The sequence below is a fragment of the Chelonia mydas genome, chromosome 2 (genome assembly GCF_015237465.2).
Source record: "Chelonia mydas isolate rCheMyd1 chromosome 2, rCheMyd1.pri.v2, whole genome shotgun sequence".
Taxonomy (NCBI): Eukaryota; Metazoa; Chordata; order Testudines; family Cheloniidae; genus Chelonia; species Chelonia mydas.
In genome coordinates, this window is record NC_057850.1 from 186,049,279 (window position 1) to 186,109,830 (window position 60,552).

The 60,552-nt window shown below is 43.0% G+C and overlaps 1 protein-coding gene across 4 annotated transcripts; it reads left to right on the forward strand.

Annotated features, from left to right (window-relative positions):
• The first annotated feature begins 12,984 nt into the window (after positions 1 to 12,984).
• CAPN7 (calpain 7) lies at positions 12,985 to 60,246 on the forward strand. Of its 4 annotated transcripts, XM_037890327.2 has the most exons (21): positions 12,985 to 13,239; positions 17,914 to 18,022; positions 18,842 to 18,999; positions 21,022 to 21,089; positions 22,196 to 22,396; positions 24,680 to 24,766; positions 30,332 to 30,458; positions 33,408 to 33,493; positions 34,663 to 34,756; positions 36,879 to 37,025; positions 39,969 to 40,075; positions 41,509 to 41,629; positions 41,922 to 42,066; positions 44,059 to 44,158; positions 46,912 to 47,047; positions 47,670 to 47,745; positions 50,438 to 50,583; positions 52,543 to 52,605; positions 53,230 to 53,360; positions 55,039 to 55,131; positions 55,216 to 60,246. In XM_037890327.2, exons 1-21 carry the CDS (start codon positions 13,138 to 13,140, stop codon positions 55,358 to 55,360), a joined length of 2,442 nt encoding a protein of 813 aa, XP_037746255.1. In that variant the 5' UTR covers positions 12,985 to 13,137; the 3' UTR covers positions 55,361 to 60,246. The 4 variants fall into 4 exon arrangements, with proteins under 4 accessions (XP_037746255.1, XP_037746257.1, XP_037746256.1 ...); XM_037890328.2 differs by lacking the exon at positions 24,680 to 24,766 and having other exon boundaries at positions 13,026 to 13,239; XM_037890329.2 differs by lacking the exons at positions 46,912 to 47,047; positions 50,438 to 50,583 and having other exon boundaries at positions 13,025 to 13,239.
• The last annotated feature ends 306 nt before the right edge of the window (positions 60,247 to 60,552 follow it).

Consider the following 60,552-nt stretch of genomic DNA (forward strand, 5'->3'; position numbering starts at 1 on the left):
TGGGTAGAGGATCTGACCAACATTCTGAGGTTTAGAATCATTAAGTTCTCCACAGAACGAGTATATGAGCCCTGATGCAAAACTGCAGAAGGATATTTCAACTCTTAACTGTGTATCACGCCTAGACACCGATGATGGCGGCCACATCAAAATATGTAGCTGTATGTAATTCCTAAAATAGTGCCTTCCACTTAGTACTTGTCTTGTCCAGTAACCAAATGCGTTAGCCAGATGACCACCTGAGGAGTAATCTACAGTTTGCAAAGCACACAGTTGTCAGCGTTGTCTGATTAATACAAAGTTTATAATTTTAGACATTTTATTGTTACAGACCCTTCCTTTGACTTTTTCTTCTTTGATCATATTCGGTGCGGGCTTTCCCTTATTAAATGTTAAGAATATGAGAACGTAAGAATGGCCCTACTGGGTCAGACCAAAAGTCCATCTAGCCCAGTATCCTGTCTTCTAACAGTGGCCAGTGCCAGGTGCCCCAGAGGGAATGAACAGAACAGGTAATCATCAAGTGATCCATCCCCTGTCACTCATTCCCAGCTTCTGGCAAACACAGGCTAAGAACACCATTCCTGCCCATCCTGGCTAATAGCCATTGACAGACCTATCCTCCATGAATTTTTCTAGTTCTTTTTTGAACCCTGTTATGGTCTTGGCCTTCATAACACCCTCTGGCAAGGAGTTCCACAGGTTGACTGCATGTTGTGTGAAGAAATACTTCCCTTTATTTGTTTTAAACCTGCTGCCTCTTAATTTCATTTGGTGACCCCTAGTTCTTGTGTTATGAGATGTAGTAAATAACACTTCCCTATCTACTTTCTCTACACCGGTCATGATTTTATAGACCTCAATCATATCTCCCTTTAGCTGTCTCTTTTCCAAACTGAAAAGTCCCAGTCTTATCAATCTCTCCTCATACGGAAGCCATTCCGTACCCCTAATCATTTTTGTTGCCCTTTTCTGAACCTTTTCCAATATATCGTTTTTGAGATGGGGTGACCACATCTACACACTGTATTCAAGATGTGGACATACCATGGATTTATATAGAGGCAACACGATATTTTCTGTCCTCTTATCTATCCCTTTCTTAATTATTCCCAACATTCTGTTTGTTTGTTTTTTTACTGCTGCTACACATTGAGTGGATGTTTTCAGAGAACTATCCACAATGACTCCAAGATCTCTTTCTTGAGTGGTAACAGCTAATTTTATCCCATCATTTTATATGTATAGTTGGGATTCTGCTTTCCAATGTGCATTACTTTGCATTTATTAACATTACATTTCATCTGCCATTTTGTTGCCCAATCACCTTTTGTAGCTCTTCGCAGTCTGCCTGAGTCTTAACTATCTTTAGTAATTTTGTATCATCTGCAAATTTTGCCACCTCACCGTTTACCCCTTTTTCCCAATCATTTATGAATATGTTGAATAGGACTGGTCCTAGAACAGAGCCCTGGAGAACACCACTATTTACCTCTCTCCATTCTGAAAACTGATCATTTATACCTACCCTTTGTTTCCTACCTTTTAACCAGTTACCAATCCATGAAAGGACCTTCCCTCTTATCCCGTGGCAGCTTACTTTGCATAAGAGCCTTTGGTGAGGCAGCTTGTCAAAGGCTTTCTGAAAATCTAAGTACACTATTCCCACTGGATCCCCTTGGTCCACATGCTTGTTGACCCCCTCAAAGAATTCTAGTAGATTGGGGAGGCATGATTTCCCTTTACTAAAACTATGTTGACTCTTCCTCAACAAATTATGTTCATCTATGTGTCTGACAATATTGTTCTTTATTATAGTTTCAACCAGTTTGCCTGGTACTGAAGTCAGGCTTACAGGCCTGTAATTGCCGGGATCATCTCTGGAGCCCTTTTTAAAAATTGGCATCACATTACCTATCTTCCAGTCATCTGGTACTGTGATACATGAAGCTGGGGGTGGTGGGGGGGAGTAGCTCCCTTTGATGTACACCCAGCCAGCCAGTTAGCTGTAAAATCCCTCTTGGTCTGTTCTCTGCTTGCTTTACCTATAAAGGGTAAACAAGCCCACAGGTAAAAGAAAAGGAGTGGACACCTGACCAAAAGAGCCAGTGGGAAGGTAGAACATTTTTAAATTGGGAAAGAAACTTTCCCTTTGTCTGTTGTTCTCTGGGCTGCAGGGACGGAGCAGCAATGCTGTGTAAGGCTTGAACCAGGTATGAAAATTCATCTTCCATACCTACAAGAAATTATTTGGGTAGGGAATGTTTAGTTAGACACAATCAGGTTTATTTTTTATTTTGGCTTGTGGATCTCCACTGTGCTAACCCCAGATGCTTTTGTTTGCTTGTAACCTTTAAGCTGAACCCCCAAGAAAGCTATTTTGGGTGCTTGATTTTTGGAATTGCTTTTTTAAAATCTAGCAAAAGCCTAAGTTCCAGATGTAATTTTTTCCTTTTTGTTTTTAATAAAATTTACCTTTTTTAAAAACAGGATTGGATTTTTGGTGTCCTAAGAGGTTTGTGCATGTTGTTTGATTAGCTAGTAGCCACAGCTAATTTCCTTTGTTTTCTTTCTCACCTCTTCCCTGGAGGGGGCGTGAAAGGGCTTGAGGGTACCCCACAGGGAGGAATTCCCAGGTGCTCCTTCCTGGGTTCAAAGGGTGTTTTTGTTTGCATTTGGGTGGTTGCAGCGTTTACCAAGCCAACGACAGAGAAAAGCTGTAACCTTGGGAATGTAATACAAACCTGCAGTGGCAAGTATTAATTTTTAAAATCCTTTTGGGCTCCCATTTCTGCACTCGGAGTGACAGAGTGGGGATTCAGCCTTGACAGGTACAGAAGCAGATTTAAATGATAGGTTACAGATTACAGTTAGTAGTTCTGCAATTTCACATCTGAGTTCCTTCAGAACTCTTGGGTGAATCCCATCTGGTCCTGGTGACTTATTGCTGTTTAATTTATCAATTTGTTCCAAAACCTCCTCTAATGATACCTCAATCTGTCCCTCGGATCTATCATCTAAAAAGAATGGCTCAGGCTTGGGAATCTCCCTCACATCCTGAGCCGTGAAGACCGATGCAAAGAATTCATTTAGTTTCTCTGCAGTGGCCTTATCGTCCTTGAGTGCTCCTTTAGCACCTCAATCGCCCAGTGGCCCCACTGGTTGTTTAGCAGGCTTCCTGCTTCCAATGTAGTTTAAAAAAAAAATGCTATTACTTTTTGAGTCTTTGGCTAACTGTTCCTCAGATTCTTTTTCGGCCTTCCTAATTGTATTTTTATACTTCATTTGCCAGTGTTTATGCTCCTTTCTATTTTCCTCGCTAGGATTTAACTTCCACTTTTTAAAGGATACCTTTTTGCCTCCTGCTGCTTCTTTTATTTTGTTGTTTAGCCACGGTGGCTCTTTTTTGATTCTCTTACTGTTTTTTAATTTGGGGAATGTTAGTATTCTTCAGCCAGTAATTGAATTACCAACTGAATGTGATTCAAAATTATCAAAATAAATTGATGATAAATAAATGATTGATGATCAGTCCATGTTTCTTCGTTCCTGGAAATTTTAATAAAATGCAGGCTCAGATTAACCCCAATCTTGTTAAATAGGAACTATTTACTGCAAAGAAAACAACTTCGTACAGGATAATGAACTTTATAAATAACTGCTCCAAAATTATTTATACTGGCTGGTGGATAAGAAGAAAAACATTAATAGTTCAGAGTATACACTTCCACTCACCAAATAGGCTTTGACCATAATTGAAACTCAAGATTCCAACTCCAGTACAGACTCCAGAAATAACAACATACTTATGGTATATAGTTCAAAACCAATTGGGACAATAGACAAATCTATATAATAGCAACATGTTATTCAAAATACATGCTAGACCCATCAATAATTCTTCCCTAAAAGAACTTTGATTCAGTGCATAATTAGGTTTGAAAGGTATTACTTACAAAAAACCTGGAGAGGTCAGTAATAGTTTAAACAGAAACATACTATACTCACACCATCTACATGTGTGTAGGATGTCACTTGGATATTTCAAAGCATTAATCCGATTGTGTGAAAATTGTGTAAAGTAGGATATTATTTCACTTGCTTACAAAAAGGGTTGCAGTTCAGTGATGATCCAGACACATTCATGTGTCTATTAATTACTCCCGAGGGAATTTGGTGCTAAAAATATAAAAATTCGGTGCACAATATTTTAAAATTCTGCAAATTTTATTTGTCAATAAATAAAGATGGAGGCTCTAGCATGGCAGTGGGGAGCACAGGCCACTGGCTGCATGCAGGTGGGAGATCAACCTTTCTCCCCCTCACCTCCCCCCCAGGACATGGACTCGGTGGGGAGGCTGCATCCAACCCTGACACAGCACGAGGGCCAGGCCTGCCCCAGAAACACTTCCCCTCTGTGTGGGCAGGCAGGCTCAGCAAAGCAGAAACCAAGTGTGGAGGGGCTTAATGTGGGGGGATCCAGCTGGGGATTGAGAGGGTTCTCAATCTAATGTGGGGCAATCTGGTTATGGGTGGCTCGGTTGGGGATCCAGGCACAGGGGGGGATCTGGATGCATAGGGGCTTGTTGGAGGTTCTGGGTGCAACAGTAATGGGACTCTGCAGGGGGGTCCAGGTGAAGGTGGTTGGGGGGTGAGGAAGGGGGATAGAGCTCGACAGGGGGGTGTAGCATTCATGCAGGGTTCATGCACTTGGCAACATTCAGGGCACACCCGGAGCGTTGTGTAGGAGCAGTGCACACACGGCTCCTCTCAAGGGCATGAACCTTGGAATCTCGCCCAGATGACATGAACTGTGGGAAGCCTCCCAGGACTGGGCTCAAGGCCCGAGAGCAAGGAATGCGGTAGATAGAAATTGGTAAATAAGAATATTAAACAAAGCCAGTGTATTCCTTTTATCTGTTGGAGTATGTAATGCGCAGGAGGAGGGAGAGAAATAAAAGAGAGGGTGGAAAGCTGACAGGGGACCAGCCCATCGGCAGATCAGCCTTCTTGTTTGCTTAAAGCCTTGTTCTATCTTGTATTTGGACTGCAACAACTGGCGCCCAAACGTGGGGCCCTCAGCACTCACCTCGCCCGGCAAGGGTTTCAGACGCATCACTCATCTGCTTCGCGGATCCCGGTGAGTATTTTTCGTCCTGGTAAGTATAGGAAGCTCCCTCTCTGCTTTGTAAGTGCAACACCGCAATGAGCTACAGTATTTGCTGCATAAGGCTCAGCATGATTGCCCCACTTGAGAACTCACTCTCCTGCTACAGGAGTGAGTGCCCAATGCCCGTGGTATCCTGAAGCCGGAACCCTTAAGCTAGCGGACTGGGAGCGGTTGGGCCAGACATTGCACAAAGAGCCTCGGGCGCCCGTGCAGGCTTTACATGCCTGGCACCTCTGCCGCGACGCGATGCAGCGTGTCGCCTCGGAAAGGCCCTCCCTCGCGCCAATAGAGAGGCTGGTGATCTCGCCACTCCCGTCCACTCCTGCAGCCATCCCCCCTCCTGGCAATGCGACACAGCATGTCGCCTCGGAAAGACCCTCTCCCGCGCCAATAGAGGGGCTGCCGATCTTGCCATCCCCGTCCGCTCCTGCAGCCATCCCTCCCCCTGCTTCGCCCCAGTGCCTCAATTACTGCCGCCTCCTTTGTCTTCCCCTCTGGAGCCGGTGAGTGGTCACCGTCCCCCCGTGGGGCCCCATGCTCCGGGGCCCCCCCGGGGGTCATCCGCGTCTGCTCAGGGGCTTTCGCTGGTGCAACAAATGGTTCACGCAGCGAAGACTCACCCAGATCTTACAGCAGAGGAATTAGCTGATTTGGTCTCAGTTTGCCCGGTGACCTGGCAGGATGATGGCCAAGGCAACCAGGTTGCAAACTGGGTCAGTTTGCCTTACTCGGTGATCAGAGAGGTAAAGAAAGCGATTCGCGAGTTCGGCCTCACTAGCATGTATGTACGTGGTCTCATTGAAGGGCTAGGTACTGGGTACACCCTGGTCCCTGAAGATTGGAAGGCGCTGTTGCGCATGATGCTGACGCCCAGTCAGTACGTTATTTGGCTTAGTGAGTATCGGCAGATGGCGGAACGCCAAGCCCAGGTATATATAGCGCAAGGTGTCACTTATGAGCAGTTAGCAGGGGAGGGCCCGTTTGCTACCATTCAGATGCAGTCTCAACTCCAGCAGGCTGTCTTCCCCATTATTTCTGCCTGCGCCCAGCATGCTTTCCGGAAGGTCCCGGATTCGGGCAGGCCTACTAAAAGCTTTGCCAGTATCCATCAGGGTGCATCAGAGTCCTTTATGGATTTTACCAACAGATTGCAGGAGGCTATCCTCCGACAGGTGGATAACCCTGCGGCAGCTCAGGAGATTCTGTTAAAAATGGCGGTTGAAAATGCGAACGAGGATCACCGCCGTGCTCTCCAGGCGGCACAAGCTGCTGGCGTTCTAGAGCTGTCGGACATGCTGTAGGCGTGCCAAAACATCGGCACACAAGCACATAAAGCTGGGGTTCTGGCTGCCGCCCTGTGGAAAAGCGGGAAGGAGGGGAAGCGTTGTTACCGCTGTGGTAAGGAGGGTCACTTTCAGCGGGAGTGCCGCTCATCGACGGCGCCCGCCCGCCCCTCAAAGAAGTGCCCCAAGTGTCGGAAGGGCTATCACTGGGCTAATCAGTGTCGTAGCGGGTCGGGAAACCACACGACGGGTCCCCCCCAAACCCAGGGCCAAACGGGGGTGTTCCCCACTCAGACAACTGTTCCTCTGCCTTAAAAACCACAGACTCCATGAGGGCGGCGACTGCCGGAAGTGCAGGGCTTGATTTGATTATGCAGGAGGACGCTAATTTTCAGTTGCCGGGGGAGGTTTGCGCCATACCTACACAGGTGACGGGACCTCTCCCTGCCGGATTTGTGGGTCTGGTTCTCCCTCGCTCACATGCTGGGAAACAGGGTTTTTTTGTCATCCCAGGGGTCATTGACGCCGATTACACCGGCGTTATTAAGGTTCAGGTGTGGATCCATCTTCCGCAGTCGCTCCCGCGTGGACGGTCAATTGCACAATTGATTTTAGTCCCCTATTAGGTGCCAGCCGCAGAGGATCGAGCCCGGGGCGGAGGCGGCTTTGGATCGACGCTGTCTCAGTCGCCGCCTCACGACATGTCCTCTCAATTTGTTGCTCTAACAATGTCGCTCCGCCCCTCGAAACCTCAGTTAACACTTCTTTTAAATAATTTTCCTTTTACAGGGCTGGTGGACACTGGAGCTGACGTTACGGTGATTCGTGATCAGGACTGGCCGGTCAGTTGGCCAACAGTTCCTTCTAAAGAGTTGTGGGGGATCGGGGGTAGCAAACTGGGCGCCAAAGTTTGTCTTGGGTCACCGTCTCTAAACCAGGAGGCCCTGCCCTTGCTACGATCCGTCCTTTTGTGCTCCCTGTCCACCTCAATATTTGGGGCCGTGACTTACTTGTAAAGCTAGACACCACCCTCGATATTAATATATAATGGCCCAAAACCCTCCCCCACCCACCTTGCCCTCCGCATTACCATTGGTATGGCAATCCTTAGAGCCCGTATGGATTGACCAGTGGCCCCTCCCCCTAGAAAAGCTGAAAGCGCTTCATTCACTTGTGCAACAGCATTTGCATGCACAGCGCTTGGAGAGCTCCACTAGTCCTTGGAACACCCCGGTGTTCGTTATTAAGAAAAAATCTGGTGCATGGAGGCTGTTACACGATTTAAGGGAAATAAATAAACGCACCCAACCCATGGGCCCCTTGCAGTTTGGGTTGCCAAACCCGAATTTAATTCCTCAAACCGATCACTTTGTGTGTTAGATTTAAAAGATTGTTTTTTCACAATCCCCCTTTGCCCACAAGATCGCGAAAAATTCGCGTTTACGGTGCCAGAATATAATAATCAGCGACCCTCTCAAAGGTATCAGTGGAAGGTCTTGCCCCAGGGAATGCAAAATAGTCCAACCTTGTGTCAACTTTTTGTGGATCGGGCCCTCGCCCCTTTTTGTGCCCAATATCCCACACTAAAGGTCTACCATTATATGGATGATATTTTGCTTAGCGGTCCCCAGGTCACGGCACAACAGCTTGAATATTTGTCTCAGATTCTTGGCCAAAATGGCCTGTTAGTGGCACCAGAAAAAATTCAATGCTCTTATCCCTACCAATACCAATTTTACAAACCTATGCTGCCCCTGTTCGCCCGGAAGTGGTCCTACCCCAACCCCTAACCCTTGTTAAATTACAACAAATTTTGGGTCATTTAAATTGGATTCGACCCTACTTCCGTCTCCCCACATCGATGCTGCAGCCGTTGTTCAAACTCCTACATGGAGCTCGGGCACCGGGCACAGTTATTGCCATCACTGAGGAGCACATTGCCTGCATTCGACAGATCAATGCAGTATTGAGTCAGTTTGTGGATAGACTCACTGAGGTTCGTCCCCTGCGGTTGGTTCTCCTTGCCACCCCTCATACGCCTACTGCGGCTCTGTTTGCACCTCGTACAGACTCAGCCGTCTCTATCATAGAGTGGATATATTTGTCTTCCACTCCTCCTCGGAACATTTATCCTTATTTAGACGCCCTGTCCGACCTTGTTCGTAAAGCCCGCCACCGTGCAGTGCAACTCACAGGCACTGATTTAGTTGCCATTGTGTTCCCCTTGTCACGTAGTGAATTTGATTCCTTGTATCACACCTCCTTGGCCTGGCAGGTTGCTCTTTGTGATTATGTGGGAGAGATCTCTTATAATCCCCCAAAAGATCCTCGGTTGGTGATTACTCAAAAGGTGCCACTAATCGTACATCGTCTTAGCCGCTCTCGACCTATTGTTTCAGCTATCACTCTTTTTACTGATGGCTCTCCACATCGCAGTGTTGTCACCTATCAATTAGGTGACCCCCCCTCGTTGGCATTCTCGTTTTACGCTGCCTCAGCATTCCGCGCAGCGCTCAGACCTGGCTGCTGTTATTTTGGCCTTTCAACTTTTTGCTGATTGTCCCTTTAATTTAATCATGGACACGCATTATGTTTATCAGGTAATTGATCATTTACCCCTTGCCCTCATTACCCCTCAGGTCGATGCGGACCTTCTTCGCCTGTTTTTGTCCTTACAGTATCTCATCACCACTCGTAATTTCCCTTATTTTGTTACTCATATTCGCAGTCATACCCCTCTGCCTGGGCTACTCACTGAAGGCAATGCACGCGCTGATCGCGCGTTACGTGGTCAGGTAAATTCCCTTTTTTCTGACCCCATCGAAAGCCATTCCTTTTTTCATCAGTCTGCCTCTGTTTTGGCCCGCCAATTTCACATTCCTGCTGATCATGCACGTTCTATTGTTCGTTCCTGCCCCCACTGTGCCGCTGCTGCCCCTACCTTTTCTTATGCCGTTAACCCCAGAGGTACCACAATGAATCAGCTGTGGCAAATGGATGTCACTCACATGCCACAATTCTGCCCCTATTCGTTTTTACATGTTTCCATTGATACCTATTCGGGATTCCTCTGGGCGACCCTACAGGGTGGGGAAGCCACTCCCAAAGTTATTCACCATTTGCTAGCCTGTTTTGCTGTTATGGGGCGCCTGAGCCAGATAAAAACGGATAATGCCCCAGCCTATTGCTCCACAGCCCTCTCCACCTTTTGTGCCCAATCCCTTATAATTCCACAGGCCAAGCCATTGTTGAACGTGCAAATCGCACGCTAAAAGCCTTGCTTGATAAACAATTAAAACAAGGGGAGCTGCGTCTCCGAACCTTAGGAGACATTCAGCAACAATTGCATGTCCTTTTGTTTACTTTAAATAATTTAACACTGAATACAGATCAGCAAACCCCCGTGGATTGGCATTTTCATAAGTCCGAGGTACTGGAAAGACCGCGTGTCTATTACCGTCAGCTGCCCGATCCGCAATGGTTGGGCCCAGTACCTTTAATTACCTGGGGTCGGGGATATGCTGCTGTGTCTCTCCCTGCAGGACCGTTGTGGGTTCCGGCCCGGTGTGTGCGACCGGCACTGAAACAGCATGGCGTGGCACCAGGGGCTGTCGAACCCCATACCGGAGTTTCAGCTGACCTTGGAGGAGAACGCGGTGCCTCCCGGGTCGACAATGGCGGGACGGAGATGGAGGAGACGTAGCGTCCCAAGCCAGCCCGTGACATGGGGAGCAGTAAAAGCATTGGTCGCCACGGCTCAACGAAGACTGGCAGCAAACCAACAGCCAGAGACTCCTGAGACTCTGTTTGTGGCCATTCTCGCCCAAATCACTGCTAATTCTGTATTGATTGTGTGCCTTATGTGCCTGCTATTTCCTGTAGGGGTTGACTCGGGAGCGCCTCCTCCGTTACGGGCCCGAATGACATATAACCTATGGGAAAGATTGGCTTCAATAGCAAATGTTACCGACTTTTGTTTATCTGATTTTGTAGCAGCTGAAGAATTGTTAGGTACGTGCCTTATTCCAGTATGTCATCACCCTGAGGAAATAGGGAATGAGATGATGCTCGCTGCTTACGCGAACCTCTCTTCCCAGTACTCTAGCATGGCTAATTGGGGCCCGGCCAATTACACTACCTTCTTGGGCTTATTTTTTGCTGTTGCTGTGTGCAATGTATTTCCTTTTTAAGGCTTTGTCAAAACCCGCCCTGGCAGGCTCCACGGGTTATGACCTTGTCTGTCCGGGAGTTAATTGGCTTGCAAAAGGAAATTGATGGCTACCATGAGATGGCCAAGCACAAATAAACAAAAAAGGAGGGAATGTAGCATTCATGCAGGGTTCATGCACTTGGCAACATTCAGGGCACACCCAGAGTGTTGTGTAGGAGCAGTGCACACACGGCTCCTCTCAAGGGCATGAACCTTGGAATCTCGCCCAGATGACATGAACCGTGGGAAGCCTCCCAGGACTGGGCTCAAGGCCCGAGAGCAAGGAATGCGGTAGATAGAAATTGGTAAATAAGAATATTAAACAAAGCCAGTGTATTCCTTTTATCTGTTGGAGTATGTAATGCGCAGGAGGAGGGAGAGAAATAAAAGAGAAGGTGGAAAGCTGACAGGGGACCAGCCCGTCGGCAGACCAGCCTACTTGCTTGCTTAAAGCCTTGTTCTGTCTTGTATTTGGACTGCAACAGGGGGGTCTGGGTGTGGGGGGCTCAATTGGGGGTCCAGATCCTGGGGGAGTGGGGCTCACTGTGGTGGGGATCCAAATACAACTGTTTGGGGCTTGGTGGGGTGGGGATCCGGGTTCAGGTGGCTCATCAGTACGTGGGGTTCATCAGGAGGGGTTCTGAGTGCAGGGGGTTAGACTCGGTCGGAGGGTCTGTGTATGAGGTGGTCTGGATGCACGGGGGTTGGACGGATTGAGGAGCAGCTCCCAGTACAGGACTCTCTCCCCCTGAAGAGCAATGGGTGCAGGAAGCAGGCAGGGGAGAATTTGCAGAGTTTCCTGCAGCCAGGGGAGAAATCTGGGGGCGGGTCTGACTTGGCCATAGATGTCATGCAGGGGAAGAGGAAGTCCTGTCCTCTCCAGCCCAGCTGTGACTAGTAGCTGATCCCAGCACAGCTTAAGAGCCATCAGCCCAGTTTTCACCAGTCCCGACCCCCTCCCCTCCCCTCCCCTCCCCTCCCCTGCCCTACCCCACCCCACCCCACCCCACAGTGATTTATCTCTCTGGCCTGGAAAGATACTGAAAGGGAGGGCACCTGAAAGATACTGTTGGGGAGGGTCACATGACCACTCTTGTGGCTTCCTTTTGCTTTCCCTTTCTGCAGGGAAGCAAAGAAATCTGTGGGGGACATAAATTCTGTGCATGCACGGTGGCCCAGAATTACCCCAGGAGTAAATTTGGTCAGGGCTGTAGTGAGGCAGCCTGAATGCCACAGATCAACAAAGACACAGAGAATAATTCTTCTTCCAGTTGACCAAAATACATTAAACATATTGATTACTGTCTACAGCAATCATTTGCAGAATAGAAACAGCCATTGTGATTCAAAGCTGAAACAGGTTTGACATCTTACTGTTTAAATAGATGTTTATTTGCCATAATGTTTTGCCTCAGTGCTGAGTCAGCAATAGGAAATCATAGTTCTGGAAATTATTTTATGCCATGTACCATCATTTCATTAGCAATCGCTAATCTAGTACCTGCATGCAATTCCAAATACTTGCATAGACCTTCCAAACATCACCCATCATACATATTCAAATAATTTTTTACAGCAAATGTTGTATGAAAAATTAATTAAATGAACAGGGCAACACATAAAATTGCAATCCTAAAGTTGATTAAAGTGACTGTTTTATATGATTAACAACATGACAAAAGCAATAAAATTCATATAGCAACCAAGAATATCAGCACTAAATTTAGCTTTTTCAGCTGGATCCTCTTGTAAAAACAGCGCTCTGCTTAGTGCATGATCACCCAACACAGTAGCATTTAACTTCCGAAATGGAAACTACACAAAAATAAGGAAGCTAGTTAAACAGAAGTTAAAAGGGCCAGTCACAAGAAGGAAATGCCTGCAAGCTGCATGGAAACTTTTTAAAAACACCAAAAGAAAGGCTCAAATTAAATGTATTCCCCAAATTAAAAAACACAAGAGGACCAAAAAAGTGCGATGATGGCTAAACAATGAAGCAAAAGAAGTGATTAAAAGCAAAAAGGCATCCTCTTAACATTGGAAGCCGCTTTCTACAGAGCAAAACAGAAAAGAGCATAAACTCGGGGGTCTCGCTAACGGCCGGGGCACCAAGGACGCCGCCTCGCGAGGACCACTCCAGTCCAGCCGGTAACCTGCAGCCAGGGCTTTGCCGCCCTAGCCCCGCCGGCAGCTGCCCGAGCGTCCCCGAGCAGCAGGGCAGCGCCCGAGCCGCGCACGAGACCGGCTCTGCCGTGGTGTGGGGGGAAGCGCGCGCGCGCCCGGCCTCCCTCCTCCCGGCACACGCAGCAGTTACCCTCCTTCCGGAGAAACCGAAACCGCCTGCGGGCGCATGCGCAGGTTGCACCCGAGCAGGGGCGGGGGAGCAGGTGCCGTGCCGAGGCGGGAGCTGGCGCAGGGAGGAAGCGGAAGAAGGGACCAAACGTGGGTCGGGTCGGGTCGGGTCGGGTCTGGCCATGGACGCGGCGGCGCTAGAGCTGGACGCGGTGAAGTTCGCCCAGCTGGCGGTGCAGAGAGACCAGGGCGGGCGCTACCAGGAGGCGGCCTTTTACTACAAGGTGCCGGGACCCCTCCCCCCGCCGCTGCAGCCGGGTTCGCCCCGCCCCGGGACCCCCTCCCGTCCCCTCCCCCCGCCGCTGCAGCCGGGTTCGCCCCGCCCCGGGACCCCCTCCCGTCCCCTCCCCCCGCCGCTGCAGCCGGGTTCGCCCCGCCCCGGGACCCCCTCCCGTCCCCTCCCCCCGCCGCTGCAGCCGGGTTCGCCCCGTCCCGGGACCCCCTCCCGTCCCCTCCCCCCGCCGCTGCAGCCGGGTTCGCCCCGCCCCGGGACCCCCGCCCTCCCGGGAGCTCCCTACCTCCCCGATTTCATGTATCTGCCCCGGGTGATCCCGTCTACTGCATGGATGCCCCCCCGCCCGCACACACTGTCCGCATCTGTGTCCCACACGCCGTGAGGGTCCTCGCCCAGCCAGGGGGTTAGTCCTAGAACTGGACTGTGCGGGGACTGGAAGATCGCCTGGGCTTTTGACACTGACCAGTCACAGCTGCCAAGCGGGCATGGAAGGGGAGATGGGGGGGTGGGGTTTTGATAAGCGGAGTTCTCCTCCTTGAGTGCAGGCCAGGGTGTAAAGTGGTGGCTTGGGGGAAGATATATTATCAGATCCCATGGCTGTTTGTCTTCTCTCCCTTCAGTCAGACAGTCTTCCTCAGAGCAGTGAGTATTAAATGCCTGTAGCCAGCCCATCTTCGAAAAAAAGGGACCTGAGTGGCTATGCATGCAGTGGGTTTCCTTTTTGATCTCATCACTGCCCATTTTTTGTCCCTGTGGATTGGGGGGCTTTACCATTACTTTGAGACATTTGCCCCATCAGAGGTGATTTAGAAAAACACATTTGGCGTGAGAGGATGATGTTGCATCTGGCTAACCTGTGTCCTTAAATACAAGTTCAGAAATTCCCTAGGTTATTTTTAGACTGCGGAAACTAAAACTACCTGTGTGTTTTAAAACTGGTTGGACTTGCCATCAGGAAGCTACTTACAAATGGGAAAGGAGTACTTGTAGCACCTTAGAGACTAACAAATTTATTTGAGCACAAATGGGAGTGGATGGAGTTCCAGCACGCAGAAACGTAACCTCGTTATTGCACCTCAGAAACCTTAATGTGATTTCATTGCAAAAGGAAGAGAAATACAATGTTCTTTTTCCATTTTTGTGGTGCATTTCACTGCTAGCCCCTGGAGACATTTTTGCATTTGGTCAATAGTGAAGTGGGAAGATGTATCTCTTTAACATCCGAGATCTAAGAACAAAGTATGCTAGAAAACTGCAAGTGAACAAATTTGGGCTCTTAAGTACTGTACACAGCAGCAATCAGCCTTAACTGTATCATTTATGACAAGATGAGTAACCGAAGGGGCGAAGCCCCAATGCAAAAGGTTATTAATGGGATGATTTCAAACTACATACTACTTGTGTATTTCCATATAATGATTCTTGGCTTAGACTTACGCAGCCGGGTTTGCCGCGCCCCTGTCCTGGGACCCCAGCCCTCTCCCCATTGCTCAGCCAGGTTTGCTGCCCCCCCCCCCCCCCCCCCCCCGTGAGCTCCCTACCTCCCCAATTTCATGTATCTGCCCCGGGTGTTCCCATCTACTGCATGGATGCCCCCCGCCCTCACATGTTGTCCACATCTGTGTCCCACACGCAGTGGGGATCCTCGCCCACCCAGGGGGTTAGTTAATCTAACAGCATTTTACATACCTAACTGCACTCTGAGGTCTCTGTTTTAATACCAACTGTATAGCTGTGTGAGGTTAGCATGGAGAGGTTACATGACCTCACATTCTCACCTCACATTCGTGGCACTCAGAATAATATCCTGACTTCCAGTCTCTGGCTACAGCTGCTACACAACACTTCCTCTAAATTATTTTGATTATGTTGAGTTGGAAGTTCTAGTCCAGTTCAGGTGTAATACATCAACTTTATGTATCTGCAGAGTATCCACTCTGTTTTGTTTTGTTTTTTGTTTTATTTGGTGCACTCTTGTCCTATCAGTAGGAAATAAACTTTTAAAGACTGACTATGCCATACTGATTGTTTTCTGTCTAGATTTTTTATTGACTAGCAGTAGTAACTCTGACAGCATGACCCTTCTACAGTTATAGTAAAGTAGCTTTGGATGTTCATCTTTTGAACAGCTACCTTTGTGCTGTAATGGTGCTTATCAGTCTTATCTTTTGAAGACTTTTGCCTAATCAGAAGTGATGATCTGATTATTATTAGCTAATTTTCTTGTACATTTATTTTGACCTTTGTTCCAAGTGGTGTTTTGTTTTTTTGTTTTTCGCTGTCCGGGACTACTGTCTTGTGGGAGAATTAGGTCCATGTACTTCAATCAGATCCACTAAGGCAGACTACAGTAACTCCTCGCTTAATGTTGTAGTTATGTTCGTGAAAAGTGTGACTTTAAGTGGAACGATGTTAAGCGAATCCAATTTCCCCATAAGAATTAATGTAAATGTGGGGTTAGGTTCCAGAGAAATATTTTTCACCAGACAAAAGACTATATTTACACACACACAGTATAAGTTTTAAACAAACAATTTAATACTGTACACAGCAATGATGATTATGAAGCTTGGTTGAGGTGTCGAAGTCAGAGGGTGGGATATTTCCCAGGGAATGCCTTACTGCTAAATGATGAACTAGCACTCGGCTGAGCCCTCAAGGGTTAACACATTGTTGCCTCACACCACAAGGCAGCACAAATTGAGGAGGGGAGACAGCATGGCAGACAGAGACACCGTGTGTGTGTGTGTGTGTGTGTGTGTGTGTGTGTGTGTGTGTGTGAGAGAGAGAGAGGCTCATTGCCCCTTTAAGTACACTGACCCACTCTGAGAACATTACCTTTTTAAGTAGATCAGCAAGTTGAGACAGCAGCTGCTGCCAGCAAGCTCCCTCCATCTGTGTCGCCCTCCCCGCCGCCCGCTCTGTGGAGATGGGGTGAGTAGGGGGGAGGGGGACACTCTGACATTAGCCCCCTTCTTTCCCCCTCACTCTTCTCCCCCTCCCACCGCACAGCAGGCAGGAGGCTCCGGGGAGCAACTCCAAGGCAGTGGGGAGAGGGACAGCTGAACTGCCGGCAATTGATAGTCTGCTGGGTGGCTGCCGCACAGGAAACTTCGGGGAGCTGATAGGGAGGCTGCCGGTCCACCCTGGTTCCAAGCCCCCACCAGCTAGCTCCAACAGGCCGCTCTTCCTGCAAGCTGTGGAGAAAGCAGGCAGCTGCCAAACAACATTATAAGGGAGCATTGTGCAACTTTAAACGAGCATGTTCTCTAATTGATCAGCAACGAAACAATGTTAACCGGGACGACTTTAAGTGAGGAGTTACTGTACGTTGTTTGGAGCCCTACTGTAATCATTCCATGTTAGTAGATCTTAATTCAAGCTCTGTAGGCCTTAGGTTAGATATCGAGATTCTCTACAATTGGTGAAAATATAAGTATAATGAGGTTCGCACAAGGAGAACTTGCAAGATCAGGCCCCAAGACAGCTGTGCCTATGTGGAGCCTCATTCATATCTGGTACAACTGCATGGAGCAGCTTGCAGAATTGAGGCCTGTGTTTGCTATGCTGCTAAATGAAAAGCATGGCTAACTTAAAGTGCGAATTTGTACTATATGCTTTGCACAGTACTTGCAAATTCTTTACAAACTCTGCTAAATTCTGTAGTTTTTTTTTTTCACAAAAACATGTTGAATGGATGTACAGCTTTCTTTAGCTGATAGCATTGTAAGTACACTTGAAATGAGACTGGTATTGTAGGATATGAAAATCCTTAAGTACTGTGCATCCAGATTTGAGCTGTACAGTCCTTTCTTGTTCAAAACATCCATTGACACAGGTTCATGTTATGTGCGTACAAAAACTGGAGGATGAGGCTCCAGGAGCATTCTAGAGTGGTGGACTGTTGGTAGTGTTATGCCAGCAAAATTAGTAGAGTCACGATTGAGATGTTTTGTTTTTCTAATGTATGTCTTACTTTAAGATTCTTGTATATTTGATTTACTTCTCTTTCAGACTGAAGTTCTTTGTTTTCCAGTCAGAAGTAAATTGATAAATATAGGAAAAAAACAACTTCAATTACGCACCTGTCTTTTTTTTTCCATTTCTGAGTCTACAATTATATAAAGATATCTGAGTCATTAAATAATGAGTGCAGATAATTGAATATTGAATGGGCAACAAGCTCTTTTTAAAAATGCGGGGAGATTGGCTTCAGTGGAAGCGAGGCACCTAAATAACTTTTGAGGATCTGGGCTTTAGTGACTTGGGCTAAAGGTTTAACTGATTTAAGTGTGGCTACATTAGAGGTTTGCGCTGGTACAGTTAGGCTGATGATTTTTTTAAAATCTATTTAGTTAAGTCAGGGCACTGATCTAGTATAGACAAGTTCTAAGAGATGGTTTTATACACTCTCAGGAAGCTCATTTTAATTTTGCAGGTCACTCCATGTGCTAAAATATTAAGTGGAAGGAAAAACAACAGAGACCTCAGTTGTGACTTGAAACAAGTTCTGTGCAGGCAGATCCTCCTTGAAGTCATTGAGGCGCTTTGCAGGCCCAGGGGCTCACCTGCATGGCGCTCATTGCAAGTTCATAACCCAATATTGCAGGAAGGACTTCTTCCTACAGCAAGCAGATTTATTGCATGTTAACTTTTCCCCCAGGAAGCTGCCCAAGCCTTGATTTATGCTGGAATGGCAGGCTCAAACTTGGAAAATATTCAAGAGAAGATAAATGAGTACTTGGAGAGAGTTCAAGCTCTGTATTCAGCAGGTTGGTGAAGAGCTTTCTAATTATATATGTTAGATTAAATTCACGGAGTAGGAAGAGGTACGGTCCTGTCAACCATAAAACTAAATTACCATATTTCATCCGATATCCAGAACCCCCCAACACATGAGTAAGCTGAGTGCTAAGATGCATCGCAAGTGAAGCTTATGTGGTGGCAATTATTTCATATTAACACGAATCGACTTTTCTTCTAAATATTCTTACATAAGGAAGTGGAGCACTTCTGTCATGGTAAATTTGAGAAAATGGTTTAGCCATAGCGCGTGCAAAAAAAAAAAAAAGCCAAAGGCAAATAACACATGCATTTAGGCCCCATTTCTGTACTGAAATCTATGCAGGTGGACTCCTTCTCCTATGTGGAACGCTGCGTGGTCACGGGTCCACTTGTGATTTCATTGCAGTATTGGTGCTTGGGCCTACAACTCACACAACCCCCACTGAGTCATACCAAGTTCATTTATCTCAACAGGAGTTTTTTCCACCAGAAGTACAGGATCTCACCATATTTTATAGAAAACAATTATAGCATGTATAGTATTAAAGTTAACTATATTCATATTCTTATTTCAAAATCACAGTACCCTGACGCACCATGTCTCTAGTTCCTATGTTGTTCCTTTATTGTATTGTGTCTTTTTAGCTTAGAATCTGACAGGATGTTTAAAAGTGGTGTTGGTTTCTGGCCCGTGAGCAGACATAAGCTGTGTGACTGTTGTGTTCTTGCTTACCTATTGTAATAAAGATTTTTCCACCCAAACAACCATCCCAGCTAGCTAAATGCTGTATTTTTTAAAAATGTAGTTCAATCACAGAACACCGACCCCTTGAAGTCAAAACAGCAATTGGACCTGGAGCGTGCCCATTTCCTGGTTACACAGGCTTTCGATGAAGATGACAAAGGCAATGCAGAAGAAGCTATAGAATTGTACTCCGAAGCAGTGGAACTCTGTTTGAAAACAGTATGTTATGCTACAAGTTAACTTGGTGGAATTATGTGTTGGTAAGAAATTCTTCCATTTACACAGGTGACTGATCTTTAGAGGCTGGCTTAAAAATGTAGTACCTGTATTTTGATTTTTGTTTTGTTTTTTGGTGTTTTGTTTGCCTTCTATTCTCTACATCCCATTGAAAAATACTTTGAATACATTGGCTACAATCACTTGATCCTGCACTGTTCTTCAACAGTGTAAAATTGATATGTGGGGTTTTTTCTTCATAAATTCTCTTTAAAATGTATATAAACCCTATAAATTTGCTGGAATATTCTTTTGGAATCTATAGTCTGTAGCCAGTAGAAAGCTAAAACAGTTTAAAGTGTAATTCTTCTCCCAAGAAGAAGGTCCTTTAATGTGTCACTGGAGACTTTTTTTTTAAATATATTAAAGGCAAATGCTTTTTTTTTTAAGTAACACTTAACATAATTTAAGTGTTCCTACAGATTTTCACTAATCTTCTTTTAAGACATTAACACTGTACAAATTAATCCCAATTAAAATAGAAATAAATAATTGCCTCATTACTTTTAGTATTTAAGTGTAACTAAATAATATTACAGGTACTGCTTTTTTCATACTAAGTCCAGTAGCCAAAACTAACTCATTAGAGGAAGAGCTCACCATCATGATGTAACTCCACCAAGTCTGATTATCTTCTTCTGCCCATTTTTTGTGACGTGATATATTGGGAGGGTAACATTACTATTTCTCAAGATAATATTTACATAAAACGTTTAAACATTTTGGTCTGAATCCTGCAAATACTTACGCATATGCCTGACTTCACTTAGGTAAATAGTACCGCAGAAGTCAAAGGGACTGCACAAGCTATGAAGTTAAGCACTTGCGTTTGGTTTTGCAGGATCAGGGTCTAATCAAAGACTAAATGTTTTTTCCCTTTGATTTGTTGGCCCTGAGCTCTTTCTGCCTATGTGGGTATTCATCATATATCATTTTGTTGTCTCCTACTCTCTGTTGTTACCATGTGTTGCCAGATATCTTTAGATTAAATATTGTGCATACAATTAATATTACTTTTTAACCATTCTTCTCACTTGGGTCCCTCATTAGATGCAGCTGGTGTCTGAGTTTCCCTTCACCTTGGGTAATCTGTTGCTTTAGCAAGGTGATAGTTTTATGCTTTTGGCACTGCAGGCAGTGCAAGAAGGTTCCTCTCCCCCTCCAAGGTAAAAGAAAGTCCAAACAAACCGTCCGTTCACACTCTTGGCTACAATGGTTCTATCTAGTTCCTTAGCTGTAGGGCTTTCTGCCTACCATATCCAGGTGGAGAGACCAGTCTGTTCTTCTACCCAGGCAGTATGCAGAGAGCAGTTATCTGTTCCAGCCTGAATATTCCATTTCTTACTTCTCCCATGGTCACTTCCCACCCTCAACCTCCACTGGCTCTGTTCCCAAGCCCCTTCCAGCCACAAAAAACTGGAAATGAGACTTTAACTTGTAAGCTGAAGAGTTTTTAAAAAATGGAAGAAAATCTTCTGATTTCTTTTATCATAAGTTTCTCTGATTTGTGTGTGTGTGGGGGGAAGTCAGTTGGAAAACTTGAAGGGACACACTCAAGTTCAATGGTGTTTTAACGTAACATCTTTAATAGTTGTGTTTTTTCCCCTGTAGATTTTAACTTGATTTATTTTCCCCCAGCATTCTATGTGAATTTAGTGCTTCCCATGCTGAAAAATTTAAAACAGTACCTTGCATTCTAACAAATGGTGCACACCCACTCTGAGACAATGAGAGAAGCAAGTTTATTTATCTTAGTATGTGGAGTTGCTTTTTTCTTTTTCTTTTTTTTTTAATCTGTATAGGAAGTATTGACTGATTTCCAAAAAGACAAATTTGGAGGAATTCTGAAGTTAAAATCTACAGGGGAAAAATAACTAGTGGGTATTTGGCAGTATGACTTGCACATCTGGAATTAAATTGACAGGTGAGGTTTACAATGCCTGCTATTTTATTTTTTCTCTTAAGGCTAATGAAACTTCAGATGCAATTCTTCAATCAAAACTCAAACAGCTGGCTAGACAAGCACTGGATAGGTGAGTACTTACAAAATACTCATGCAAACCATTGGTATTGGGTTACAGTGCATACTTTGAGCTGGATTCTCTGGTCCACTCTGTCCATTTTGTGTTGCTCAGGTAGCACAAAGGGGATGGATTCTAGCTTGAAACGGCCCATGGAGAGCTCTTCTTTTGGAGGAGAGCGCCCCACTGGCATAAAGCTGACGGAATCAGCTCCTGTGTCTACTGGGGTATGGTGATATGCTGGGGTAGGGAGAGGACAGGCTAAGAATGGAATGGAGTTTCATAATGTCAGTTCTCGGCTGACACTAGGTCCCTTAGGTCTCCCGCAGCGTAAATTAGAGCAGCCCCTTGGCTACTCTAACTAATGCTGGGGTCGAGCCAGCACTGAGCCAACTCCTCCCCTGCACTGAGTGGAGCTTTAATGCAGGGGAAAATTGAACACTTTAGTTTAATCTGTACATATATTTGTGTGTGTGTGTGTGTGTGTATATATATGTGTGTGTGTGTGTGTGTATATATATATATATATATATATATATATATATAAAATATAGTAGATTTAGTGGGCTAGATTCCAGTCTCAGTTACACAGGTATAAATGCAGAGTAACTCCGCATAAATCAACAATTGAAATTAAAATATGGTCTGTAGTGTGTTGAGTTGTGGCAGATGTTATTTCAACACCCTTGTCCATCTCAGCATGATAAATTAAATCTCTTCATATCCACATGAATAGTGAACATCCAAATGGATTTTGATTTTTGTGTTTAAGTTCCAAAACATACGTACATTTTCACATAAATCCTCCAACTAGCATAATTTTAAAAGCGACAGAAACTTGAAAATGAATTATGACTAAATTGTTTTATATGCTAATTACTTTTGGTGTATTTTTGCCATTCTTACTACAGGAGAAAGTAGAGAGAGATGCTGGCATCAGGAACTTCCTGAGTATGCATTTCACATCTACATGAAGTGACTTCCTTAGCAAGAGCAAAATAGGTGGTTTTGTTTGTCTCTCTATCTGATGTTAATTATATGGAGGCATGAACAAGCAAATTAATAATTAAACCGTACATTTTTTGTTGCTGAAAACAAACATAGAATATTTGTTTTAGAGCGGAGGCACTGAAAGAATCTACGTCAAAGTCGTCTCAGAAAGACAAACAAACAGCAGCTAAACCGAATCAGCCAGTCAGAATGTTCTTTCCTTTGGGACCAGATTTTTCCTTGAATGATAAGCCACAGACAATCAGAACGGTGCAAGCTAGTGAACCTCAAGGTCAGAGATACACTGCAGAGGAGATTGAAGTGCTCAGGTAAGATAGTGTCCAATTTTCTCAAATTTTATTATTCATGTAAATGTAGTGCAAAGTGCTAGATAGAGTCATGATTGGGTTTTGAGAGGGGAAGGAGGGCTGGGTGTTTCTGGTTTGGTTTTGTTGGTTGCTTTTTAAGGAGGTGGGAGAAATATTTCTGTAGCACTCATTACCACAGTACAGTAGAACTTCAAGAGTTATGAACGCCTCAGGAATCGAGGTTGTTCGTAATTCTAAACAAAATGTTATAGTTGTTCTTTCAAAAGTTTACAACTGAACATTGACTTAGTAAAGTTTCAAAGCTGTATTATGCAGAAGAAAAATGCTGCTTTCCCTTCATATTTTTAGTAATTGACATTTTACACAGTACTGTACTGCTTGAATTTTTTTTTCTTTTTTTTTGGTCTCTGCTGCTGCCTAATTGCATACTTCCAATTCAAAATGAGGGGTGTGGTTGACTGGTCAGTTCATAACACTGAGATTCGACTGTATTGAAAGCTAACACATTCCAAAAAATAATCTCTTTGTGAGTGAACGCAGATGGCTCCTTGTCAGACAGCATTCTTTGTAAGGTGTATTTGATAGAGAATTCAATTCTTCTAATTGATGAAGTATTTTTTCTGTTCTCTGTGTATTCATTATTTCTTTAGTGCAGTACAGAACATAGACACCACACATTTCCTGCCTGAATGAGTGTATAATCTAGGGGCCTGACCCTGTGAGCTGCAGAGATCCCTGTAACATTTACAGAGTTCTCTCGAGTAAAATTGACTTCAGCGGGAATTAAGGGTGCTTATCCTCTTGCAGGATTGGGCCTTTACTTAGGCCCACTCCTTCTTGCGTTGACTTTGATGGGAGTAAGATCAGACACATAAATTGTACATGCTTTGGTGTTCAACAATTAATATATAGTATCCTTAGTTCAAATTACAAGTATTGAAAACTCCATCAGATGCATCTTAGGTTATGTCTACAGTGATCCACAGTTTGGCCTGGAGGGGTGTGACTACAGTGCTGCACTGTAACTCGCCTGTGTGGGTGCTGCACGTTCAAACTAAAAGGTTCTTAATTTGTGTTTAATGTAGTCCTCTTCAAAGAGGACTACGTTAATGTGAACCAGGAACTTTTTAGTTCACACCCGCAGCGTCCTCACAGGGGAATTACGGTGCAGCACTTCGGTGCATACTGCTATTCACATCCCCATAGTCCAAACTGTGGGGCAGGGCAGTGTAGAAAAATCCTTCCAAAGAGCGCTGTCTGGACAGATGCACTCTGCTTTCATTTTCAGACAGATACCGGAATGTAAGATTTCAGTGGAGGTTAGTAATGCCCAGCTCTGTGCCTAAAAACTTAAGGCCTGATCCAAAGCCCACTGAAGTCAATGAGAGTCTTTCCATTGGCTTCAGTGGGCTTCGATCAGGCCCTAACAATATAAATATGTTTGCGCAGGAAAAGTTTGACAGTTATATGAACCAGTTTCGTTTTAAAAACAAGTTTGCTTTTTTTATCTTAACTGATATTTGTGAAATGTAAACCTTTCTAAAGCTTCAAAGAGAACTTTTTCATTGCTTTAAATCCTGTATTTCTTTTGTTTTTGAAAACGTTGTTGTTTTGACTACCTATTGTTCAGCAGTGGTCACTGAAACTTGTTACGGTCACATCTGACTTGTACATATTTCTTTATTCTTCCTGATCTAAAATAGCCCCTATCTATAGCCCTGTGTGCACTTGACTATCTCTTTACAAATACACTAATAAATACATCTAGTGTTATCATTTGTACCTTTACTATTTGACTGTTTTTTTCATATTCATCCACTTTTGATCAGTTAATCTCTTTAAAAAGTGCCATATCAGTTGTTAGTGTATATTTCAATATAGTTATAACTTTGTGAAAATAGAAATTTAAAGACATCATTGAAAGTATATTTAAACAAATGTATTTTAGGGCCTTGGACCTCAATGCTACAGATTGATGTGCAGGCAGCAGACTGTTGTGCGTCTACAGAGGACCATTGGTCTGCTTTTGTGCATATCTTTGCAGGATTGATGCCCAGTCCAGCAAGTACTCCAGCTTTAGAAATGTGGAACTTGTAGTTATTGCCTATTTGAGGCAGAATGCCACAGTCCTCAAGTGCACCATTTCTTGGCTTCTGTTTTTTCGTTCCTTCATTGTTATTTCCTGGGTGTTGTGCTCTGGAAGTTGGTAAAAACCAAATAGCTTTGAACATTATGGTTCCCACTTTGACACTTACAATCATGTTCTCCTTTTATGATGTGCAGAAAGACATCAAAGATAAATGGTATTGAGTATGTCCCGTTCATGAGTGTTGACCTGAGGGAGCGTTTTGCCTTTCCAGTGCCATTTTCGTAAGTGAGCATCAGTTACTCCAGTTATTTTTGCGCTTGTTTTCTCTCAAATTTTTCCTGTGTCTTCATTGCATTTCCTTTCTCAAAAATCCAAATTGTTCAAGTACGGCTGTACTCAGCCTCTAACTGTTGCCAGCCAGTGGAATGTGCCATTTGCACCAAGTTAGTCTGACAGTAGAAGAGAGTGGTAACAGCGAAAACTGAGGAGTTGCATGCAACTCCTGCTTAAAACTCAGCCATGATTTTCATAAGTGACTATGGATGTTGGGTGCCTCAAACTCTGGATGCCCCACTTGACACCTTAATGAAGCCTGACTTCAAGAAAGTGCTGAACTCCCAGCCTCTAAAAATCAGGCCCCATTAAACAAATTGTCTCGAAGTGAAAACCCAAAACCACCTGCTAATGGAAAATCCCGGCCCTCCTTTGTACTCTCTGAACCTGGTGTTGCTCAATGCATGCTGATCCTACTGTGCTGTGTTTTTGTGCCTTGTCTTATTCAGTTGCACTTCCAGTTTGTTAGAAATCTTTGGACTTCGGGGGTGTGCGTGGGAGGAGGCGGAGGGGGGGGGGTGTAAGCCTGACACCTTCACCACATAATTTCAGAGGGCAGCTTTAGTTTCTCTTCAGAGTGGAAATGGAAGTGTGGTTTAGTGCAGTGGTTCTCAACCAGGGGTCCCGTGGCCCCCAAGGGGCCGTAAGTAGGTTTCAGGGGTTCCACCAAGCAGTTCCAGCATTAGACTCATTTGGGCCCAAGGCAGAAAGCCGAAGCCCCATCGCATGGGGCTGTGGCATGGGGCCCCAGGCAGTTGCCCTGCTTGCTATCCCCCAGTGCCAGCCCTGGCTTTTATATGCACAGCTTATTGTGGCACAGGTAGGCCGTGGAGATTTTATAGCATGTTGCGGGGGGGGCTCAGAAAGAAAAAGGTTGAGAACCCCTTGTTTAGTGGATAGAGCACTGAACTGGGACATGGGAGGCCTGGCTTCTATTCTTGGTTCTGCAGCTAGCATTCTGGATGACGTTGGGCAAGTCACTTCACCTCTCTATGCCTCTGTTTCTCCACCTGTAAAATGGGGATAGTGATACTGACCTATTTGTAAAGCACTTTGGGATCTACTGATGAAGTTGGTTGTATAAGAGCTAGGTGATATTAGGAGAGCAGCAACCTGGGACTCAGGTGACTTCCTTGGAAGAGGGGACTGCACTGGGGACAGACACTGCTTTTAGTTCAGTTATGTGAAACTGTTGGGAAGATCTATAAATGTAAAGTTCAATGACAATATGAGGGAGACGGAAAATTATGAATTATAGTCCAGTATCTTGAGACCTGCCAGGCCCTGAGTGAAATAGCTCAGCGCTTTCCAGCATTGAGTAAACTCCTCCAAGTGCTGATCCAACACCAGTGATTTAAAAAAAATAAATAAATAAAATTGATCTTTGTTAAAGATGTCTACTGGAATTCCCCTCTCCTGTTTGGTTTCATATGGGGGGAAATGTCAACATTTAGTATTTTATATTTTACTTATGATATGTCCCAAATAATTATTAGCTTTGCAAGGCTATTAACTTAAACTACTTTATAGTTGTACATATGTCATAGAATTATAGAAGTGTAGGACTGGAAGGAACCTCAGTAGATCATCTAGTCCAGACTCCTACACTCAAGTCAGTACTACATAATAACTAGACCATTCCTGACAGGAGTAACCTTTTCTTAAAAATCTCCAACGATGGAGTTTCCAGAACCTCCCTAGGCAATTTGTTCCAGTGCTTAACTACCCTTACAGGTAGGAAGTTTTTCCTAACATCCAACCTAAACCTTCCTTTCTGCAATTTAATTTAAGCTGCTGCTTCTGTCCTCAGGTTAAGGAGAACAATTTTTCACCCTCCGCCTTTTAACAACTTCTTATGTACTTGAAAACTGTTATCATGTCCCACCTCAGTCTTCTCTTCTCCAGGCTAAACAAACCCAGTTATTTCAGTATTTCCTAACAGGTGATGTTTTCTAGAATTTTAATGTTATTTTGTTGCTTTCCTCTGGATTTTCTCCAATTTATCCACATCTTTCCTGAAATGTGATGCCCAGAACAGAACACACTATTCCAGGTGGGGCCTTATCAGCTTGGAGTAGAATGGAAGAATTACTTCTCCTGTCTTGCTGACAGGTTTCAGAGTAGCAGCCGTGTTAGTCTGTATTTGCAAAAAGAAAAGGAGTACTTGTGGCACCTTAGAGACTAACCAATTTATTTGAGCATAAGCTTTCGTGAGCTACAGCTCACTTCATCGGATGCATTCAGTGGAAAATACAGTGAGGAGATTTATATACACACAGACCATGCAAAAATGGATGTTTACCATACACATTGTAAGGAGAGTGATCACTTAAGATGAGCTATTACCAGCAAGAGAGTGGGGTGGGGGGGAGAGAAAACCTTTTGAAGTGATAATCAAGGTGGGCCATTTCCAGCACATTTCCAGGAGTTAACAAGAACGTCTGAGGAACAGTGGGGGGAGGGGGAGGAATAAACAAGGAGAAATAGTTTTACTTTGTATAATGACTCAACCACTCCCAGTCTCTATTCAAGCCTAAGTTAATTGTATCCAATTTGCAAATTAATTCCAATTCAGCAGTCTCTCCTTGGAGTCTGTTTTCGAAGTTTTTTTGTTGAAGAATAGTCACTTTTAGATCAGAAATCGAGTGACCAGAGAGATTGAAGTGTTCTCCGACTGGTTTATGAATGTTATAATTCTTGACATCTGATTTGTGTCCATTTATTCTTTTACGTAGAGACTGATCAGTTTGACCAATATACATGGCAGAGGGGCATTGCTGGCACATGATGGCATATATCACATTGGTAGATGTGCAGGTGAACGAGCCTCTGATAGTGTGGCTGATGTGATTAGGCCCTATGATGGTGTCCCCTGAATAGATATGTGGGCACAGCTGGCAATGGGCTTCGTTGCAAGGATAGGTTCCTGGGTTAGTGGTTCTGTTGTGTGGTGTGTGGTTGCTGGTGAGTATTTGCTTCAGGCTGGGGGGCTGTCTGTAAGCAAGGACTGGCCTGTCTCCCAAGATCTGTGAGAGTGATGGGTCATCCTTCAGGATAGGTTGTAGATCCTTGATGATGCGTTGGAGAGGTTTTAGTTGGGGGCTGAAGGTGACGGCTAGTGGCGTTCTGTTGTTTTCTTTGTTGGGCCTGTCCTTAGTAGGTGACTTCTGGGTACTCTTCTGGCTCTGTCAGTCTGTTTCTTCACTTCAGCAGGTGGGTATTGTAGTTGTAAGAATGCTTGGTAGAGATCTTGTAGGTGTTTGTCTCTGTCAGAGGGGTTGGAGCAAATGCGGTTGTATCGTAGAGCTTGGCTGTAGACAATGGATCGTGTGGTGTGGTCTGGGTGAAAGCTGGAGGCATGGAGGTAGGAATAGTGGTCAGTAGGTTTCCGGTATAGGGTGGTGTTTATATGACCATCGCTTATTAGTACTGTAGTGTCCAGGAAGTGGATCTCTTGTGTGGACTGGTCCAGGCTGAGGTTGATGGTGGGATGGAAATTGTTGAAATCATGGTGGAATTCCTCAAGGGCTTCTTTTCCATGGATCCAGATGATGAAAATGTCGTCAATGTAGCGCAAGTAGAGTAGGGGCATTAGGGGACGAGAGCTAAGGAAGCGTTGTTCTAAGTCCACCGTAAAAATGTTGGCATACTGTGGGGCCATGCGGGTACCCATAGCAGTGCCGCTGATTTGAAGGTATACATTGTCCCCAAATGTGAAATAGTTATGGGTGGGGACAAAGTCACAAAGTTCAGCCACCAGGTTTGCCGTGACATTATCGGGGATCGTGTTCCTGACGGCTTGTAGTCCATCTTTGTGTGGAATGTTGGTGTAGCGGGCTTCTACATCCATAGTGGCCAGGATGGTGTTTTCAGGAAGATCACCGATGGATTGTAGTTTCCTCAGGAAGTCAGTGGTGTCTCGAAGATAGCTGGGTGTGCTGGTAGCGTAGGGCCTGAGGAGGGAGTCTACATAGCCAGACAATCCTGCTGTCAGGGTGCCAATGCCTGAGATGATGGGGCGCCCAGGATTTCCAGGTTTATGGATCTTGGGTAGCAGATAGAATACCCAGGTCGGGGTTCCAGGGGTGTGTCTGTGCGGATTTGTTCTTGTGCTTTTTCAGGGAGTTTCTTGAGCAAATGCTGTAGTTTCTTTTGGTAACCCGCAGTGGGATCAGAAGGTAATGCCTTGTAGAAAGTGGTGTTGGAGAGCTGCCAAGCAGCCTCTTGTTCATATTCCGACCTATTCATGATGACAACAGCACCTCCTTTGTCAGCCTTTTTGATTATGCTGTCAGAGTTGTTTCTGAGGCTGTGGATGGCATTGTGTTCTGCACGGCTGAGGTTATGGGGCAAGTGATGCTGCTTTTCCACAATTTCAGCCTGTGAACGTCAGCGGAAGCACTCTATGTAGAAGTCCAGTCTGTTGTTTTGACCTTCAGGAGGGGTCCACCTAGAATCCTCCTTTTTGTAGTGCTGGTAGGAAGGTCTGTATGGATTAGTATGTTGTTCAGAGGTGTGTTGGAAATGTGCACGGGCTGAAATTGTGGAAAAGCTCCCTGGCTCTCATCAGCACAGCAGTCTCTCCCACCCCTCGGCAGCAGCAGCCTGCTCTGCCTGCCTGCCTGTGGTTCTGTGATTCCCTCAGAGTTCTCCCACAGCCGCCTCAGCTGCAGGGAACAGCATCCTAAGCAGCTCTCTGAGCTCTCCGTGCTGAGGAATGTCAAAGCAGCACAACAGTAGTCCCCCTCACTCCCGGCTGCCTGCCCCTGTGTTCTTCGTGCAGGGGCATTCCACATTAACTCTTTGTTCCTGGAGCATAGTAGCATGCTCAGCTGTCAGATACTTCTGGGAGCTTTGAAAGGGGAGGGGCGCATACCTGCAGGGCAGCAGAGATCAAAACACTGAGCAGAGCAGTCATGGCGAGCATTGCAGGATGCTGATGGAAACCAGTTATGTCGACAAAACAAACAGCAATGTCTACGCTGACGCTTTGACACTTTAACTTTGCCGCAAAAGCTTTATGCCTCTCGTTGAGGTGGTTTTATTTTGTAGGCAAAACAGAAGAGTTTTGCTGCCAAAAGTAGCTTTGCAGTGTGTACACCTCCCCTGTTTTGTTCTGCAAAAGGCAGCTTTTGCCGGAAAAACTTTGTAGTGTAGACAAGGCCTTAGAGATACGTCATTAGGCCCTGCTGACTTGAAAACTTTTAACTTGTCTAAGTAATTTTGAACTTGTTCTTTCCCTATTTTAGCCTCAGATCCTACTTTCAATAGCATTCGCTATGTTAGATGTCCAATCACTACTCATCTTTTTGGTGAAAACTGAAACAAAAAAGGCATTTAGCATTTCCACATTTTCTGTCTCTCTTTCCCCCCTCCCCCCCCCCCAGTTGAGTAATGGACCTTGTTGAGTAATGTCTGTGACTGCTGTAAAATGGGATTAACCATGGAAAGTTGTTTCTGATTCTGTCTTTGGTTGATTTTAATTATTTTTTTATTATTATTTTTAAATCCAGAGATAAATGTGGCAAGTTACCATTGTCACCCAAACAAAAGGCAATGTTTTCCAAGTGGGTGCGGCCAGATGACCTAACAAATAACCCTACAATGATCTATACTGTGTCAAGTTTCAGCATAAAGCAGGTAAGTTGTTTCTAAAATGAAATTTACACCAGCTATTCTGATAATTGCAGAATGAGTTCGGGGTCTTTTAAAGTAATGGGGTGCTCATTAAAACCTAGCAAGTAGGAGAACTTTGCTTTGCCCTCTTCTAAGACCTACATTTGTTTTCACTGTGGATCATTTGACTTTGTTACGGCTGTCAATTAATTACAGTTAATGCATGCGCTTAACGGAAAACAAATTAACTAGATAAAATTAGTCATTAATTGCACTGTTAAACAATAATAGAATACCAATTTAAAATTATAAGTATTTTTGGATGTTTTTTCTACATTCTCAAAAATGTTGATTTCAATTGCAACACAATACAAAGTGTACAGTACTCACTTTGTTATTTTGATTACATATTTTTGCACTGTAAAAAAGATAAAAGAAATAGTATTTTTCAATTCACCTCATACAAGTCCACTCAGTCCTATTTCTTGTTTAACCAATCGCTAAGACAAATAAGTTTATTTACATTTGCAGGAGATAATGCTGCCCACTTCCTATTTACAATGTCACCTGAAAGTGAGAACAGATGTTCACATGGCACTATTGTAGCCGGTGTTGCAAGGCATTCAGATGCCCCTTCATGCTTCGATTTGTAGGCTCTAAAGTTTTACATTGTTTTGTTTTTGAGAGCTGTTATAGAAAAAAAATCTACATTTGTTGTTACACTTTCACGATAGAGATGGCACTATAGTACTCATATGAGGTGAACTGAACAATGCGACTGAAACGATGATTGATCAAGACTGTTTTTGTATCTCATGATTAATTGTAATTTTTTAAAATTGTTTGACAGCCTTACTTTATTTACTTATGAGTGTAAGAATAAACAGAGGGAAAATATAGGTAGGAATGGATTACCTATTGTACACCTCAGATCTCCATATCCAAAGGAATCTAGTTTAAACTACATTGGGCAGCCATGTATTCCAGTGAGCAGCCCATTATAGACACACATGGTATCTGCCTTCTTCAGACGTCTAAGAATCAAGAGTCATTGATCTGTTAGCTGTGGGACGCACGAGGTAAAACTGGACAATGGGCAGAGCACTCTAGCTTCTGACATGTTAACAGTGAAAATAAAAATCTGTGTTTGGCACCATCCACGGGGGGGAGGCACATACAATGGGTTTTTTGAGCAGCAGTAAGATGAATTTCAGAGCTTGCACTGTCTAGCCTGACCTAAACTGTTCTATCCTGCAACCAGCCACAAGATGGCAGGGCCCACCATTCAGCTAGCTTTAATCTCTTTCCATCTCCACTTGCTTCCATGGGTTTAAGACTAGTAGGAGTAAGGTTTGCCCTTTTGTTTCCTAACAGTAGCATATTACACACTTGCTTATTAAAACATATGTAATATTAAACCGTGTGTTTAATTTGATGTCTGTTTGGTTTTTTTTAACCCTTGCTAGGAAAATTAGTGGCAATTTAAGTTATTTTTCTTGTCTACTAAAGATATAACTTTACACTGAGGTTGGTGGAGTTTCGTAATTCGCAATTTTTGCTCTACCAATCTGAATACCTGTGTCATTGCTCCATTTGCAATCTGAAGTCAGACAAAACTAATTGGTCCTGACAAATGATTAACCAAATTCTGTGCAGGTAAATTTAAATTTAGGCCACTTAAATGGAAACAGAAGTCAGACCACCGAGAATGGTGGAGTGTTTCTGTGGCAAAACTATATAAAATCTGTCCCAATATTAAGCCACATAGGGCCTGATCCAGAGTCCTCTGAAATCAGTGAGAGATTTTCCCATTGTTCACACTGTGGACATTTAGGAATCATCTGTCTCTGGTCCTCATTCAGTTAATTCCTTACTTCTGTCTCAGTTTATCAGGTTTTAGTTTTGAGGAAACTTAGGTTTCCCAACCCTTTGGGAGTACCTTTGTTATACCAATAAAATAAAAATCAGCAGGATCTTATTAAAGAGGAAAAGGCAAAATACCACATTTATTGTGAATACAGAAAGAATCATAGTAAGCAGTTAGTTATAGCTATAACATTCCATTCAATCTCATATTTATTCACACATTCATTCCTACAAACACACACACACACAGGTTCTGCAAGGTTGTTATCATAGTTACCAGCTTTAGAGTTGCTCATGCCAAGCCACTGCCCAGGTGGCCTGGACATGAGGAGGGAGCAGGGCCTTGTCAGATGCTCATCTGATGCTCCTGGAAGTTGGTTTGCAGAATCAGACCCCAAAGTTCTCACTTTCTAGAGTCCATTTTTATAGGAATTTCTTCCTATGCCAGTCTATGGGAATTGCTTCATCATGCTGTTGCTGAATCAATCAGCAGATGGCACATTCCTGACGGCTCCGTGCTGCTAGATGTTATCTTGTTCTTTGGTTCTCCCATTCTTGAGGCTGTTGGATGGATTCCAGTCTGCCCTCCGGGGGTCCTCTGGTTATTTCCACTTGATGCCTTCTTCAGCCAATGGACACTGGATTCTTAGGCTGGCACCTCCCTGATCATTCATTTATTATCCACACCAAGCATCCATCCACATACATCCTCTGTCTCTATTTTAATCACAACTGTTAATACAACAAAAGGGCGGGGAGTCTCTGGGTGCTGTTTCTGTTGTTACAGAGTATTGCTTTGAGTCTCTCTCTGTGCGAATTGCTTTGAAAACAGACTCTGTCTTAGAATGTACTAACGCAATTAGCAGCTTGCAAGTTTCACACACACAGGGAGAGAAACAGTACCAAAAACCAAGAGACCTCTTAATTAGTAATACCCTGGAATTTAAACTATGGGGAATCAAACTCATTTGTGATTTTAATACAGAACTTCTTTAATATGATCCAACACCTTTGCCTCTCTTGGTTCAGAAATCCTTTTATTTGTTGGAAGCACTTCTAATTGAACTTTAACTGTTTAACCTTCATTAGTGTCTTTTTTGCTCCTAGACAATAGTATCGGATTGTTCTTTTGTGGCATCACTAGCTATCAGCGCAGCATACGAGAGACGGTACAACAAAAAGTTGATTACAAGGTAAATGGCTGTTCCTGTCTAAAATTTTGTCAGTTATGCAACATGTTTAAAGCCTGTCTCTTTTTAACATTGGCTATAACAGATAGAAGGCTATATTATGGATGTGATGATTTAACATAGGTTTATGTTAAGCTTGCTTATAAACATACATAAACCTGAGATATTACATTTTGTAGAAAGTCAAAATGTAGACATTTGGTTCAAAATGTTCAAGCATACCTGCCTAAGTTAGGGACATTTTTGTTCGGGTGCCCAAATACGAATTTAGGAGCCTATTTTCAAAGGTGCAGAGCACCTGCTGTTCCAGTTGATGTCACTGGAATTTTTGCTGCTCAGCACTTCTGAAAATGAAACCACCTTTTTGTAGATGCTGAGTATGGTTTTTGGATCTTAACTTTAGACACCCACGCTTGGAAAATTTGGCCATTTGGGAGGATTTTTTATTTCACTTTTATCTTTCTTAATCATACTTCGTTCACTTGTTTTCACTCTTTACTATGCCAACTGCTGTACAATACGTGCCAAATTTTTACCTCTTGCTTCAGCATTGATGTTAAGTAGAATTGAGATGTTATCAACTAAAGTCCTGATCCCATGATGATCTCCACATGGGCTTAGCAGTCTGTCACATGAAGCCCATTGTGGGATCAGAACCCAAGAGGTTTTTTTGAAATTTTGTTTTAATCAAAATTAGTTTTTTAGCAGTTTTTTTCCCAAACCACTGCCATTTGTCTTTTTATTGCCTTATCCTTTGGGCAATGGTTTCTTAAAACCGTAACTTCTTCACTCATGGTCTTTGATTTGCAATGCATACAAATATTGTATGTATTCAGAAAGATGTATAACATTGCTTGAATGGTAAAATATACAGTTGCATGCATTTATTTTATTCAATTATCAATGAATGACTAGCTGACTGAGTGAGTGACTGCAGAAAGAATGAGGTATATAGATCTTGTTCGAAATATAAATTAAAACAAGAAAATTTAGTTAAATTTCTCATGCTGTGATTTACACAGAAATTCTAGTAATTTGAGATGGTGGCATGCATTTTTAAATTCCAAAAATAGATCAAATTGATGTAATGCTTTTTTAAACATCATACAGTATGTATACATACAACACATTGTTCACAGATACTTTATAATTTCTTTTTCTTTTTCTAATAGCATAATTTACCCTCAGAATAAAAAAGGAGAACCAGAGTATAATCCATGTGGAAAGTACATGGTAAAACTTCATATCAATGGTGTCCCTAGAAAGGTAATTAGCTTTAGAGAGTTAGTATGATTATTGGATAAGCTAACTACCTTGAAAGTTCATTCCGTTTCATTGTGAAGGTGTGTTTTATTTCTCAGTAAGAATTCTAGATATACATTTGTTGGAAAGCATATGCAATTATAACACCTTGCTATATTTCATTCTGGTTACATAATAATGTGTAATGTAGTATAGGTGCTTGACCCTCTAAAGATGCTGTGACACTCTGGGGTTCAACGCAGAGCAGTAAGGGGTTTTGCCACCACCTGCCTTTTAACCCTGGGTGCTGCTGGTGTGTGCTTTGTAGCACAGTAGCCTTACCCTGAGTTTCACCAGCCTGGTTATTCCTTGGAGGGTGACATCAACACCCTTGCAAATCCAAGTTCTCCCCAAAAACATCTTTCTCTGTAGTGCTCAGCCCCTCTTACTGTGGCACCACAAGACATTATCACATTTGCTGCTCCTTGAAAGAGACAGTACTCAGCAGCTTATTCACTGGGGTTGACAAACTCTCCACTTCAATCAAAGCACTGAGTTGGTTTGTGGTACAAGTAAAACAAGTTTATTCCTATCTCCATTTGTTTTAAATTATGCCAGGTATAAGCAATAAGGATAGAAATAGTTTCAAACAAACAAGTAAAAATACACCTCAGACTGAAACTCAACAAACTAGAATCTTTGGTTCAAATAAGTTTTGTCTCACCACTGTTCTTCCAGCATGCCTGGCCTGTCCTTTAGCCAGCATCCAGCATATGGAGCTCAGATTACTTGGTTTCTTTGCCTCCTTAGATGAAGGATAAATTATGGGTTCAGTAAACCTTTGAAATGTATTCTTAAGTGTATCCCCAGGTAAAATTGCTTTCCCTTGCTGAGTGTAGACGCCATGCTTTCTGGCATAGACACCGTGCTGACTTCGCCCTCTGCTTGTGATTTTTACAGTGCAAATGATCTTTCTGCAATCTCCAATACAAATGAATAGCCCACTGTCCTTGGCCACACCTGGCTTGAGGTGGCATCCCCTTTCCTTTGTCTGGAAAAAACTGCTTATCATCTTTCCCTAGCGTGCCTGGTTTAAACACATTTTAGTTACGCATTTCCAGCACCTCGGTATATGTGTTTGTAGGTTAACCATCCATCACGCAAGAATATTAAGGGTCAGTGAGTTATTAGTTTTCCAGTGATATATTACATGATACTTCTTAAATAAATGTCATGCCAACTATAGTGTGTGAGCTGTGTTGAGCAGGCTAAGCCAGCTGAGTTTTACATAGCAGGGAGCCTCATGCCAGTTAGCATTGGGTGCTCCTAGGGTAACACATGCATGTAAGTAAGTCCCATTGAAGTCACTGGGGCCACTCAGGAGAGTAAGGTTATGCACGTGCAAGTTTGTGGGGTTGGGCCATAAGTATGTGCTTCATTAATGGTCTATACCAATGGCAGATTAGTGTCATGATGAAGCTGAGAGATTTTCTTTGTGAAGCAATTACAGACCCTTTTTGGAGTAAAAACTCACACACCGTTCTGCCTAATTTAAAACAAGAGATTTTAATCATTTCAAAACCACCACCATGTGGCTGCTTCTTTCAAGAAAAGGCAAAACTACAAACAATCGGGAATGAAGGAACTGGAGATAGCAGAAGTGGTGAAGTCTGAGGACCTCTTCCCTTTGGACAAATAACTATTCATATTTCTGATTGACTGGGTGAGGGGGTTTTGTTAGACTTTTCTATACATTTAATAATAATACCTAGCTCATGTATAGACCTTTTCATCAGTAGATCTCAAAGTGCTTTTCAAAGTTGGTCAATACTATTATCCCCATCTTACAGATAGAGAAACTGAGGCACAGAGTGAAGTGCCTTGTCCACGGTCACCCAGCCTGCTAGTGGCAGAGCTCAGACTAGGATCCAGGTCTCCCGAGTCCCAGTTCAGTGCTTTGTCCACTAGGCTACACTGCTGTTATGAATTAATTGTTGTGTTTTTAAGTCAGGGAATGATGTTTAGTTTCCTCAGTCTGAAAGCAGCTATATGAAATAGAACGAGCTTCTGAGGATTTTCGTCTGTTAAGAAAAGTTTGTTTGAATTATCACCTTTATGATGATTTCTGTTTGCTTCTTTTGCTCAGGTGATAATAGATGACCAGTTACCTGTAGATCACAGTGGAGAACTCCTCTGCTCTTATTCCAACAATAGAAGTGAATTGTGGGTGTCCCTGATAGAAAAAGCTTACATGAAAGTTATGGGTGGATATGATTTTCCTGGATCCAATTCTGTGAGTACCAGATTATTCTTTGCAAGAGGCAAAAATGTCCATGTAGATCATCCCATAGCACATAGCTTTCCTTTGAATGAATAGTGAAGAGATCTAAATGAATTGTCTGAGGAAAGGAATGACTTTTCTTTTTGTATGCTGCTGTCTGGGTTTATTTTTATATATAGATTTTAAAAGTTATTTTGATGATTTTAGTAAATATAAATTAAGTTGTTTTTAGCATCTCCCAGATCACATACATTAGAGACCATGGCCCCGATCTTGCAAATGCTTACACACGTACTTAACTGTACTCAGGAGGAATAGTCCCATCAAAAAGGGGGAACTGGATTTCAGTGACACTGCTTGTGGGTACAGTTACGCAGGGATAAGTCTTTTCAAAAATAGGCCCCACACCTGCAAAGTACATGTGTTTATTTTGAGAAGTTTCATTAGGGCTCTTGTATGTTTCATAAAACCATAGTTTTATGCCTTACACTAATAACCCTTTTGGTCTCTAATGCCATTTGTATAATAAGTAAAGGAGACATTCTCCCTTATTAAGGTGAGAGATTGGCTAGGGGAGGAGCACATCAATCCTTTTATGGCTCTTATGCACATGGTGGGAATGGGCACATGTATAAGTTACTATTATTCTATCAAATAATACTAACATACATAGTTATGTAACTTGGTATTCATATAGTAGTTTCTTTAGCAACCGCAACATTTATATAATGCTCAAGTTTAATCTGAGAAGCAAAACACTTGCAATGAGAACTGGACCTATTTTGCTGAGCCAACCAGACTGATCTCTAATCACATGAAGAAATGCTTCCTAACATTTGAACTCTCACAGCATATTTCTCAGTTCATACCAAGGTTCACAGCTTGATGATGTCGTGAAAACCAGACTTCATTGCTTTTTATTTTGGTTGCTCATCTTCTTTTGATCTTTTGGGTTGATTATCGGGGAATTTCTCCTTGAGTTTGGTCTTGTATAGAGAGTAACAATAGTGTAGATTTTTCTAAGTTTGTTCAAGTCACTACCATGACACACAATTTCAGAGAATAGGGAAGTTGTCAATGACCAGGAACAACTTGACTTCTAGCATTTGTTTCAATTAAACATAGAAACTCCGGCTCTTGACAATATGTCTCCTCCTTTGCATAATCAGAGAAGCATTTCCCAATGCCTGCACCGGATGTGTTGCTCTCCAAGGCCTATCTGTCAGTACTGTCCTTAGACAAGTTGGGAGGCATTTCTTTGCGCTTTCATAGTCCTGCTTATTTGGGAGGGAATAGGAAAAAAGACCTTTTTGTTTTAAGTATTTTTTGGGGAGTGAAGCCCTGTATTATGCTTGTAAAGTGCACTACTGCTAGTTAAATTGAAATTGCTTTTATAGTGCAGGCCTTTTCACCATGTAAAGCTAGTTGTGTCTTGGAGACTGTGGGTTGGGTCACAGAAACCCCTTTGGGATTGCCACCTGATGTGCTGAGACTACCTCTGAGCCCATCTTACCTGGCAGCCTGGGACATCAGAACCCTGCCTTGTTGAGCCAGACACACCAGTCTGCTCCACCACAGACTCAGGGTCTGAACCACGCGCCCCAAAGCTGCAGACTTAACTGAAAACAGCTTAAGTGCTCCTGTCTGTAGCACCCAGACACCTAGCTCCCAGTGGGATCCAAACCCCAAATAAATCAGTTTTACTCTGTATAAAGCTTATACAGTGTAAACTCTCATAAATTGTCCGCTCTCTATAATACTGAGAGATATTCACAGCTGTTTGCTCCCCCAGGAATTAATTGCTTACTCTGGGTTAATTAATAAACAAAAGTGATTTTATTAAGTATAACAAGTAGGATTTAAGTGCTTTCAAGTAATAACAAACAAAAAAGTAAGTTACCAAGCAAAATAAAACAAAAACATGCAAGTCTAAGCCTCATATATTTAAGAAACTGAATACAGGTAAATCTCACCCTCAGAGATGTTCCAATAAGCTTGTTTGACAGACTAGACTCCTTTCCAATCTGGGCCTAATCCTTTCCCCTGGTACAGTCCGTGTTCCAGCTCATGTGGCAGGTAGGGGATTTCTCATGACTGCAGCACCCTTTGTTCTGTTTCACCCACTTTTATAGCTTTGGCACAAGGCGGGAATCTTTTGTCTCTCTGGGTCCCCACCCCTCCTTCTAAATGTAAAAGCACCAGGTTTAAGATGGATTCCAGTACCAGCTGACGTGGTCACATGTCTGATGAGACCCCAAGCCTTCATTCTTCCTGGCCTGACTCACAGGAAGGCTTGCAAGTAAACAGCCATCTATAGTCAATTGTCCTGGTTAATGGGAGCCATCAAGATTCAAAACCACCATTAATGGCCCACACTTTGCATAATTACAATAGGACCTTAGAGTTATATTTTATATTTGTAGTTTCAGATACAAGAATGATACCTTTATACAAATAGGATGACCCAGTAGATTATAAGCTTTGTAATGATACCTTACAAGAGACCTTTTGCATGAGTATATTCCAGTTACATTATATTCACAATCATTAGCATATTTTCATAAAAGCATATAGAGTGCAATGTCACAGAGACAAGCTAGAGTAAAAGCTAAACTATTGAGTCTTGCCACAAAGTGCACCTTCGACAGAGGCTTGTTTTGGGACCTCACTCTGAAAGTGCTGGGCATTTGAAACCATAAGCTTGAAACACTAATAATTGTACTTTAAAAAGATACCAGTGAACAGTTCTGGATTATCAAGCCACTTGTTCGAGAGAATCATTTTTTATGCTTAAGCACAGCCTAGTCTAATGAAAAATTGCTCTCATAAGTGTTATGAGGCTGGTGCAAAATAGCTCTGTGTGTACAATATACACTAATTTTATATAAGGCATTTTAAAATACACTTAAAGGTAGCTTAATGTGTCTCTTATGACCAAATATGCTTGCATTTCAGAACATTGATCTCCATGCACTGACTGGCTGGATACCAGAGAGGATTGCTATGCACTCAGACAATCAGGCTTTCAATAAGGACAGTTCTTTCAGAATGCTCTATCAGAGGTAGACGTTTATTCTTCCTTGGTGACAGAAGATGCTTTCAGAGAAACAGATGTGTTAATGATATGAAAGTGACTAAAAATGTGATGGTCTTTGTCACTGGCTCAACACAAGCATTGTAGTCCTACCACATATGATCCTCGTAGCCCCTCTCTGTGCTCTCCTTTGAAACCTGCTAGAGGAATAGAGTTATTAATGGCTTTGACATCAGAGGCTAATGGAGAAACAAGGGGGCTCTGTTAATAGATGGAGAACGGGATCCCCATCTCTAGCAGAACTATAACTTTAAAAAAAGAATAGTCCCTCTTCCCTGCCAGTGGTGCGGTGGGAGGGAGGAGGCAGATCTGGAGAAATGGGGATTGGAAGTTAGTATCCTCCCATGGGCTAGATTCAGGAGGAAGCAGGAGCCAGAGAAAGGAGGATGGATTTCCCAGCTATGCAGCATGAAGCTGACTTCAAAGTGGAAACAGGTGTGGTGAGGTTGCTCTAACTGTGCCACCAGAGTCCTTACTAACTGTGCCCAAGCAATAGATCTCCTGTGGAGGAGCACAGAGGTGCTCTGTACCTGTCAGGACCATGATACTAACCCGGGACTTAGTATATCAATCCTACTGTTGTGATAAGTGTGGCCTAGTTATGTTTTCCAGCTGCAGGCGTTGTTCCTTTTTCCCCCTCCCCAAATTAAGAAAATTTAGCCAACCACTTTCTCCTCATTGTCAAGAAAGGCAGAGCACCAACATGATGGGAAAGGATCTCAGCTTGGCCAAAGCATTAAAACAAGCAAACACTGTACACCTGACACAAAACCTCACATTTTCTTCAGTAGATTTGTGACCTCCCGGTACATTGACAGTCACTCTTATGATCTGTTTTTCTGTATTTAGGCATGGGGGGCTAAATTCTCAGACACTACAGACCTACACTGACGTTAAACCAGCATTTGTGCACCACAAACTGATGTAGGAATATGGAAGCATGTACTTTTCGACCCTCTGGTTCTTAGAAAATTTGCCCCCAAGATCATAAGTGCAGAGACATATGAATTTCAGTTTGATGTATATAGCAATTGACTAGCATCAAAGGATCATACAATGTGTTAGGTAGAAGATTTATTTCACTGAGTATCTTTAATAAGTGACATTGTCAGTGTAAGACTGAATCTGACACGTTGTTTTTATGACAACAGTAATTTTCCTACTAGAGCCTGATCTTAAATATTGAAAAGTAACGATTATACCTTCTTTTATTGAGCTTGTACAAATAATTTCTGTCTCCTTCAGAAAAGATTACTTACACTCCAGGTTTGCAAAGTTGGGTCTTAACAATACGACAATTTGGAAGAAGAGAGTTTAGTGTTCAGTAAATATAATATTATTACACTGGTCATTTTACATGTGCTAATAACCTAAACTAAGCTTCCTTAATTTCCCCCCCAGATTTCACAAAGGCGATGTCCTTATCACAACAGCAACTGGAGTGATGTCTGAAGAGGAAGGAGAGAAATGGGGTTTAGTTCCAACCCATGCATATGCTGTTTTGGATATTAGAGAATATAAGGTATCCGGTAAAACAAGAAGCTTTGTACTGGGTGCTTTTTACTTACCTGTCATCAATTGTAATAGATGGTGGATTTAAACATGACTGTCCAGTGACAGTGGAGTTTTGCTCAAAGAAGGGGCTTGAAATCTTTATCTTGCTCAAGAGCTTTATCAAGTTATTCCAAAAAACTTAATAACACTGTATTTCCTTAAGTGTTTAGTTTGTGTACCTAGTAGGTAAGATTAACAATATGTTCACTCTTATCTTGACAAGATAACCAGATGATTTTTTTAATTTACTGTTTCTCTAGGGGCTTCGATTCCTCCAGTTGAAAAATCCCTGGAGTCACTTACGCTGGAAAGGAAGATACAGTGAAAATGATGTGAAAAATTGGACCCCAGGCCTACAAAAATACTTAAACTTTGATCCAAGAACAGCTCAAAAAATAGACAATGGTAAAATGAATTAAAAGGATGGTGTCAAGTCAAAAAGAATCATACTTCTCTTTGACTGGGGTTTTTTTTTTGTTTACTTTTGTTACAAGTAACATTTGAAGATACTATCACTAGAAGATTAGGAAAAAAGATCTTATGTCAATTTGAGTAATTGAGAGCAAGTATGTGGAGGGGGGTCAGTTTCCTTTTTTTTGTGGGTCATTCACACAGCAATAGGGGGAGGACAGTAAACAAGACTAAAGTGACAAAAAAATGGCAAAGGCAGGGAAGAAGTACCTGATATTACTTTAAACTTATGTTTCAAAATTGACTAGATTTCAAGTAGAGTGGGTCATTTCATATATATATATTTTAAATTTAAGTATTCGCTTCTGTTTTCCTTTTTTAAATCATGTGGTTTTGGCCATCCTTAATACTTCAGAACACATACTGAGAAACCTCATAATACCATTTACTAGTACATGAGTGGACTCTTCAGTACTTCATTAGCTGTTTTCCTTGCATTCAGAAACACACGTTCATATGCTCCTTGTAAGGAATGTTTTATTTCCTTACACCGAAGAGATCCATGATGTCTGTACTGGAGACTTCAAAATTTTCTCCCTGTGCTACACTTTAATGTACACAAGTCTTTAGTTGCATGCACTTGTTGACTGGATGACTATAAGTGGCTGAGATATTTCTTTGAGCCCAAGAGGACTACTACATAATTACGTAGAGAGATTGCTTGAGCAATACCAGGCCTATCTTGTTGCTCCATCTTCCCCCAGGAAGAACTAATGCACTGTATCAAGGAAATCAGCATGGGCTTCCCATGTGGCAAGGCAAAATGCTGCCACTCGATCAGCCAGTTCCCAAACGCTACAATAGCTGCTCCACTTTGGAAATACAATGTAGTTTTTTTTTTTTTCCTTTTTGCTAACAGTTGTCTCTTGTCTCCCCACTGTAATTAATTAACCTTTTTTTGGTCTGATGTCATATTGTTTACAAAATGATGGACACAGAGGCACTGAGATTCCATGTTGATGAGTGTGGTGTAAATAGCTAGGTGGAAAAATGTTATTTATTAGCAGAAAGTAATTCCATCCTGACTCTGGCTTCACTTGACAGTACTTGGATTTAAATCTCTTGGTTCTGCAGTACATTTGTAAAGATGTTACCTTTTATGATTGGATTGGTATCTGACTAGTCTTGGTATCAAAATGTACAGTTCCAATGACTGGATGTTCTTTGTACTGTAAGTCTGAAATACATCTGTATTAGCAGCTTGTGTTACAGTGCTGTGATCATATGGAGAGTTCAAGGAACAGGATTTTAGTAGTAGTAGCTTTGGCTGTGGGTACGCTGGGGAGAGAATAATTATTGCAAGTGAATATTGTAAAGATAAAGCAAATTCCAGTGTGCTAGAGCGCACCCAAATGGATGTTAAGTGGAATGCTAGGGAAAGATCTCAAACAATGCCATGCGTACTTTCCTTTCAGAGTAAGAGCTTGTTCTGCTGGACAAGTGATGTCCCCTCTCTGATGGACCTTCAGTTAAATAGGTAGAAAACAGTGAGCTAGATGGCCTAAACTGGACGTTACCTATTAATTGTATCTAATTTTTCAGAATCCTAAGAAAGTAGGGGGCAGCACAGAAGTGATTAACATTGTCACTCTTAGGAGGGCACAAGGATTACAGCTTTTGCTCATCACTTAAAAATGCAAAATATTCTTTCTGCTGAGGAAAAGCAAAGGCAGCCTAACCGATCAGCAGAGACAGTGACCAGATGGTGACTCAGAGGTCAACTTCAGTCTCTCTTGGTTTACCAAACTGGCCTGTTTTGGAGGTTGTTTTTAGATAGGGAAGGTGAACAGCATGGACATTTGTATTCAGGTTTACGAGAATGAATTTTATACAAACCTTGGAGCTTGTGTTTAATTAGGGTCCTGCAAAATGCGTAGAGCAAAGATATTTTACAAGCAAACAATGAAAAATGTGTTTCCTTTATAGGGATTTTCTGGATTGCCTGGGAGGATCTTTGCCAGTATTATGATGTTATTTATTTAAGCTGGAACCCAAGTCTTTTTAAAGAATCAACATGTATTCACAGGTTGGTCCAACAGAAAAGATTGAAATGTTAAGATCTACAACATAGTCAAATATATGTATATATTTTAGTAAATATTAATTTGAAGTTTAAAACAACAATATTGATGTGACATTTTCCTTCTCTCCATTCTCCTCATCAGTGCCCAATTTATGAGCATTGGCTGGAGACCAGTCTCTTCATTCAGAGTCTGACGTCCCACTTTAAAAACCATGGTCCAGATTCTGTTCTTCATTGCGCTCACATAAATGCAGTGTAACTCCACTGACCTCAGTACCAACTGCTGAGCGGTTGGATTTGCTGTAGCCTTCTGCCTCTTCCATCCACGTTTTCCCTGAATACAGTAACCCCTCACTTAATGTCATCCCAGTTAATGTTGTTTTGTTACGTTGCTGATCAATTAGAGAACATGCTCGTTTAAAGTTGTGCAATGCTCCATTATAACGTTGTGTGGCAGCTGCCTGCTTTGTCCACAGCTTGCAAAAAGAGCAGCCCGTTGCAGCTAGCTGGTGGGGGCTTGGAACCAGGGTGGACCGGCAGCCCCCCTATCAGTTCCCCTAAGTTCTCTGTGCAGCAGCTGCCCATCAGGCTATCAATTGCCGGCAGTTCAGCTGTCCCTCCCCCCACTGCCATGTCCTGCGCCTGTCCTCTGCCTTGGAGCTGCTTCTGGGAGCCTCCTGCTTGCTGTGCAGGGGGCGGAAAGAGGGGTGCTAATGTCAGGGTGTCCCCCTCCCCCGACCCCATCTCCACGGGGGGGGTGGGCGGGCGGGCGGGTGGCACAACATGACAGGGCTCAGGACGGAGGGAGCTTGCTGGCAGCAGCTGCTGTTTCAACTTGCTAATCTACTTAAAAAGGCAGTGTACTTAGAGTGGCATCAGCATCCTTAAAGGGGCAACACACGTCTGTCTGTCCACACTCACACACTCTCTCTCTCTTTTCTCCTCCCCCCCCCCCCCATTTTGTCTCCCCTCCCTCCATTCGTGCTGCCTTGTAGAGTGTGAGGCCAAATTAACAACAATGTGTTAACCCTTGAGGGCTCAGCCGAGTGCTAGTTCATCATTTAACAGTCAGGCATCCCCTGGGAAATCTCCCACCCTCTGACTTCACATCCTCAACCAAGCTTCACAATCATCCTTGCTATGTAGGATATTAAATTGTTTAAAACTTACAGTGTGTATATCTTTTGTCCAGCTAAAAAAAATTTGCCTGGAACTTACCCACCCCATTTACATTAACTCTTATGGAGAAATTGGATTCACTTCACATCATTTCGATTTAAAGTAGCATTTTTCAAGAACATAAATAGAACATTAAGCGAGGAGTTAATGTAGTCTGCTGAGGGTGCTTGAAGAATAGGGCAGTTACTAACGTACCAGGAACATGGGATAAGTAAAAGTATGTAGCTTGTGCAATGAATGCAGTCTCTCCCAGATAAATTAAGAATATTTGCACTTTTAAAAAATCACTGAAATTATTAACTTGGGATGGACTCGTCCCATGACCTTAGCCATAACTCTGCATTTCAGCATTCACTGTCATAAGTCATCTTCCTTGTCCATTGATTTGATCACCTCACCCCCCGCCTAAATCCCTCCGCTGGCTCCCCATCCTCTGTCACATCAAATTCTGGCTTCCTGTCACTCCCTTCTAAGCTGTGTGTAACTCTGTCACTCCTCACTGCTCTGAACTCCTCTCACTTTGTGTTGCCACCTCCACTTTTGCCAGTGTTCTCACCCTGTTGGCTCATGTATCAGATTTACACAAACCTCTTCATGCCGCTTTCTGTGCATGGTACAACTTTTGCAAAGGCTCTTGGTGTATCCACATTTAATTCAGTCTTGAAGACCCACTTCTACTGTGCTGCCTACAGCAAGACTCTTTAATGTGTATATTAAGTAAAAAAGAAAGGAAAACATTGTTTCCAATTTCCCAAGTGTCTGGCTGTTGGGGACTGTTCCTCCTCTGTCAGGAAAGCACCTGGCACATAGTGGCCATTACCATAAAGGTGTAACAGTAATAATTGGGACTTGCTAGTTTATAATGCAGCATTCCATGGATCACATCTGAGTAAAATGGAAAATTCTAGACAAGAAAAGAGTCTGTATCCCCATGTTCATCCGCACAGTGTTCTAGGCTTTTTAGTGAAGCATTAATCCCCTTCTGTTATTTTTCACATCAAGCATCCTCCTCCAGGCAACACACAAGGTGGTGTGAAAGCTTTGAAATTATGATTCAAGCTGCTGCTGGTCCAAAGGTGGAGCTGCTAATTAAAACTAAAAAGCCCCCTCTGTGTATAAAAGGGGAAGAGACCAATGTGTGTAGGTTTTGGATCTAACCATATTTTAATAGCTTTTAAACAGTCCTACAATTACAGAAAGCACAGGTTCCCTTCCACATGCCAGCTTTTATGCCATACATGGCAATAACTCATTACCCCGTGGGTGTGAATAAATCATGGTTTTAGCTTTTATAGTGTGTTGTGCATGGTTGTCTTATTCACAGCGCTGTTCTGATTCAGCGTTTGTACTGCAGTACAGCCATCTGTAAAAGAAAGTGTTAGGGATAGTGTTTCTCACACAGCTGTGCTCTGTAACCATTGTCATGCTTATGGCTAGAAGTTATGCAGGTTTCAGTGGGAAATCATTTAGCTTTTGTTACTTACTACTCAAGGAAAACTATCACTTCTGTGCAGGATTTGCAGTTACTTGAATAAATACTAATTCATATTTCTACATCAACTTCTTATTACTTTTAGTACTTGGGATGCAAAACAAGGCCCAGTGAAAGATGCTTACAGCCTGGCTAATAACCCACAGTACAGACTGGAAGTACAATGTCCACAAGGTGGAGCTGCTGTCTGGGTTCTGCTCAGCAGACACATTACAGACAAGGTATTAAATTATTCTTCTGATTGATATAATACTATTTTTCCTGCAGATTTATTATAATTGAGAATATAGTCAGATCTGGGTACAAGATTGTCTGTCTGATTCTCAAGATCCTAGTGAACCTCACTGTCTTTTTCAACTGCAGAAGTAGTGAGGAATTCAGATCATGGTACATAAGTGTATGTCATACAGCTTCTGTTCTGCCCTAATCATGGTGTTTAATTAGTTCATTATGGTAAGATGTATGTAATCTCTCTAACAGTTTTTTTATTCATATATTTTTAAATAAACTTGTCGTGAAATTACTTCTCCTCCTCCAAGCTGTCACACTGTAGTGTACACATGTGTTACAGCTATAGAAAGATTTTTTTCCATCATTAGTAAATCCATCCCTAATCAGGCCTAAGAGCAATATGCTAGAGGCCTGATCAGTTCTTAGTGAAGTCCTTGGCAGATTCTTTACTGGCTTCCGTGGGAGCTGGAATAGGCACCTCAGTAAATATAAACGCCAAATCAAGCTACGTTGTTAATAAAAAAGCAGCAATGGAATATGAATTTGAATTACACAATGCATTAGTAGTAGTTTTGGATCTGTGTTCTACTCATTTTAATAATATCTTTTTAGGATGACTTCGCGCGCAATCGGGAATTCATCACAATGGTCGTGTACAAGACTGATGGGAAAAAAGTTTACTATCCAAGTACGTGTGTTTTTTAGATGTCAAACTGATGCTCACGAGTGGATGAAGACTTGCTAATTTTTTTAAGAAGCTGGTTAGAGTCATTCATGAATGGGAAACCCCAAGTCTGAAGGGGGGAGGGAGGACTCAGACTTCAGTGTGGTCAGTTGCAGCTCTGATTGACCAACCAATAAAGTCTCAATGTGTACTTTGGCCTACTTCCATTGTGGAGAGACCTAAGGGGCTCAGTCCTGCCCTCAGATATACAGAAATCCATTGCCTCTTAAACAGGCACCGTTCTTATATCTATTTCTCTTGTAAAACCAGCTGCTGTGCCTGCACAGACAGAGGGTAGGGAATGTTCAAAGGGAGGTGACAGTGTGCTCCTGATTATCTAAAGGCACAATCATTCCCTACTTTTGTGGAATAAAAAACTGCAAAAAGTAGAACTTTTTTTTTATGGCTATTTGCATTGAGTGGAAGCTGTGGGTGCTCAGCACCGGCTGATAAATGCCTTTTATTTAAAGATCCAGTTCAGCAAAGCACTTAAATCTATGCCTAAGGATGTACTTAGAGATAGGCACATGTTTCAGTGCTTTACTGAGTTAAGGGTGAAGTGTTTAACTATTGATTTTCATTGCCTAACTTTACCCCCCCAAAATTGAATGCCTTGGCCCTGGTCACTATGGGCTAAATCCTGCTTGCGTTGAAGTCAATGGGACTATTTGTAAGGCTTTGTCTTCATTGCAGTAATAGGTGGGGTTTCTGTATCAAGATAGCTAACTAAATCTAGAGCTGATGAGGCACAGGTAGTTTTCACCTTGATATGGCAAGTCAAGGTCAAACCCAGGTGGGAGGGTATAAAGTTGATCTTGATTTGCTACTTCAAGGTAGAAACTACCTGTGCCTCATCTCCACTGACCTCAAGCTAGCGATCTCAATGTACAAACCTCACCTCTTGTTGCAGTGAAAACAGTCCAAGGCAATCAGGACTAAGCCCATTGTTGGTTACAGCCAGGCAGCTCCCTGCGTAAAACTGGGTTTGAGGTTGGGTTGCTGGTGGCTCTTCATGCCCTTTAGGGGAAAGGTTAATTATACTTATACACTACCTTTTTTGGTTTTATTGCAGCAGTTGTTAATAAGGGCTGAGCCCATCATCTGCCAGCTTGTTCAGTGAACTCTGCCAATGAGTTTCTCTTTGATTCCAGGCTGTGTTCCTGCAGTGAAGGCCCTTTGGGACCTAGGCAGATAGTCATCCATTTTTGCAAGAGCTGATCTCATTAAAACTGTTTGTGTTCCTTCCTGCTGTATCAGAGACATGCTTCTGGTGTGACTAGCACTAGCAGCAGCACTTGCATGGCGCGTTAGACCAAAAATATTCTCACCGAGTGTCAGTGCATTTGTACAGTGGAGGAACTGAAGGTTTCATCTGTGTCTGAAAGATCTACGAGCGATCTTCCAAAGAGGCTGTTTGACCTCTTACTTTCAACACATGATCTATCCAGTTTTTGTTTTATGGCCCAGTTTTTCTAATGGAGCTTTCAAACTGACAGATTCATCAAACTGCTTTAAAACACTCTTTCCGCTGAAACTGGGAATTGCAACAGATTTGTAAAGCTGCAATATTATTTCACCCGTCTGTTAAAATACAGTTTAATCCTTTGGCATGGAGAGCTGGATTTCCCAGTGCTAAGCTTCAATTTGTTTTCTATTAATCCCTTCTCTCCCCCCCCCCCCCCCCCCCGTTAAAAAGAACAGAGTCCCTTGTCAAGAGAATGAAGGGCCTGATCCTGGACCTATTGAAGTCAGTGGCTAGATTCCCAGTGATTTTCAGTGGAACAGAAACAATCCTGAAAAAAACCAAGGTCCCTGTAAGAGGCTGAATATTCCTAAAAGGTTCTTAAGCATTATCTGTCAGATTATGTCACTGTATTATGTAGCTATAGTAAAGCAAACATTTAGACTGCAGCTATGTGGGTTGATAGTGGAATGCAGTCTACAGTTGCAAAGTTAGAAATGTACTGTGTCCTCTCTTCTAGGAGAGCGGGGATAGGGGGGAAAAGGGGAATTGAAAAAGAGAAAATATAGCATGTTAGGAAGCTTCACCCTTAAAACCTTTGGACATTTCCACAGCCCAGATCCTGTCTTTTTATTCCTGAACTTGTCTTGCCAGCCCAGCAGGGAGCCTCCATAAGGAATTCATCACAGGAAAAAGTTTGAGAGGGTCTCTTCCCCTCAAATATATTTTAATTTAAGATTCTGGGTCTTATTTAAAATGTCTACTTAAAATCACAGTAGAACTCTCTCTAGAGTAGAGATATTGAGCCTGATCCACTCCCATTGAAGTCACTGGAATTTGGATGAGGCCTATGATGCAAGAAAAGGGCATTAGGTTGCATTTCCCAGTGCATCCTGAAAAGGCATCTATGGGGCATCTATGGCACAATGAGTGGATGCCATATCATACCCAATTCCCAAACACTGGTTGGAGTTGCTCTTGAAAGCCTTTTGAGTGTTTCAGTAGTGAAAGTTGAAGATATTATTTTTACCATTAGCTAGTCTGAATGTAGCTTGTATTCTTGTGTCACCAGCTTGGTGCCAGCAGAATGACTTTCCTAGCATAAAGTCCAGTGATGAGACAGAATGGATAGAGATTTTCACCAGTGCTGGGGTTTTTTTGGTGGTGAGGAAACATACATCTCTTTCTTTCCAGCTGATCCTGCCCCATATATTGATGGGATTCGTATCAACAGTCCCCACTATCTGACCAAGATAGCGCTGACATCTCCAGGGTCTCATACGTTTACACTGGTGGTGTCCCAGTATGAGAAACAGAACACGATCCACTATACTCTCAGGGTATGTACTATAGAGAAACTACAATCATATTATAAGTGGAGTATTTGAATTCAGTGGGAAAACATAGCAAAGAGAAAATCCTCCCTATTGGTAAGAGTGATGGGAAGTGTCTGTTGATCCTGGGGACCATTTTTAAGTTGATTGCCCTATATTTCAAAGTATTTATTTTTAGATGAATATAGTTGTGTTTTTGGAAGGGCTCGGGGGAAGATGTGAATCATGGATGGGACGCACTGGAGAAAGGGAAACACTGTGTAGGTAAGTGCTTTAGTGCATGTCTGTAGAGCAGCTAGGAGGTGAGATTCCCAGCTCAGACAGACAGACAGACACACTAGCTCAGCTTGAGTTAAGGTGCTAAAAATAGCAGAGTGGCCATGATGGCACAGGCAGCAACTCAGGCTAGCTGCCCGCGAACATACCCAGGGGTCAGGTGGGACTATATGCAGGTGGCTAACCTGGGCCACTGCCAACCTCTCTGGCCACGCTGCTATTTTTAACATGTTAGCTGAGCTGTAGTGTGTATGTCTTCCTGAGCTGGGAATCATACCTCCAGCTGCTGTGTAGACATACCCATATATGGATCTCCATCTAGTGAGGGCACTATAGAGTCAGTTCTTGCATGCAGTGCTTTGTTACATTACCACAGTCCAGAACCTCTCTCGATCATAATTTTATAATAGGACTAGGTTAAAAAGATGAAAGGATTTGTTTTATTTCCCTCAGCTAAAATTGAACATCTGCTTCCAGGTGCTCTAGCACTAGCTCATCATTGCACTACCCAGCCTTCATCCACTTCATATTTCAGTAAAGATGGTTTAAAGTATTTTCTTCCCTAAATCCTCACATACATAGTAATCAAATGAAAGGTCATCATGTAACTGACAAATCCCATGCTAATGTGTTCGCATTTCCTTTGCCACTACAGAAAATAAGACCGTTCATACCCTCTCCCCCTACATTCTTTACACTATAGAAACATGACACGGCATTGGATGCAGTTCAGTCGTGCTTGCCCCAGTGCACCTCTGGCCTACTGGACTTCACTGCAGGCCGCTTTGACAAGCACTGCTGAAAACGGAGGACTCCACTGCTGCTGTTTTGCACCTGTGTTGAGCTCTGCATTTAAAATGACTTGATTGCTCACAAACAATGAGAAATGAGCTGCGTTCTCAACAAAAGAATTGTGAGAAGGACATAGTTCAGAGCAAACAACTGCCCCTTATTTCACTACTCAAATATTAATCTCAATCCCCACCCACAAGCATTCTGGGGGAAGGGAGGGCAGTGGAGGATAATGGTTGGAGCCCAAGCACTGTAGCCCCAGTCACCCTATGGTGACTTTACATTTCAAATACACAAACTTTGACAGGCATGTTATTCTGGGTGGTATCTGCTGCTTCCCAGTACTCGCTAGGCAGAAAGTGTTTCTGGTTCTCATTTAATGTCACCAGTCCTTTCCTCTCCATACATAATCTGCTTGGTGTCCCTCTGCTCTGCACACTAAACACATGGAGTGGCTAGCTGGAGCTTTAGGGGAGCATGCACTGTGCTATATTGTGTTAAGTATCAGAGAGCATATTAAAGCACCACTAGAGGTGTTCACAGTTTGCTTTGGTGAAGGGACTAGGGCTTAATAGTTGAAAGGGAAGGAGTACGGGTGCCCATGATTCCGGTTATACTCTCTGCCCTCCAACCATTAGTAAGGTTCGAAGGATCTGTTTTTTTTCCCCAGTACAAGGAAGAGGAATAGGGAATGTTCTTTATATTTGTGTAGACCACTATAGCTGATGTCTGATGTCCGTCTGCATCTTTTACCTATCAGAGACATATGGGGACTCGAAATCTCCAAAGTTTCTGTGCACATAAAGCCACTTTTTCCCCATAATGATATTCGGTCATGGCTTCACACTGTACGTGCTTGGTTGGTTTGTGTGACTGAATTCTTCTTCCACAATCTAGGTGTATTCAGGGTGCAAGTTTACCTTTACCAAGATCCCTACCCCATACACCATCTCCAGACGGGTAAGAAATTGGATTTTCTTCCATAAATCAGTGCTTGTTGTTAATCTGCTATGGGCGTGTGGAATCCTGTCTCTGGGGTTGTTTTATATAATTTAGTGTTAGTTAATTTCAAATTATTTTGTTTGGTATTTTCCATGCAAAATGAGCCTCTTGATGAAACATAAATGTATGCTTTGACTTAGAATGTCTGTATTGTGAATCTTCTACAGTAGTGTGATTGGAATAACTTGTGAGCTTCATTTTTTACCTATATCCAGAAACTCTTGCTCTTTTTGGGTTGTTAGGACTAGAAGGTAGTGGCCTGAATATGATCAAGGAAAATATAGATACTGAATTGTTTAATCCAAATGAGAAGGGGTCTGAGGCTTCGATCTAAATAGCTTTAATATTTGTTGAAGTGGAAGGCACTTTGCTTTTTTTTTCTAAACACTGAAAATAATTCTGATCTTATCTATGCTGCTATAAATCAGGAGTAACTATTGAAATTAATGGAGTTACACAAGTAGTCAACTGAAGTGAGAAGAATCCAGGACTTCACTTTTTTATTTCTCTGTATTGAAACTAGAGAGAGAAAGCAAGATCTGCCTGAAATAAAAAGGCACCATCTATTTTGTTTCTTGTCAGGTTAATGGTCAGTGGAAAGGTCATAGTGCTGGAGGCTGTGGAAACTTCAGAGATTCCTACAAAAACAACCCCATTTACCAATTTCAGCTGGAGAAGACTGGGCCACTGCTAATTGAACTAAGAGGACCAAGGTTTGTGAAGAATAAATGCTGTGTATCAGTACAGTTAGAACATGAGATACAGATCAAGTGTAAGCTTTTTTTTTTTTTTTTTTTTTACTTAACCTCTCAGAACAAACTTTAGCTTTAAAGGCCACTTAATTTCCAGCTGAACCAATCCTTATTACTGGGTTTCCCCCTCATTCTCATATTTCTCAAGCAGCTTCCACTCTCCACCCAGCTGTTAAACAGTGAATCATTTTTTCTGTTAAGGATAACTCATCTTTCCCTCTTGAATTCTCCCCATATGCCAGAATCCCCTTTCTATCTGCTGGTTAGGGGGTCAGACCACAGCTGGGCGTTGCATGGGACAGGGGGCCTTCCTTGCCCTGGCATGGCCCTTAGGATGGCTAGCCATGCCTGTGGCCCTTTCACCCCTGCAGTAGTCAACATGCAGGAGGACTTCCCCTTACCCCTGCAGGTGTGACAGAAGATATGCTCTCTCGGGATGGCAGGCTACAGCTCACATTCTGTTTGTGCTCTAAGGCTGTGCCAGTCCACACTGTCACCACCTTTGAGCTGCATGCATTGAGGGAGGCATGTGTATAGCACTAGAGCACCATTCATCCTGAAAGCTGCACGGGGCGTTTGCCCATCACTGAAATACACTCTGTTCTGAGGTAGCACGTGGTAATTGTGCATACCTCGTATTGCATCTACTTCCTAAGAACAACTTCTGCCGTTAAAACTGTAGGAGGAATTTGGGAAGGCAGATTATAATATAGACACTGAGGCTACAACCCTTACAACCAATGCAATTCCAGTGACTCTTCATGGTCATGTTAGGACCTCTCCCATCAGAAAGACGGTGTTCATGTCTTCACTCAGTAACAGGTGAAGCAGTGAGTGGCAAGCCTCCTGGCCCCCACTGTCACTTTCTAGCAGAGCCCCAGTAGCAGGCACCTATGCATGGTTCCTAACTGACACTAGAGGGTCTGTCTCTGGTCACTGAACAGTATTATAAGGAGGAGGCAGGTAGGTAGGTGTTAGTTTTGGCAAAGCACTCATTCATGTTGCTTCAAGGTACATAAGCAACACTTGCTCTCTCCAAAAATGAGGATTTGTAGAAGCAGTTTCATGTAGGCAAGACTAGGTTAGTTACCTGTCACTAGCCTGCTGCAGCAGTAACTTGGCACTTTCCTTATGGCGCCCCTGCTCCTTCAGATTTGGATTCCAGGTTGACGGGGAAGAGGCATGCACCTCCTCTGATGTGTAGAGCCAACTTGTCCTCAGTTACAGAGATGCAACTTGGGGAAAATTCCATGGAAGTCAATGAAATCTGGACACATGTAACTTAATTTGTTCTGTGGTCTCGGCTATTCATTCAGCACATGCACTGATCTATACAACCACAAGCATAACCCCCTTCGTGTAGTGGATGTGTGCAGCCCAACTGGCATCTCCCACCTATTTCAGTTCTTGGACAGAAAGCTTTTTTGCAGCCAAATATTAAATTTGTGTCTGAGTTTCTGAATGCAGGTGCTGACAAGTGTACTTAAGTGGCAAAAATAATGCTCTAATTAAGAACAGAAATAACTTGCAGATGTGCTAGTTGCTTGCAGTTGTCTTCCAGTTATAGCTCAACTTTAATTTGGTAAATCTTCTATTTGACATTTAAAGTAAGGGTAATGAAACCTGTCTTTACATGTAGGCAGTACAGTGTGGGGTTTGAACTTGTCACAGTCTCTACAGTAGGAGATCCTGGTCCCTCTGGCTTTCAGAAGAAGAGCAGTGGTGACTACAGGTAATGCTCATTTGATTATCGATACACTTTTCCTTTCTCCCTTAAATACACCTTATTAAGCTGGCATTGTATTTTTTTAATCAGATGTGGATTTTGCTACATGGAGGTGGAGAATGTACCAGCTGGAGTTTACAATATTATTCCCAGCACGTTCCTGCCTCAGCAAGAGGGTCCTTTCTTCTTGGACTTTAATAGCGCTACCCCTCTTAAGACATCACAACTGCAATGAGGTGGCAAGTCTCTACGTTACTCTCTAGGGAAGAAGTCAAGAGCTAGAGCAATGCCATCTCCTGAAAACACTGGGGAAATATATCCCCCAACCATTGACACAAGATGCATAAAACTGCACTCTACCTGGAAAAAGTAATAGCCCAGGGCTTGGGCCACCAATCTCACTGCATTAGCCACTTCAGAGTTTACTCATGCTTTTTGCTGTGCAGCCATTAGGGTGAGAACACGCTTCAGAACCATTGATGGTAAATTTTTGCGTGAAATGTTTGAATGTAAATCTTATTAATCAATGGCAGGCCTTAGCTTACTGCAGTTTGGCACCTTATACCTCATCAAGTTTTGAAATCTTTCTTCTCCCCCCCCACAGGGTAGCTTAGTTCTAACAATCATTGCTTAACTTTTACAGTAAACATTGTAGAGAAAAAGGAAGGGATCTGTGTGTGTTTAGAGCAGGGGTTCGGGACCCCTTGGGGGGCATGAGGCTATTACATGGGGGGTCATGAGCTGTCAGCCTCCACCCCAAACCCCGCTTTGCCTCCAGCATTTATAATGGTGTTAAAGTGTTTTTACTTTAAAAGGGGGGGGAGGGTGTCACAGACAGAGGCTTGCTATGTGAAAGGGGGCACTAGTACAAACGTTTGAGAACCACTGATTTAGAGCCCACAGGAATAATGAAGTAAAAGGCAGCGGGTGCTGTTCTGGATGTTTAAAAAGCACAGTTGTTTATACTGCCCCTTACTGGGATGGTTTTAGGGGGAGAAAGTCAAGTTGTACTCTGATAAGAGCCACGAACAGGGAGCACACGGTACAAGCAATACAACGCTCCCGTATTCTGCTTCAGCGGTTGAATGGGTTAGCCAGAGGAGCTGTTGATCAGCTTGAACAAAAAGTTGTCATTTAAATACTAGCTATTTAACTATCCCTTCTGCATGAGCAGGGCTGTGTGGAGTTATGATGGGAGAGATAAGAGGCTACTCCCTTCTCTATAATAAACCACACGTCTGCAGCATTGGCATTACAGCACCACAGACAGAAGGCTGCTTAAGATAGCATTCAGTTAGAGAAGGAACCTTCTTAAGCTGTAACCAGCCAAGAGACCCTAAATCTGCAGCTAGGGGTACCAACTGTCCAGGAATTAATCTTTAATTAAAGGTTGTCATGTGATGAAACCTCCAGAAATACATCCAGCTGAAATTGGCAATCCTAGCTACAGCCTTTGACCGTACTTCCACGGGAATCAATGGTAAAACATTGACATTGTGGGGAGCAAGACTCAAAACAACCAGTCAAACCCACCAGCAACTTTGGGTTGTTTTTCCCCAAGACAGCACCAGTGCAGGAGTTTGGGGAGATTAAGCAGTAAGATTCTCCCCCATTAAAGTTTGCTGCTGCAAATGCATCTAGCACCTTAATAGCCCAGGGACACTTTGTTTGTTTGTTCTCCTCTGGTTAGACAGCAGCTTTGAGGAGAAAGTAGTTTTGGGAAAAAACATTAAGATGTGCCTTTTAATTGCAGTTTTCTGAAAGACTATCTGGGTTAGGCATTACATCACACTGCATCCATGCCAGTAACTAAGTCACTGCTTATCTTCTTGGCAAGGAAGTTGTAAGATAAAAAGTGGTTCTGTCCTACAATACAATTGATTTAAGAGCTGTCCAGTTGCAGATGGTGGGGAGAGGGGGAAGAGAGTGTGAGGAAGTAGCCTAAATTATGTTCAACTGCAGGAAGTTGATCTTTATGAGCTCTGCAAGATGGACTCTGCCAGCTCTTTAGATGCAAAGCTGAATGTCCCATTTAAAACAGGTTGTAGGGTAAGGTTTCAGCCCTTCTTGTGCACATACAACTTCGTATATGCAAAGGACTGCAGCTACAGTTTAGGTCACTTACTCCATTTACAGCAGAGGCAGGCAAACTATGGCCCAGGGGCCACATCCAGACATTTTAATCTGGCCCTCATGCTCCTGCTGGGGAGCAGGGTCTGGGGCTTGCGCAGCTCCTGGAAGCAATGGCTTTGCATGTTGCCCCTGCTCCAAGTGCTGCCCCTACAGCTTCCAGTGGCCGGGAACCACAGGGGCGGTGCGCAGACCCACCTGGCCGTCCCTCAGGGTAGGAGCTGGAGGGAGGATATGCTGCTGCTTCTGGGAGCTGCTTGAGGTTAGCACTGCCTCCCTCTGAGCTGCTTGGTCCCAGCCCCACCCCAGAGCCCTCACCCACACCCCCTTGCAACTTAACCCCCTTCCCCAGTCCAGAGCCCCTTCCCACACCAACCCTCAATTTCATGAGCATTCATAGCCTGCCATACAATTTCCATACCCAGACGTGGCCCTCAGGCCAAAAAGTTTGCCCACCCTTGATTTACAGGCCAGGAACAGTTAAGGGGCCTGAATTGTGGGTGTTGCTCCACCTGCTGCTGTTTGCACTTTAAAAAACAAATGTTGGCCAATATTTTTTTAAATTACTAGTCCTACCCCTTCAAAACTCTGTGCAAGGCATGCAGGCAGGTTGTGAAATTTTTCTTAATTCCCTGTTGGCAAAATAGTAAATTGATTTGCCCAAATCACCTGTTACATCATCCTCTTTTGATTGATACTATACAGGCAGTCAGTTTTTCCCTCTGATCACCATCAAGCTAATTCAATGGCTTTTACATCAGTAATTTGACATGAACAAGCTTGAGTTTCAGCTTCCATATACTAGTTCACCGAATTTAGTATAGATTAAATAAAGGAACAAAATCTTCCATCTCTACATGGATTACAAGCTGATAACTGTCCCTGATGCCAGGGCAATATATGCTACTCAGAGAATACAAAAGGGTAGATAGGCTGTAAATGCCTGCAGTGTGTCAGTGCTACAAAAACAAAGCATTACAATTTGACTATCCAGATCCCCATTAATATTTAAGGCTAGGTATGCAGAATATGAAAGTCAGTTATATTCTAAAACCCTCTCAAAATATTGCAGTCTTGGGGCTCTCTGACCATTTAGAACCATTTTACATCACGCTACTTCTCTGGGGCACGGAGCACCTTAGCACCAAGAAATTTTCAGTCACAGAACCTCAGACAGTAGCATAGGTGCATGCGCTGGCTTTGTATATGCTAGCCTTAGCTTTATGTCAGAAGGACTTGCTTTTTACACTTCATTTAAGGAGTCTCTTCAAAAGAGGAAAAGCAGATTACCCAACTACTAAAAAGCAATCAGCCTATTGCATCTTTTAATCTAGTTCTAGAGAGATTTATCAGATGTAAACAGGTTATTGGGAAATGACTTTATTGCACAGCCAGGAAAACAAAACTGCTCAGCTATATCCCACCCCCGTCATTCAGAGATTCTGATCATTAGTATTAAAAATATTTGTAGATGTTGAGGTAATCCTTCTGGAATGCTCCATTCTAGCACTTATAGAAGAGATGGGAGACTGACTTAAAGGGATAAACAGATGTCTGTAAAAAGTTGCTTGCAGTCAGTTTCTTACTACACAATGATGGATCAGACAGTCTGGGCTGGAATTTGCACATTGTAATTCGCTATTTTGCTATATTTCCAACAAACAGTCAAATATGAGACTCCTACTTTCCTTCTGCATGCAACTGTATCAACTCAAACTTGTTTTAAAGCATAGAACTATAAAGATTCGCATGAGTATGTACTGCACTTAGCTAGCTGGTGATTGAAACTACTCCAGTACAGTGCTTCTCAAGCTATCTGATGTGGGGGACCGGCGCTTTTTTTTTCCAATGTGTGCGCAGACTGGCAGCCGCTGGCTCGCAGACCAGCACCGGTCTGCAGACCACCACTTTGAGTAGCACTGTTCTAGTACATGACAAAGGTGCTACAGCTAAGGAATTGTGTGTACAAGGAGCATAAGTCACCAGATGCAAACCGAATGCCCTAGAACTGTCTTTTTAAAGAAAAGGAATAACTTACTTTGATCCTCTAAGAGGAGGAATAACTCTGTTTACTGGGTTGCACACAGTGGGAGGAGGGATACTTTATAAAGAGCTGTTTTCAGTATCCTTCAAAAGGATTTTTGGCATGTTCTGCACTTTCCCCTTCAATTTAGACACTGTAGACTCTACATAGTTTGCTAGTGAATCCTACCTCAGAGCTGCTGAGGACATCATGCTTTACCTCCGTAGGGTCCAGAATTCGGCCTTCTGTTTTTAAAAAGCTATTAGGTTAATCATCCTTGCTTAATCCGTCTGAGTTCAGAAAGACGGACTTAATGCATGTAGCTACCTTTCAGGGACAGTACTAGCAGCATCCATGTGGTTCTAAAACACAGTAAAGCTGAGAGGCTCCATTAGAAGTTAGACCTCTCCTACACATAGCAAAATGTTTGCAATTAACATTTTTACGCAGTCTGACAAGATTGTGTATATGCATATTTTGTACAGCAGAAATACCTAAGGCTTCTGTACCTGAAGGTGAACATGCCGATACAGTAGAGTTTCAGAAACACATTAGAACAGCCTCTGAAAAAATTTAAGATTAAAAAAAACAATACACTGAGTACCAGTTTTCAGTGCATATTACCGAAAGTATGAAGAAGCTTAAAAGGTGAGAAGCCATCAATTCACCACTCTTTGGTAAAGCTGTTTACATTGCATCTCACTTCAAGGCTGCTAACTTGTTACCACACATGCTTTAAATGTCAAAGGCTTATTTTTATACTTTCAACACCACACTGCCAGCTAGTGTAATATTAAATTAAAGGATGTTTTGAGCAGTCTAACGAAACGTAACTTGACAGAACTTGCGCCTTTGGTATTCCATGGTAATGTTCTGTTCATATCCATTTGTCGTTATGTATTTGATATACAGAATTGGCATTTATAAAAACTTTAAAAATAAAATGGTCAGAGCAATTATTTATGAAACTGCATTTTCATTTCTACTAATGTCTGTGATCCCCAAAGCCTGCCTGAACACAGCAAAGCAAGCTGTGCACACACACTTCAATTGTAGAGTTAGCTGCTGAATGCCGAGGTGTCCAGAGGAAGAGGCCTTTCCACATATTTACTCTTTAAAACTTAGTTTGCCCTTCTGCTGTAGGTTTGCAGGGTACCAGCTGCTAATTTCTTGGGCCACATCACCCACCAACATACTTTCTGCTAGTAATGTCTCACCCTACTGGAATCTGCCTAGAAGTTTCATGAAGGTACACTGGGTAATAAGGAAAACTT

Bases quoted from the DNA above. Each gene is read 5' to 3' on its own strand.
- CAPN7 (XM_037890327.2), top strand. From the start codon at position 13,138: ATGGACGCGGCGGCGCTAGAGCTGGACGCGGTGAAGTTCGCCCAGCTG. The intron at 18,023-18,841 runs GTTGGTGAAGAG...TTAAAAATGTAG, and splicing joins TCAAGCTCTGTATTCAGCAG to TTCAATCACAGAACACCGAC. The intron at 40,076-41,508 runs GTAGACGTTTAT...TTTCCCCCCCAG, and splicing joins TTCAGAATGCTCTATCAGAG to ATTTCACAAAGGCGATGTCC.